We start from the raw sequence: 72,089 nt of genomic DNA, 5'->3' as shown, positions 1-72,089 counted from the left end.
TTTAGACAGGATCAAACATTTAAAGGACATTAATGATCAATATTTTATGTCTTGTAAATATTTGAAATGTTTATCGCAAATAGTTGTTTATCTTTCTTTTCTAAAGGACAAAAGAGAGACGTAAACGAGTAGATTAAAACTTCAAAATAAGTAATATAATGAATAAAAATCGGACATATTCTGATCTGTATTAAAGCTTTTCATTTCAATTCATTTTATTCATTAATTAAGACATTATAACTAATATATTTTTAAATCTGTACTTTGCTTTTTGATGTGTGTCATGAACTAATATACCGTTTTCTTTCTTTTCAATTTTCCTTGTTCCATTACGAAAAAAAAATAATATTGGATACTCTGAATCTTATTAATTCATATGCATGCCGAAAATAATAAAAACTGTGAGATTACATTTTACACAATTGTTTACTTAATGTTATTGATTAAAAAAGGATTTGAAAATGCAATTTTACATGGATGTCATTGTAAATAAAATCTAAGAAAGAACCATTATCAAATATAAGCTAAAAAGTCGGGAAAATTTGGTCAACTAACATACTTTCGCACAAAATATTTGCCTTGGAATTTAATATTTTTTTTTTAAAAGGAAAAAAGAGAGACGAAAACGAATATATTTTGGGAGAGGGTTGTTATGTATATAATTTCTCAGTAAATACGAAATAAGTTGTCAATAATTTGGGTAATTTTATCATTTCACTGTCAATGCATATCTTTTATAATAAATATCTAGAAAAAATACATAGCTTCAACTTAAAAATAGGCATGTTAGGGAATTTTTAAAATGTATCTGATCGGGGCCTATCCTTTTTAATCTTGCAGACCAAATTTGTTACAGTCTAAGCGAGATAGTATTATTGTTGAAGACCCTATGATGACTTATAGTTGGAAACATCTGCGTCACTAACCAAATGAATAAATGTGTATCCAAAGACAATGCATAGCACTACTTCTAACAGAGTTTTGTGTTTTGTTATCAATGTCCTTTGTGCACACTTTTGGATGAAAACTCCAAATTTGCCAAAATGTGACACAATTGCGGTTTTTTGGCTATCTTCAAGACTTTATGATTTGGTGATCTGCTATAAAAAAAAAGGCCATTTAATAATAATAATACTTTATTCAGAAGCAGTACAGCTTATAGAATATACATTTTTACATCAAATTTTCAAATGCATCGGTGTAATATTAATAACAATAATTATACAAAATACACATATCGCGGAGAATGACAATAAATTCATATGATAAATACATTGTAAGGAATACAACTACAAAATGTACGCATTACGGATTTTTTTCGATGATGAACAAAAATTTACCTATATTATTAAGTTCTTTCACATTGTGAATTGATAACAACTGTATGAATTTAAAAGTGGATGGTTTTTGCCAATAATATTTCTTAATATATTGTTTTCTTACATCACTATATCTATTACATTCTAAAATAAAATGGTATTCGTCTTCAACAATATTGATATTGCACATAGTACATAATCTATTTTCTCTATTTACATTGTAATATCTGCCTGTCTAGATATTGAGGCTATGGGCAGAGATACGATATTTACATATATAAGGTTTATATATTTGATTAACAGATCTATTAAAAAAAATTGCAATATATCTGTGTCGTATTTAAGTACACACGACGGGCTGTGATACTATGAATTTAATGAAACGTTTATAGACTTTTTGAAAATGGTCCTGGTGTGAAATAAATCAGGGGAAATTGGACTACTTCTTTGTTCTCTATAGATTTTCATACTTTTTTCACATTTCACGATCGATGAGAAAAATATTTATCCTCTGTAGAGAAAACTTTGTTCTCGGCAAATGATTGGTCAAAATTTGATTATGACGTCAAATTTTCTTGTTTTTTTTTCTGAATTTCTATTGTGACGTCATGAAAAAAGGCGACCATGCCTAATGACGTCACATACAAAGAACACAACTTTCTGCAAATCTTTAAAAAGGAAGGATAAACTTTGTTTAGATATCGTCTAAAATCATTAGAGAAACAGATTCCACCACTATAACTCGTGTGTTATGATATGTCATTTAAATTTTAATTATTTCTTAATCTAATGAAACCTTAAAAAGTATCGAAGAATGAAACGAATTCGTTATTACTCTGAGTCCACAATCCGATATAATTTGTGAAATATTCATAAAACATGACATTTTTTTTCAAGTAATTATCAAATCTGCGGTTGTATCGTTGTACATTATGTGATCGATCCTTTGAATGCTCTTAATTAATAAAATCTGTATTTCATTTCTATCATAGCCAGAAATTAGTAGTTCTTTTGCTAATTAATATTCATAATATGTAAATGAGTATTGTACCACGTGATAATAGTTTGAACTGGACTGGCTTGATATCATTAAAATCTTTTAATAAAACACGGATATTATAAGTTGCCCGTAACAGAGTCCTTGTTTATAATCACTCTGATATTTCCGTAAAGTTGTCAGGCGGTCAGAATCAAAACAATGAACGCGAATTTAGTGAATTTTTCGTGTTTTCGTGAGTTTATTCTTCTTGAAATAGGGGCATTTTAACCGGCTTTACGTGGGAACCTAGAGTTCAACGACTACACATACAAGGTTTGGACTTGCTTATTCTTTGGACATTCAAGTTTCAAGTTTCATCCCGGCAACCTGTTTTTGTAATGACCTTGTTAGCCAATTTTCAACACGAAGTTTGCAAATTTGACGTTTCAGCCATTTTAGCCTGTATTTTATACTGCAATGTTAAAAGCCTCTCGCTTCGATTTTTAAAATAGCTCAGGAACCTTGATTTTTGCAACGACAGTCATTATGTTTCGTTTAAATGGTGTATATTGTTGTGTATATTTATTTTCTGTCCCGGCAACCTGTCTATCACCAGAGACATATAATACAAGAATCTCTTGTATTATATGTCTCTGCTATCACTTAAATTAAAGTTAAAACAGACATTTTTTTCAAAATTCCCTATCATTTCAATATAATTTCCGTGACCCGTATCCGATTTCTTTAGTATAAATATTCAAATAAGCAAAGTGGCGTTGATTTCTGGATATGTTAAGTAATAACCAAAAGTCGATGAACTTTGCTGCACTTAAAACATCCGTCGATGAAATCCCCGGACAGCGAAATTTCATTGCTATATTCATGGCCAACACAGGTAGATTTTGATTTTTACGTATAATTTTAATATAACAACTTACGTCCATTACACATTTATATTTCAGATTTTTGCATACATGTATGTAAATACAGGCTGAAAATCATGGACTTTCACACTGTGGACTTTTATAACTGGTTATAAAAATGTTATGTCCTCACCACAAAATCAAACTTAGTTTATTTTATATTACTCGTTTAAGTGGCATGTCAATAATTTTTCATACTTGTGTATTCAATTTGAAAAATAAAGATTCCACCACTGCATCATGTTATCTCTAAATGAAAATAAGGAGATTTGGTATGATTGCCAATGAGACAACTATCCACCAAAGCTCAAATGAAGTGGATGTAATTGGTTAAAATTTGCTTCATGGTTTCATTAGATGTTAAAAATGTAAATTGTCAAACGACGGACGCAGAGCAATGACAATTAAAGCTAACCGTCTAAAAACGATTATAAACTGAAATGTACTCATATCCCAATGTTTATGTAATAATGTTATCAGTTTTAATCTTTACGAATTACTTACAGCCTTTCCTGGGTTTCTCATTTTTTCAACTGAACTTTAAATGGGGACATAATAAAGTTAAAGTGGTTAGTACGAAACTGATTCTATCTGTTTGAGAAAAGGGAAATAAGGTAACAAAATACCAAAGCTACACTGTAAACAATTGATGGAAGGATTTGTGCACATATAATTTGGTATTTGAAATTCACTTATAACAACTTCACAAAAGCCTGAAGGTTTACATGAGGACGTCATTAATGAATAACATAAATACTGACATTGACATTTGTTTTTTGATAATTTATAAACACATTATAACAACAAGGGAAATTAATTCGAAGGACACAATCAACATAAATGAAGTACAAAAACTTGTCAATGCACACTAGAGTTGAATTGAGTGATTAAAAGGGCAGACTGATTCAATAATTATAGAGCATATGGTCTGTCTGAAATGTAACAGAACTGAGAGACATTTTCTCCTGGATAAACATTCAATAACTCCCAATTATCTGGAAAACATATACTTCAAAATGAATGCTCTTTGTTTCTTTGTTTTTTTTTTAGCCCTTTACTTTAATAAGAGACCGAATCATTTTATATTTTTGGGGAATCGGTGAATGCACATGAGAATACATTCCGAAGCTTACATGGATATGATTGCATATATAAATAAAAAACAGCGTTTTTATATTGGCGTCTTTCATCTTTAAATTTTCAAAGGTTTCAATAAAGAGTTTATAAATAACTATAAGCTTACAACAAATTAGATATAAAAGTAGCTCTTAAGATCGACTTTGGTGTCAATCTTTGTTGTGAGCCCCAGAACCCCGACCCCGTAATAAAAGTGATGGTCCTCCACTTGTTATGATATCGATTCTCGACCTTATCACTCCTTGTATCTTTCCGTGTCGTACGAGTGTATATGTGAGCCAAAATTTGTTACTGTGAAAAAAGTTACAGTGGAATAAATATCACAGGAAATATATTCTGGAAGAACTGTTTTCACAGATAATTTCTATATAATTTGTTCCATATCTATAGAATAAGTTCCACAATTTATATTGTGAAATAAGTTCTGCGTTTGTAAATTTGTTCCTTACCTGATGAAATAAGTTCCGGTTTGTGAGATTTGATCCTTACCTAGTGAAATAAGTTCCGGTTTGTGAGATTTGATCCTTACCTTGTGAAATAAGTTCCGGTTTGTGAGATTTGATCCTTACCTTGTGAAATAAGTTCCGGTTTGTGAGATTTGATCCTTACCTTGTGAAATAAGTTCCGGTTTGTGAGATTTGATCCTTACCTAGTGAAATAAGTTCCTTGTTTGTGTAATATGTTCCACTGGTTATACATCTTTAATACTGAGCATTGTCATTAGTGAGTTTAAAGTTACCATTCAAGTACATTATAAAAACATGTATTATCTACGTACAATATATAATATGCTGACTTAATTATAATTTCTAAAAGATTTACCATATTTTGAATGTTTTCGTGATGTTTAAAGACTTCAATGATGAGTATTAAATTTGTCAGGTACAACTGTAGAATGTTTTGCTTGATATAAGGTTAATGCATCACGTTAAACTTTAAGTTAACAGGAAACAAGGAGGAATACCACATAAAAACATAAACAAATACAAATTAGAATAGATTAGTACCATCGCCTTTATTTCCATTTTTCATCCTAGAGTTGCAGTCATGCCTTCAATTCATTGCAAATGTACCCCATGCAAGCTCAGTACAGCATCCAGCTTGCATTATCTTTTAAGTGTAACAAGATAATGTTCCGCTGTGAAATATGTTTCAAAGGAACTTATTTTCTTTGAAATAGGTTCGAGCTGAACCTATACATTGATTTCTATGAAATATGCTCCTTTGGAACTTATATCACACGATCTTATTTCATTACTTTTTAACATTTAATATTGGAACAAAAATCATGGAGCTGTGATTTTTGTTCTTGAACTTATTTCACATTTGGTCAAAAAATTAGTTCCGGAACAAATTTTACAGTGCTGGTACATATTTCCTTATATTTCCTATGAAATAAGTTCGGGCGGAACAAATGTCACGCCGTTACAATTTTTTTGTTACATATAACGTGAGGGTACTCAAATTGCACCTATTTTAACAGTTTTTTCACCTACGTTTATTTATGCTCGGCACAAAAGTTTCCATTTTGTGTTTATTTTGTAGATGTGTCAATAATTACTATATGGTTTCACCGATTTAATTTTGAATCCATATTGAATCATAGAAAAATTGGTCTGAACCGACCTCCAAACGATCAATGGTTCTGTAATGAGGAGTACCAAAATTGCATCCATGTTTAAGTTCACATCCTTAAAAGTCGAATAACAGATCTTTTGTCTTATTTCTTCAAATATTTTAAACAATTTGACATAAGTCCATGCTTATTTTTCATTTTTTAAGAAATGAATGCTTGTAACATATTTTATTTGCTAATTTTTAAAAGATGACTTTTTGTGGACGTCGCATGGCGACGTTTCCGTACATTTTACTTTTCCGGTAAACACTTCATCTGTAGATATATACTGTGAACGTTTTGTGTATATCTAGATATATTTACCTATGTTGAAAGACGTGCATAGTATCAAATCATAAAAATACAAATTGTTTAGTCTCTAGAAAAACTTGTAAGATTTCCGCTGCTATTTTCGTTAAAAAGGTGCAATTTGGGTACCGTGACGTTACTCATACATGTAGGGTATTACTCTACATATTGAGTCGATCATCTATATATATCTGGTACTAACATTAATGATTTAAAATTCCATAAAATGTCTATTCTTGGTTTTTGAGTAGCTGTAAATAAACATAACACAGAAATGAAAATGAAAACGGCTAATGATTTCAATCAAAGGCATATAGAGTGAGCGACCAATATTCGCCGCATAATTCGTTCGATTCCACTTACATCCGACTTACATTCGAATATTTGGAACTTTTTATGTAGGTTTCAAAAATTTAACTATATGAAAAAAATGTTTGATAAAGGAATTATCTTCAAAACATTGGTTAATTGTTGTAAAAACGAACGCAAACTCAAGAGGAAATCAAGTTGTTCGTGTACCATGGGGGACACATTTTCGCCGCAATGTATGATATGACTATCCTCATTATCCTGGTATATTGTAAAAACGAATGTTTGCAATTACATGAATTAGATCATTCCTATACGATTTTTTTCACAAATATTTACTTTAAGACTGCGCATGATTACCATATAAATCTTACATAATTGCCAAAATTGTTTAAAAACACCTGCGTTTTTCTTTATATGTGCAAATAACCTTGGAAATGGGATAAAGAGGAATATCAACAGTTCGAACATCACAAACAGCCTTTATCATCTATTTAGGCAAGTATTGGGTAAAGGCACACAAATTTTACAGAAAAAATAGCAAAACGTCGAAAATGTGTCCAAGGCGAATATGCGCCACCCACTCTACTACAAGTCTACATATATTGATTTATTTGTTTTCACGCTATCTAGGTAAACACTACTAATACTAGTCTTTTATTGCTGACTAAAATGAATAAGACAATGTCAGCTGCTATACCAAAGCTATGTGGCAACTCTGTGTGTTATAAAACATGGTCTGTAATAAAAATCACTTTTTGCTGGTAAACATATAGAACGATATGTTTAATAAGAAAAGTTTACACATAGAGTTTATAAAGTAGGTCGAACCCCGTCAATATTAATGAATTCTGCATAAAAAGTAATGAGAATGTCTTCGTCATAAAAGGGTATTTATATCTTCAATGTTGGTTAAATTCATTTATGTTCTTATTCAATACTTCAAACGAACATAAAGCATTTACAAAGTAAAAACTCAACACAGTTTTTGGTTATCAGCTCGCCCCGACAGCACAGAAAGCTTATTTTTATTATAAACAATAAACAAATGTCCAATTTGCTGTCATCGACCGCTGCCATCACATATAAACACAATCTACAATAGAAAAATGTTCTATAAGTTGAAGAAAAAATCATTTCGATTTACATACATGTATTTTATCAACTATTTTCTACATAACATACTGATTCACATTCCTATGAAGTCTTAATAAAAGGGGTGGGTGGGTGGGAAAACGAACCTTTCTGTCGGATAGGCGAACCTCGAATGACAATTCTAGATATCTTATTATAATTTTAGCGCTAAAATTCTAGCATGAAGTTATCATGATTGATATAACTTAAACCGGTAATAACTTACTGATGGTCCAATCAAATTAAACATAAACATGTTTTGATTTAAACACACGTGTTAAAAGTAAACAAATACACGTGTTCCCGAGTAACCTTTATAAATACATGGTTTTCGAGATAGCAAAGCGTTTTGTCGTATCTGCCAATGATGACCTTTTTTATATTGATTTGTATAAAGAACACCATTTGTAACGAGTTATCCAAAGTGGTAGATTAGAACTTCTGCATCATGAAGAAAAGTTAGTGTAGATATTCGACCTATACTGTACATTTGTCATGGAACTGCCATGCTAACAAAACCATTTAAATGTTAGATTAAAGTCATGTTAAACGAGTTTCTGGTGATAATAATGTTAAGGAAATTATTGGCCAATGAATGCATATAAACTTAACTAAGTTCTCTGTGCATATTTTTATATCCCACCTACGATAGTAGAGGGGCATTATGGTTTTCGGTCTGCGCGTCCGTTCGTTCGTTCGTTCGTCCGTCTGTCCCGCTTCAGGTTAAAGTTCTTGGTCAAGGTAATTTTTGATGAAGTTGAAGACCAATCAACTTGAAACTTAGTACACATGTTCCCTATGATATGATCTTTCTAATTTTTATGCCAAATTAGAGTTTTGATCCCAATTTCACGGTCCACTGAACATAGAAAATGATAGTGCGAGTGGGGCATCCGTGTACTATGGACACATTCTTGTTTGCATTTATTACGAATCAATAATGTATAATCGACAAACGATCTTTCATTCGGCGATATTTTATCGAAAATTTTGCCTGCTAATTAACTTTCGGATGCCCAATATTACCGATACTTACAGAATCATGAAGCACATGAAAAAATAAGTAAGATTGATTGATTGATTGATTTGTGTTTAACGCCACTTTCAGCACTTTTGTGCTATTTCTTGGAGGTCATTTTTTATTTGTGGAGGAAGCTGGAGTACACGGATAGAACCTCCTACCTTTAGTAGGAAAACTGAAAATTATAGTCAATTAAGTACAGTAATTTTACTACTTAGGCCACTCGGCCACCGAGGCCCGGTCAAAATAAGAAAGAGGATAGCGCGATTTTTATTTGCTTTTAATTTATTTTCCATGCGTTCTCATTTATCATAACATGTTAAATGTATTTGTGTTTTAAGCTTTCTTCTTTCAGAAACGGTTAATACTATCTTACTTCCATGTTTTTTTATTTTCTCTTTCACACGGTTTTCCCTTCGCACTTGCGCTGTCATGTGTAATGGTTAAGGTCACTGCATACGGAAAAGCTGTCGGTGAATTATAGTGCGGAAAGATAATATTTCAAAAGTAACTTACTTTTCTGAAGATTTTGATACAGTAATATAAAGGAGTTTCTCTTAAAAGAAAGTCTGGTCATACGTGTTGCATAATAAAACTGAAAATTCAAATATATATAACATTCCCTTTTTTGTTAAATTTACAGGATCATATAACTTTAAAGGACATGTATGTCTGATTTTTAAGACGCAAAAAAGGTTTGGTCGTATCGGCCATGCATTTACGACCTTTTATTTCTCTGACAACCGTGTGCTGTATTGTACACTTTAATAACGAAAATATGAACTAACTTTCCACAAGGTTAAATGAAATTATTTGTTTGCATGTAAAAACGTTAAAAAACTTTCTATCCTACTACGCTCGGCGAATTTATTAAGGTCACTCCCCTTACCTCAATACCTGGATCATCCCCTGACGAAGGAACAAGGATTCGATGAATCTTTTAAATTTTATTTAATAATAATTACCTAGATAAAGACAGATTTGAAATCTAATATTTAGTTTAAAGCTTTAGATTTTAATTTGTTACAGAATTAGAATATAGCTGGATTGCCTGTAGACTTAACTGCTATGAATGATTTTACTGTAGTATTCTTCGTCAATTAACAATTTGGGACTTTAGCTGAGTAGAAACGATTTTTTAGAGGATGCTTTTCTCTATATATCTTCATAAAAATCAGTACATTTGTAGTTTTTGATAATTATATTTCATTCTCCTATTCAATATGCAAATTAAGGTCACTGACTGAATCGCAACTTCAATATATTCAGTGTCATTTGGTATAAACTGGTAAACACCACGCTTGTTTAATCAAGGAGTACATACCTAATTTGTTTTTAAACCTTGATGGATGTTATTAAATGTCGTTTTTAAATAAAAATTCCTTTTCCTTGACGGTACAGGTTATCGTCGTGGGAAGATATGAATGTTAACTCTATATTACTGTTCTCATATTCATGTTGAATAGTAAAATGTGCATCGTATTTAGTTCGTTTTGTGGAGGTGTTGGTTTGTCATTTCCAAGTTCATGAATTGTGTTATTATAAATTGTGAGGTTTTGTGTATTTTTTTCAAATATAATGCATATGTACAATTAATGTACAATTTTTTTCTCGGATTCAGTGTAAAATACAATACAAGTCCAAAGTTATACATGTACTTCTATGATTTGTCTGTACACCTTTCCATGCGACCAACAGATTAAAGTGCATATGGTATAATCACCTCTATCTGTGTTGTTGGTTTACTTTTGGACCTTGTATACCCGATATCTTGTGTGTTGTTGGGTTACGTTTCGACCTTGTATACCCGAAATCTTGTGTGTTGTTGGGTTACATTTCGACCTTGTATACCCGATATCTTCTGTGTTGTTGGGTTAATTTTCGACCTTGTATACCCGATATCTTCTGTGTTGTTGGGTAACTTTTCGACCTTGTATACCCGATATCTTGTGTGTTGTTGGGTTACTTTTCGACCTTGTATACCCGACATCTTCTGTGTTGTTGGGTTACTTTTCAACCTTGTATACCCGATATCTTCTGTGTTGTTGGGTTACTTTTCGACCTTGTATACCCGATATCTTCTGCGTTGTTGGGTTACTTTTCGACCTTGTATACCCAAAATCTTCTGTGTTGTTGGGTTACTTTTCGACCTTGTATACCCGATATCTTCTGCGTTGTTGGGTTACTTTTCGACCTTGTATACCCAAAATCTTCTGTGTTGTTGGGTTACTTTTCCACCTTGTATACCCGATATCTTGTGTGTTGTTGGGTTACTTTTCGACCTTGTATACCCGATATCTTGTGTGTTGTTGGGTTACTTTTTGACCTTGTATACCCGATATCTTATGTGTTGTTAGGTTGGTTTTCGACCTTGTATACCCGATATTTTTTAACTAATAATTTTCACGATTTTATCTCCTGAAACCTTTTTGACTCAACCTTTCGGTTGTTTTAAAGCTGGACTTTTTTTTTACAATTCTCGGTTAATATCAATAAAAACGTGCAATTTGTTTGTATACAATAAGCAAACTCGAAAAGTTCGATATTTTGTTAGTTTAATAAAATGTAATATATATAATATAATGTAATGTAAACTGTGAATACTATAAAAGCTAATATTGCATTGATTCAGAAGGTATTTTTGAGTATTTATCACAATGGAAAAATCTTAATATTTATTTGTAGTTGAAATCAACATTGCAAATCATTTTTGTTTTCTTCAAATTTAACAGGTAAATTCATCGTATAGTCAAAGTTAATATCATTACAGCAAGCTACCTAAAGTCAGACATACTATAAAAATTTAGGAAAAGTGTATCAAACAAGTCTAAATTAATCGTCCACTGTTATCTACCGAGGATAATCTTTCGATAATACTTAGTAAAAGAAACAATTATATTTCGAAAAGTAACAAAGACATCTGATATGGCAAGATGAAATAAAAATATGTGTAAAAAAGTCATATTGTTCAAACATGAAATAACTATATGTGTAAAAATGTCATATTGTTCAAACAAAAGTTACATAAGTTTAAGGAATTCTTCACATGAGACTTTGCCATTGCTATCTGCATCAACATCCTTGAACATTTGTTCAATTTTTCCATCGTCGTAATTTTTTTGTAACAATGGTTTAACCTCCTCTAGTGTGAGGTATCCACTGTTATCTTTATCTAGCTGTTGGAACTGCTTACTGAATCCAACTCTGAAATAACATGTCAAATCAATAGATTGTTACACGTAAAAAGACATATTCTGAGTTTAAAACAGTTTACAAGATTGCATCAAATCAGATACCTTCTTTTAGTCATTAAATCAGATACCTGTACTTTTGTATCTATTGAGGTCCTTCGTCAGGGCGGATCGGTAAAACCTCGAGAGTCTCTGCCGTAATGGCATCGACTACGAATGTTTACTCGAGAGTCTCTGCCGTAATGGCATCGACTACGAATGTTTACTCGAGAGTCTCTGCCGTAATGGCATCGACTACGAATGTTTAGTAGATAAATGTTGAAATATACAGTTTATGTATGTTTATTCCATATTTCTATTGTCTTTCTTACTTTTGACTTTGAACATTTTTCATCCAGATTACTTTTAAGAGGGCTCAAATAAATGGACATTCCGTTCACTTTAATGAAATCGACGAGTTTTTAAATTTTTAAAACGAATTTTCCCCGTATGATCATTCATCTATTATAGATATTTTATATCTAGTACTTCACAATAAAAATTACCTTTTTCTATCAATTCATCACCAATTAAGTAAAATGGTTCCATTGCAAATATTGTCGGTATCAGTTGAACACTTTACAACCAGTGTAGCTTTAACATTTCCTGTGTTATATTATAATGCGTGCCACGTTACTACAAAAGTTTTCGATATCCTGTTTGAACAGTCATTATTTTATATTTGATCTTTCTATACGTATTGAGAGAAGTGTTGACAATAACATAGCTAATAAATTCATCTCATACAAGTTACTAGCAACTATGAATAACTTTAGCACTACTTTCGACGTCTTTAGTCGATTGCCACATTGGCAGTGCTCCGAACGTAGCAATATCGGTCGGTTCATTCGGATCAGAAAACAAAATGTGAAGGAAAATAAAAATTAACCTTATGAAATCCGGTACTGATTTAATTTGATTTTGTTCTTTTTTTCCAGTTCATAAATTGTTCTTAAGCTGAGGTTGAAACTCCCTGGAGTAAATTTTACTTTAGACAGTTTTTGCTGTCCTGTCCTGTCCTGTTCTGTGTTTTTTTTTTTTATTATTTTTATTTTTTTTTTAATTCTTATGCTCCTCAAAGTTTACGATGTTGGTCTTTTCCAAACCTTTGCGTCGAGATTACCTGATGAAAGATAAATCGTTGTCATTCTTTTTTTCTACAAAGGAAAGATGCGTAGTTTGAATCACGAAAATTTGTCAAGATTAATGATAAAGATAATATCTTAATGTTGGACATGTCGGTCTTACCTCCGGGAAATTTTACTACACATCTGATCAAGAAATTCACTTTTTGTTATACAGTTATCACCATCCATGTCTAAACCTTGGAATACAGCCTACAAATACATTTGTAATAAAAAAAAAACAATATACTGAAACCTCTCTCAAAATCAAAATCATCATTATACAAAATATAAATCATCAACAATATGAATTTGAAATAGATGTAAATTGTTTTTTTTTTTTTTCATCTTTTTCATATTTAGAAATTAATCTACTCAAACCATATGACAACTGTTCAATTATTTTAAAGTTAAAATGTTCGTTGTACTTTTAACATTGCGAATTTAACACGAGAATTCAAATCACCAGGTAAAAATGGTTTAAACTCCTGTCCAAAATAAACAATGTAATTCCTATTGTCTATCTGAGTATTCAATGGTATATGTATGTAACCTTTTAAACACCCACATATTCTTAATGCTCTATTTACCAACATTTATGTGTACTAATAAAAGATTGCAAATTAGTTTAGTTTAAGAACTAAATGCTTCTTCGTTTTGATTGTAAATAGTTTTCGTTACCACCTTAATGGATTTAATCATTTCAAAGGCATTTGGAAATACAAAAAACAGCGTTTTTACTATCATTTGTCTTTTTAATAGACGGAAAGTTAAAACTCATCATTTAAATAGAATAGCTTTTTCTATACTGTTAAACAAATTCCATTTAACCGGGACCGAGCTGACTTGAATTTTGTGTTTTACAGATATCAGTTTACAGTCGCTAAAATTCTGATTCCGGATTTCAGGATGTTGTCATAGCGCACACAATGAGGTAAACGGCAACATTTTGTCGCAAGGCACCATGACTGAAATATTATCTTGATAAAAGTTATTGGCTTAAACAAATCTTAGATTAAAGACCACCAACTTTCACTCAGTTCTAATAAGAACTACTATCTTAAAGGGGAGAATTTTATAAAAGGCCATACATATTTGTTAATTATGCAACACTTTCAAATACCTCAAGTCAAAAATGTGATTCCGGTAAGGCATGAAACTAGTTTCTCTCAATTCATACTTAATACTAAGTTGAAGCAGATTTTTAATCTTGTTCTTTATAAACTTCGTTTTGGAAATAAACGAAACTAATAATTAGGAATTGTTTCATTCATCGCAATGGAAGCTGTTCAACTTTTTTGATGATGCGGGGTATACGTCAATTAGACGGTAACCCAACGAAACAAAAAAAAAATCCAAAGGTCACCTGCATCATTGTTCGAGGTTATGTTTTCCACAAAGACACGTTGTTCAATATCCAATGCCCCAATTTTATTCAATATAACAGTTTTAATTCATATATGATGTTGAGCATAATTATTCAAGAAAACAATGCATTCGAATTTTCAAAATTTACCAAGTCCGATATATAATATACATATTCGAATAAAATTCATTCTTACACGAATGCAAACACAAAACTATGTTTTTAAATTCCCATGTTTTTGAAAGATCATATATAATCCAAATACTTACCACTACTTTTTTGTCGTCAACATCTGCACAAAATTTGGCTTTTATTCCAGCTTTCAATTCATGAACAGAAACTTTTCCATCTCCATTTTTGTCGTATTCATCATAAAGTGCAGTCATATCTTCTACGCTATGAGACATTTTTAACAAAGTTTAACAGACGGCCACTTCCAACTTGTATGTAATAAATATATTGTCTGACTGAGTTTGCTGATGACAACCGGTTTCTTTAATGTATTCAAATATTTATCCCACGATAAATGATTTAACTTTCACTGTGTCCTGGGGCTATTGTTCACGTCACGTGATAAATATTTTAACAATGATTTTACTATAGGTGTACAACGTATTAAGACCATTCATTCATAAGATATCCAACCTTCAGCTATAAAGAGAAATTATTACCATACCCTACCTTATTTGACATACATTGTAAGTAATAAGGGCAAGTCATGCAGTTAATTGAATCATATGTAACACTATTAAAACAACTAAAACTTTCAATGAAGGTCTAAACTCTATACCGAATCCCCTATTGTATCCTCCTCATAACATTTGTAAAAGGTTACAATATAAAAATATAAGCAGACAAGTAATTGCCGGTGGGAATGACTACTATATACATGGTTCAATATATTGATTTGCATACATATTATACATTAATATTGTTAACTCAACAGATATGAGAATACTAACTCGTGTGATGGTGAGATATTCTTTTTTTATCGGAAAGTGACTATATAAAGGAGAGAGAACGTCGATTCCTTTAGATTACATTTTCTAATAAACACGAAATAAGGAACCTTTCTGGTATTATCTTATGAACGTAAGAAAAACAAAAGGAGGTGGTGGTAATCTCGACGATGCATCAACAACTCGCCTCATTTGATTAGTTATTAAACGATTCAAAAGATGCATATACCAGTATCTGATAACGCTTATGACTTGCAAAAAGTTGCTAGGGTTTTGTGAGCACTCAACATTCCCTCATTACCTTGGAAAGTGACAGAACAAATAAATAGAACAAAACGCTACAGGAAAAGCAATTGGAAGAAAATCTTAATTCAATAATATCGGCATATAAGAAACGGCCAAACATTACAGTAACAAACAAATCAAATGTCTAAAATTATTCCGCATTCAGGTTGCTTTTATCATGTTTATCTAAATATTGCTTTTACCTCTAATAATATACATGTAGTCTGAAGAATCAACCATAAGGAATGAGGAATCGTATAGAAATACATTGTATTATTTTGATACTTCCTTACTGTAAATAAAAGATGGCTTAAATTGGAGTTAATATACAATCGAAAATGACAAGTTCATTGATGAATTTGATCAAGTCATTTGTAGGTACTTGCTAGCACTTTTTTATTTCGTTTTGTCTTTTCTTTCTTTTAGTAGAAATTAATATAAAACATTCATCGTTTGTTTGGGGATTTTTTTCCATCGTGTTGTCAGTTTTTCCGTACTTGTGACTTATAATTGTCCTTTTGATATCTTATATCTCTATCATTTCCATACACCTAATATTGGTGAGTCTTGTAAAACACAAATAAATTGAACTCTGGTCAAGATGGTGCTAATTCGACCACTTGATGTATGAAATACTCGTCTAAACAATAAATTTAGTTAACATAGGAATAGCTGCGAGAATAAAGGCGGTCGTCCTTCCACAGCCTCTGTCACATATCAGGGTATCTGGTAAGATTATTGTCTCGATTTGCAATTAAAGTCCTAAATCTCAATCTCTCGCCGTAACATTAAGTTTTCCACTATCAATCACATCAATTTTATCCATACTGCAATTCTAACAATTTTACAAAACAAAACGAAAGTCATAGGCTATAGAAATATATTTTTTTATTTTAATGATTAACATGCTTTGCATTGTTTATATTATTCTATAATGCATATATAAGCTATAGTTAACTACCAAGAACGATCTGACTGCATACGGAACTTTCCTTTATGTTGTCAGTGACGTAATTTGCCATCATGGCTGCAGTGTGGATTTTCCATACACAATTCAGTCTTAACAAAACAAGCGGTGTTTACTTCATATGTCTAAGGAATTCTTCACATGATATTTTTCCATCATTGTTACTGTCACATTGTTCACACATTGTCTCGATACCAGCTTCGTCACCTTGATAGATTTCTTGTAAAGCTTCCTTTATTTCGTCCCTTGATAAACATCCATTTCCATCGGCATCCATCTGTTTAAATTTCTCTGTGAAGGCAAGTCTGAAAAAATGTACGTAAAGAATTTAATAAATGATTACATTTAGACGGGAACAGTTAGTCGGTAGTTGTGACATTGGAAACTATTCATACAAATACAATTATTTAAGAAATAAATAAAACCATTTATTTATACGTATAGAATAAGAACAACATAGTTCTTCCGATGTATAAACCTCGTACGTTGAATACTGAAGATGAAATAAACTAGAACAGAACACTGTCTCGATGCACGAATTATTTATTATATTGATAGTATCATGACCGCCCGACAGTAAGACAATTACTTTAGGGACGATTGCATAGGCTGTATATGTAACCATTCAAACCTGATTACCATTTGGGACATTACATCCAGAGAACATGTCGGCAAGTAGTCTATAGGAGACTGCGCTTAAAGCATGATTTCTATAGCCATTTTCTTGTTCTCGAAAAGCAATTACAATAAACTCTTAATTTCTACAGATCAACCAATATTTCATTTTAGTCTGTCTCAATGTAATATTTCATACTAATTATGTGTATCTTTTGTCTAGCATCAGCCAATCGTGTAAACTTCTTAAGTTAATTTTATCTACAAATCTGCCTCAGCGTGAACGCCATAGGCTTTTTTTACCTACAAACTATCTTCCGTCAATAACGATGTGAACATATTTACAAATGGCACTACATGTATATTTAAAGGGGTGTTGTTAGTATTCTTTACTGTAGCATGTGTACATATCTTACGTATATATGTTAAACATTTAGATACTTACTTTCTATCAATTTTGTCGCACATCTGTGTAAGAAATTCGTCTTCTGAAATCAGATTGTCGCCATCCATATCTAGACCCATGAACATATTCTGAAAAAGTAATATAATATTATAATTACGTATATTCAATTAACTTCGTTTCAATCATTCAAAAGACTATTATGCATACATGCATGTTCTCTTCATGCATTGGATGGATGTCCGGTCACACCAAAGCAATGCCTTGGAAAACATATCAGCTGGTTTAAAGGAGGCACAATTAATGATTTATTTGTTGTACCAGGATATTTCAAGGGTTTGACTACAGTGCATTAAAAAAGATTTGTTATTTTTCAATGTTCTATGATTACAGTGTAGTAAAAAAGTGATTATTAATTTAATGTGATAAATGCCTTATTTACTCCATAATTGTCATTCACGTTAATCAGTACTAGTTTTATTGCACTAGATGCGCATTTCAACAATTAAGGTCTCTTCAGCGATGCCCGAGGTCAAAGTATTTTTAAATTGAAACCTTGTAGAAAGGTTGAGGAGCTGATATAATCGAAAAGGACAAAAACATTTTGTTTTTACTATCTTACTAACGGAAGATGTTAATATAAGAACCACTTTAAATACAGCTATGAAAGCATTGCAGCAATGATTAAAGAATATCAGTCTGATTTTATAAATGAGCTATATGTTCCAAGGTGCCTGAATCGCTCACATTTGACCCTATTGAATATTAAGACCATGTTTCATTCAATTCTGTTTACAGTTTTACATATTTATTTTAGTTTTGATGATAATAGCCAAGAAAGCAAATGGGTATAACATGTAACTCCTATAATAAGTCGATTAATGATTATCCTTTGTAGCCCTTGTCCTGCTATTCATTTCTACTTTCTACATTTTTCTTACTTAGTCTTCTATACTTTTCAAGATAATTGCAAAATGGAAAAATAGGGAAAAGAGTTTTTATAACGGCAATAAGTTATATAAGTAATTAATTAATAATACAGTTGTTGACCCTTATATGTAGATTATGTCTAACGCGCTGATGATCAAAGCTCGTCAAAGTTTCTATCTATATCTTTTTTTGTTATTTTCAGAAAAAAAACAAAAATGGGCAATAACTCTAATAAACATTTCTATCGAGTTGCTTCTTCGTTAATCTTGTACTGCTGATCATTATTACTGTTAACAGTCTGTATCTATTTTTTATTGTATTCAAGATATCAAAATTGTTAAAATGAATTCTCGTCAATAACTTCTAGAAGAAATCAAAGGCAATGATGATCTCTCAAACCTATTTGTCAATCCTGTCCTATTGAACTATTTTGCTTTTTTCACATTCTCTACTTCTATTGAAGTTTTCAAGATGATCACCAACAAGATTGAAAGGGTTGTGGTGCTAAGCATACCCGATACAACTCATCACTGCCAAGCTGCTGACTAAATATGAAGTCATTCTGCCTACTCTGAGAAAAGGGTGACAAAAAAGTTTAAGTTCATTCAACATATTGAAAAATTCAAAGTATTGGCAAACAGGAAGTAGGAGACATGAAAAGGGTCACATGTTACAACTGATCACTGTCAAGCAGCTGCTGACCAAATACGAAGTTCATTTTGTTCAACTTTACCTATACGGACGGACGAAGGCGAATGCAATATAGTCTCCACTCTGGAGCTGGGGAAAGAGATATAAAAATGCAAAAAGGTTTAAATTGTCAATTATGGACAAAAACTCATTATTTTTAATATTTCTGTCGTATTGACTATATACAGATCTTGCTTTGATCATATTTGCTATTTATAGTTTCTGTCTACTTATCTAAGTCGGAAAATGAGAAAACAAACAATATGTAAAATCGTCATTCAATGACAACTTCCATAAAGAGTCAATTGATGAAATCGTTCATGTAACCTATTTGTATATCTTGTCTTAACTGATCATTTTTTTTTTTTTTTTGTTTTGCTCTTTATTCTATCTATTATAGTTTTTAAAATAATAGCCAAAAACGCAAAAGTTGGTAAAAATTGCCATTTAAGTTCAACACATTGTATAAGTCTTCGACTGACGATAATTTGACTTATTTTTAGAACGTGCATTGCTTATTATTATAGCTGTTTACAATTTGTTCCTGTCTGTCTTTTATAGTTTTTACGATGATTTAATGTACGTCAAGTTACCTTCCTTGTATTTGACATTTCTTGTTCATTTTCTTAAAAAAATAATCATGTTATTTGGCCTTCCATCCTACAGCTTATGCGGAGATATGCATAAAATTAAGAGGAAAAAAGGAGATAGCTGGCCGGTTGGTCTAAGTTCATCTAATGCAAATAAAAATAAAAAAAGTAGTTCATCTATTGAATCACTAGCTTGTCAACACTGTGGTTGTTACTTCTAACCCCACACGTGACAGGTGCTTTCAACTCAAATCTTAATTGACTGGCATTGCCAGTTATCTTACCAAAGGTAGGACACTCCGTTTTCCTCAACCACTAAAAACTTATCTCCGCGGTAAAGCTTATAGTTCCAAAAGTGGCGTTAAACACCAGCCAACCAACCAACCAACATAAACTTACACAATGATTGTAGATAAGAATTATACCAAATCAAATGTATATGTATATAACGAACTTACGATTACTGCTGCGTCGTTCAGGTCCTGGCAAAATTCTCTTTTTATTCCGGCCTTCAGTTCTGACACCTGTACCTTGCCTTCACCACTAGTATCAATTGATTGGAAAAGTTGTTTCATATCTTCCCTTCCGTGAGACATGTTTGCAATATTTTACGTTATCTTCACTTCAAAAAAATATTCGACTGATAAATTTCAAACGATACTCGGGCTTTTAATATTATAAACTTTCTTCCTACGCTTTTACCGGTGTGCACTATTTATAGGTAAATTATGAATGAATAAAAGCGTTTACCTTTTCCTACGCAACAAGTTCAAACATACACATATATTAGTTCATGCCCTGATAAAACTAAGTATATTAGTCACAAAAACACTTGGATGGATGGATTGATCGATGACTGTGTTTTACGTTTGACTTGGTCGGGAATCAAACGCACGAGACGATGATACCACTATGAGACAACGAAGGCGGTTAATAGACAAAAGTTATTCACTGTCATAGAGGATATTTAAAGATACTTAAAGGAGCACTAGCTGTCAAATTCATGTTCACAGATTTGACTCAAATTCTCATATTTGATTTATAACATACTAAAACTTATGTCAAAATTACAATAAGTCTGAAATAAACAGTTAAGAAAGCATGTACTCGATAATATATCTCAGAATTTCTTGTGTATTTTAGTCTAGATGCCATCTAATTAACTATCGAGATGACCTTCGAATACTACCGACGCTATAACCCGATATAAACATAAATATAAATAGATTGCGACCTCGTGCAACTGGATTTTATAGGTCTGTTTGATTTCATGTTATAGGTTAAAAAAATAAGTTAATTAACGTTTTTACCTGTATAAGAATGATTTTTTGTGGATCGAATCAGTCAACTAAATGGTTCACCTTTGTTTCACTTTCAATGTTGACATTCTTTTCCTTTTAATGGCTGAACACGACATATGCATGCGTAAACAATCTCTAGCTAATGGGTTAAATTGAAGGTCACATGAATACGGATTTAATGAGGTCGAATTATTCACTTGCAAGTGAATAATTCATCAGCGACATTTCTTTGCTTATTTTGACAAAATTATACCAAATTGGCTGCTAAAAACGAATTATTATTTCATTATTTCACTTTTATTAATGATTGAACCAAACGAAATCATATTCTAATTTTTTTTCATATCTCATAACTAGTGCCCCTTTAAGAAGGATCATTATGAGAAAATTGAGAAGATATAAAAGGAGATAAAAAAGGATGGAAAATCAGAAGTCAAAGTTAGGCAACAACTTGACAAAGGGAAGAAAGATGGAAGAAAATTATAATCCACAAAATATTACACAGAACAAAATTGACCGTGAATAACTTAAGCCTTGTGTTTCTTCGACAGCAGCAAACTTTATATCTATAAATTAATAGCATGGACTATAAAAAGTAAAATAACAAAAATACCGAACTCAAAGGAAAATTCAAAACGGAAAGTCCCTTATCAAATGGTAAAATCAAATCAATCAACTGGAAAACAACTGTCATATTCCTGACTTGGTACAGGCATTTCCTTATTTTGACGAAAAAGGTTGCTTAAGCTAGCTAAACCACTCACTTGTATGACAGTCGCGTAAAATTCCATTATATTTACAACAATGTGTGAACAAAACAAACAGACATAATAGGTAAAAATGTCAAAAATTGATATAACATCAAGTTGGGGATATTGGCAGGTCTTGGATAGTCTTTGGTAAATTTATTTACAAAGGGCCTTTTAAAGCTCGATATGATGTTTTGTCAAGAAACGTGTCTATTGTTGAATACCGTTAATTGTCATCTGGGTGTCTTTTGTTTGTTTGTATGTTTCTTTTCTTTTCGTCTTTTTCGTTATCGGTTTATTTTGGGGGGGAGGGGTGGAGGTATCGGGTATGGGTGTTTTGTCGTTTGGTTGATATCTCATGGACGTATGCCTTAAATCTTTATTAATTAAAACATAAGTTATTATAAGTAATTGTAGATTCGTGTATCCCCTTGAATACTATAATCATACACTGTAACAAATACAACATAACATAACATAACAAATTCATTAAACGAAAGGTAGGTCCAATTGACGAAAAAATGTCCTGGTCGTGCATGAATGTGTACGAATATTATAAATCTAAACGTATAGTAATTTTGTAAAGATAATATTATGTTAATAAGATTTTATACATTCACGTTGATGTTATCCCACCCGCATTCGTCCATGTTACAAGTCAGACTTTCTTTTAATTGATCTTTCAACCCACGAATGCTAGACTTATGGTAAACAGATACGTGTATGCCAAGTCTGGAAAACAATTAAAGACACCTTAGATGACCTTAGTATTAGAAAGACGGACAATACCATGAATGAAAGGATGTGTACTATAATGTCAGGACGAAATCATTCAAGACAAGTAGATATGTCACTGGTAAAACCAAAAACTAATTAAAAGTTTTCAGTCGCAAATATAATCTTGTTTCAATGTGTTTAAATATATATAGATTTATTACTTGTGTTATTTAATTCCATCGACTAAAGTTAATTTTCTTGATTACGATCAGTACTGCAAGTTTGTTTTGACAAATATTTTGGACTGACAGGACCAAGCAAGATATTACAAACTTGTCGTGTTGAATGCTTTGAACAAGATTTGATTAATTAATAAAGAATGTCAACTGGTACAGGATAGGAATTTCAACATCTTTTAGTTTAGACATTAATGATAACTGATTAAAGAGGGTCTGATCTGGAGAATAACGACGGAGTATCAGCGCACTTTTTTCGGTATTATGTCTGATTGTTTGCATAGGAAATTACAGCAGACTGAGCAGTCGTCGACACTTTTAACCATGACAAAATACGAGTTTTAGCTGTGCGAACGGCGACTATGTGATAAACTGACTAATGTTTGCATCTGGACGTATCATGCCACTCAAATTTTCACTTTCTGTCTTTTTCCCTTTTTTTCTTGTTTTTTTTTTTTTTTTTTTTTTTATACTTAGAGTTTTTTTTAAATGTTCTGTGCTCCTGAGTCGTCCGAAATGACACGGGTTATGTTCTTCTCATATATGTTATGATGGTATGATACTAAACCCCTAACGGGAAGGATTGTGCCTGATATTCATATGATGAAGACATAATCTTTCAATCAGTTTAATTGAAGTCTGGACCTGGCATGTCAGTTAACTGCTAGTAGTCTGTTGTTATTTATGTATTATTGTCATTTTGTTTATTTTCTTTGGTTACATCTTCTGACATCAGACTCGGACTTCTCTTGAACTGAATTTTAATGTGCGTATTGTTATGCGTTTACTTTTCTACATTGGCTAGAGGTATAGGGGGAGGGTTGAGATCTCATAAACATGTTTAACCCCGCCGCATTTTTGCGCCTGTCCCAAGTCAGGAGCCTCTAGCCTTTGTTAGTCTTGTATTATTTTTAATTTTAGTTTCTTGTGTACAATTTGGAGTTTAGTATGGCGTTCATTATCACTGAACTAGTATATATATTTGTTTAGGGGCCAGCTGAAGGACGCCTCCGGGTGCGGGAATTTCTCGCTGCATTGAAGACCTGTTGGTGGCCTTCTGCTGTTGTCTGTTCTGTGGTCGGGTTGTTGTCTCTTTGACACATTCCCCATTTCCATTCTCAATTTTATAGTTTAAAGTCTTGATGTTTGGACTTTTTCCAGATGTATCAACGAATCCAATGGATGATGTGACAAAATACATGAATTCTGTTTTTACAGTAAATTTTTTTGTAGACAGTTATCTTTCAAAAAAAAAAAGCGCCGAGTCAATTATGATCAAGTAAATACTTCTTTTACACATCATGTTATTTGAAATTTTGACTAAATTTCAAAATGAAATAATTACCATGTTTAACCCCGCCACATTCTTTATGTGCCTGTCCTGAGTCAAGAGTTTGTAATTCAGTGGTTGTCGTTAGTTTATGTCTGTCATAACTGTTTTTCGTAAAGTGTATTGTTATAAATTAGGTTTCTCGTTTGAATTGTTTCACAATTTCATGTCGGGCCTCTTATAGATGACTGTATACTATATGTATTTTTTCTCATGTTAAAGGCTGTATAGTGATCTATAAATACTTATATCCACTTTATTTGAATTATGATGGAAAGCTGTGTCATTGGTAATTATACGACATCTCCCTTGTTTATAAACCAGCATGTTTCTTTTTTCCTTATGAGCATTTACCAGAACTTTAAAAATGCAACCAATTTGTCTAGTTTATTGCAATACTAGTTTTAGAATTTTGATAAAATCTAATAATTGCAAAAGACGATGGTTATTCAATAACATTAACGGTATCAATTTTGCTGCAGCAGATGCGCATTTCGACAATTAATGACTCTTCAATGATGCTCGAGGCCGAAATATTTGAAAATTCAAAACTTATTCAAAAATTGAAGAGCTGATAAAACAAAATAGGACAAGAAGTATAGCCAAAGTCTGAAAAAAGAATCAGGGCTTTGCATGAGGGAGATATATTACTTAATTTAAAATAATTTCCAACATTTTGTAACAGCAAATTATAACTTATATAATAATATAAACCTTCACGTTCCAAACAAATTTAATCAAACGTTAAAAGCTTTCTTTGCCTCTCTTCTGTATTTTTATGCCCCACCTACGATAGTAGAGGGGCATTATGTTTTTCGGTCTGTGCGTCCTTTCGTTCGTTTGTTCGTTCGTCCGTCAGTCCGTCCGTTCGTCTGTCTGTCCCGCTTCAGATTAAAGTTTTTGGTCAAGGTAGTTTTTGATGAAGTTGAAGTCCTATCAACTTGAAACTTAGTACACATGTTCCCTATGATATGATATTTCTAATTTTAATGCCAAATTAGAGTTTTGACCCAAACTTCACGGTCCACTGAACATAGAAAATGATAGTGCGAGATGGGCATCCGTGTACTACGGACACATTCTTGTTTAACTTACCATGCCATGTTCACTGTAGACATTGCTGTTACAGTTGAAACTAAATACTATTTCTCTATTGTAATATTTATATATACAGTGTTCTTTAATTTCTCGAAAGTAGGCCTTAGCATAAGTGAAGATGAAATTGAGAATGGAAATGGGGAATATGTCAAAGAGACAACAAACCGACCATAGAGCAGAAAACAGCCGAAGGCCATTAATGGGGTTTCAATACAGCGAGAAAATCCCGCACCCGGAGGCGTGCTTCAGCTGGCCCCTAATCAAAAATATGTACTAGTTCAGTAATAATGGACGTCATACTAAACTCCGAAATATATAAAAGAAACAAAAATTAAAAATCATACAAGAATAACAAAGGCCAGAGGCTCCTGACAGGCGCAAAAATGCGGCGGGGTTAAACATGTTTTTTGAGATCTCAACCCTTCCCCTATATCTCTAGCCAATGTAGAAAAAACAAACACACAGTAATACGCACAGTAAAACTCAATTTAAAAGAAGCCCGAATCCGATGTCAGAATAGGTAACAAAAGAAACTAAACAAAATGACAATGATACATAAATTAACAAAGGACTACTAGTAGTTACTGACATGCCAGCTCCAGACCTCAATTAAACTGATTGAAAGATTATGTCTTCATCATATGAATATCAAGGACAATCCCTCCCGTTAGGGGTTTAGTATCATACCATCATAAAATTTATGAGAAGAACATAACCCGTATCATGCCAACAACTGGTTTTAGAATAAATGTGTTTATTTCCGATGCAAAGATCCTATAAGTGAATCAATATTAAAGCCAAAATATGCCATTTTCAATAACCTGAAAAAAGTATCGTAACTATATCCCTTCTTAATAAGTCTGTTTAAAGGTTTTGTTAGCTTTAGAGGTGAATGCCGACAATGTTGTGCTATGTAAAGAATATTACCATAAAAGATGTGGAATACCTGAACGTATAAGATGTCTGCATGTTGATTTATATTTATGAATGACGTCCTTGTACCGATGATAAAATTTAGTAAATGTTTTGACTAGTTTGTGATATCTAAAAACCTTGGTGTAATAATTTTTCAGTAATACATAGATTTCTTTTGCTAAAAATCTAATACGTTGTTACATACACGAGCGAATCTTACAAGTTGAGATATATAAACACCATAAGATGGTGTCAAGGAAGTCTAAAAATGGATAATAAACAATAGGAAATGAAAAATCATCATTTTTATCATAAATTTTGGTATTAAGCTTCCCGTTAATGATATAGATATCAAAATCCAGGAAAGGACAGGGTTCATTGTTCGTATTAGCTTTATTTAAAGTTAGTTCAACAGGATAAATCTCTTTAGTGTACATACTGAAGTCGTCATTATTAAGAGCCAATATATCATCCAAATATCTAAAAGTATTATTAAATTTTTGTATCAGATGTTGTTTCGATGGGTCTTTTGCTGATTTTAGTCATAAATTGTAACTCATAACAATACAGAAACAGGTCCGCAATAAGTGGTGCACAGTTAGTCCCCATTGGAATTCCGATAACTTGACGATATACGGAATCTCCAAAGCGAACAAAAATGTTATCTAGTAAAAATTCAAGGGCAGTTATAAAAATGTCCTGAAAGAGTTTGAACATATATATTCGCATTCTGACTTTTTAAATGGCCATTTAATTAGGTGTGTGAACTTTTTCTTAATAAGAACATGAGGCAAAGTGGTATATAGGGTAGAAAAATCAAAACTTTGAACAGATTCAAAATCACCAATATAAGCCTGCAGTTTATCAAGTACTTCCAACGAATTTTTTACACTCCAAAAGTAATTAATTCCACTATTTCCAAAGGCCTTATTTGAACAATTTATTATCAGGTTTTTGATTGTACCAAGTGAACAATGGCTTGAAGACGAAATACATCTATATTTGTAAGGTGTGTTGTGAAGCTTCGGAAGCCAGTACATAGTTGGAACTTTCATTGTAATTTGGTTCTGCTTGTAAAGAAGTAGCTAGAAGTTTTCCGAAAATGGAGTCAGTTGAAGTCAAAAACGCTTTTAAAATGGGAAGTTCAAATTAATTTGTTTATCTTAATACCCTGACGTAAATATTATACGGTGCCTAAAGCGCTAACAAATATAAGACTAGATTACTGGATACAGTTTTTAACCGTCGTATATTTTTTTCTTCATTTCCAGTCTACTTATTACCGTACACGCTACGATTTACGTTTATTATTAATGTACAGTATGCTATCCACATCTGTGTAATGGTGTACCCCTTAAAGTAAACAATGTTTTTAAAAAGTGTATGGTGAAAAAAGTCAAGCTACTCAAGCTGTTATGGTCGATATGAAAAAAAAACATGCATTGTTAATTTCTGATTATGGTATAAATTAATGTTAAAATCTTTGCTCAGAATTTATTTTGCTTACAGTATTTTCAGATAAAAATTTTGTCGATTGTATGTAATTATACCTGGCACCCTTCTTAAATTAATTATGGTCTTATTTGATATACTCTTACTTTAACTTGGTTTTCATTTACTGAAGTGAATCAAGGATTTTCAGCAAGTTTTCAAAATAGAAATGGTTTGATATAAAAATAAGGAGATGTGGTATGATTGCCAATGAGACAACTATCCACCAAAGTTCAAATAAAGTGGATGTAAGCAATTATAGGCAACAATGAGAAAAACCCATACCGTATAGTCGGCTATAAAAGGCCCCGATATGAAAAATATGAAAAATTCAATAAAGAAAACCAACGTCCTAATTTATAACAAAACAATTTACGAAAAACAAATGACAGACATGAACCAACGACAACCACTGAACTACAGGCTCCTGATTGGGACAGGCACATAAAGAATCTGGCGGGGTTAAACATGTTTCTGAGCGCTCAACCCTCCCCTAACCTGGGACATTGGTGTAAGAGCACAATAAGAACAAAGTGATAATTTTATTTAAATCATAATATATATATATATATATCTATTATTTTTGGACTGAATTTGAGACGAATTATATATATTATGGTGTTAGCCCTGTATGACCACGGGTTATCCGATGGAGAATGTCTGTCATAAAATTGTCACATGTTTAGACGTAATATATATATATATATATATATATAAAACGTCTAGATATTAGTCAACGATCTTTCTTACGAGGGCGTTGGATCGATACGAGTAACGATACATGTACACTATAAATAAATTATATAAAAGCCTAAAAAGTGTACAAAACAACACCAATATTATAAAAAGGAAACAATAAATGTAAGTATCTATAAATAATTAGGATAATAGATATCCTTCATCAGTATGATTATGGTGTAAAATGAATCATGTCAATCTATTCTGATTTAACTATAACAATCTTGCAATTAATACAATTAAAACCGAACACAAAAAACGCTTTTAAAATGACGTAGGTTATATAGCTATTTACAACAGAGACTGCATATATATGCTTCAAATAAAAATACATGTAGTAATGTGCGATATGAACTGGTGCAATTCTAAAATTTCAAAGGTGACGACAGTTAAGATGTTACAACAACGACTGCGTGGAAATACATTCCCAATGAACAGCACTGACCGATCTAAGCTGGTATAATATTTCAAATTTGACAACGGTAAAGTAATTACAACAGATGCTGCGTATTTAAACATCCCAAATAAATAGCAGTTTGGTTATGATTCAAAAAAGATAATAATAAATTTTGACAAAGGTTGAGTAATTGAACGTGACTGCGTACTTGTACATCCCAAATGAATAGAACCCTGCGATTTAAACTGGTATAATACAAGAATTTTAGAGTTGATAAAGGTAAAGAAATAGCAACAAAGACTGTGTAGTAATATGTAATATAACCCAAATGAAAAGCATTGCGCGAATTAGAACTACACCTTTTCATTTATCCCATTTGGTGCCAAAGCTTTTAATTTTCTTATCCAAAATCTTTCCAGAGTGAGTCTATCCTCCCTAGACCGAGCAGTGTTGTGGTCTATGATTGTAATGGTCAGTCGATTGAGATCTGCCTTAGTGTGGCCAGGGGATCTCAAATGTCGACTGAGAGGAAGGTCTGGCTTGCATTCATAGTCGCTACGATGGCCGTTCATTCGTTTGTGAAATGGCTGTTCTGACTCGCCAACATACTCTTTACCACATATACACTGTAGAAGATACACAGCATTTGTAGTCTTGCAATTAATATTGCAAAATATGGTGTATTCCGTACCAGTGGAGTGACTGTTAAAAGTCTGGGTATTCAGTATTTGTTTGCAGGTCAGACATCGTTTGTTTCCGCATCCCTTGCAAGAGCCCACAGACGAAGAAACTGTTTTAGAGGATAAATCAGCTCTCACCAGCAAGTCTTTTAGGCTTTTGGGACTACGGAAAGCCAGTACAGTTGGCTCGGGAAAGATTTTAGATTCTTGTATTATACCAGTTTAAATCGCAGGGTTCTATTCATTTGGGATGTACTGATGAAGGATATCTGTTATCCGAAATATGTATAGATAATTACATTTAATGTTTTCATTATTTAATATTGGTGTTATTTTGTACACTTTTTAGACGTTTATATATATTAATTAAGATCCATTTTGTTACATCTGGTGATCCGTTTATTTGGCAATCGCCATGGCAGTCAGCAGTGTTTAATAACATCCGTTGTTCGACCTGCTAGTCAAATGCGTATTGCTAAAATATACTTTTTCATTTTTTTTTGTCGTTTGGAAAATGTTGTTTGTGCTGTATTTAGATCCCTCTACCAAGAAATTTGTTTTGCATGCACACGTATAGAAATTGCGTTTTTTATCCAATGCAATTATAGGTTTGAACGTTGTTTTCAATTGAGACTTGTTTACATATATTATGATTTGAATAAAATTATAATTTGATGTGACGGCATGGTAATTACATTATCATCTTTTACGACGGACAAAACATAGCTGATCTGAAAGATATACCATCGTACTTGCCATTATACATCATGTACTGTAACAGCCCTAGATAAAGCCGACGAGGAAAGGCATTACTCGACTAACGAAAGCTATATTTTTATATAAAATTGAGAATGGAAATGGGTAATGTGTAAAAGAGACAACAACCCGACCATAGAGCAGACAACAGCCGAAGGCCACCAATGGGTCTTCAATGCAGCGAGAAACTCCCGCACCCGGAGACGTCCTTCAGCTGGCCCCTAAACAAATATGTATACTAGTTCAATGATAATGGACGTCATACTAAACTCCGAAATATATAAAAGAAACTAAAATAAAAAATGATACAAGACTAACAAAGGCCAGAGGCTCCTGACTAGGGACAGGCGAAAAAATGCGGCGGGGTTAAACATGTTTTTTGAGATCTCAACCCTCCCCCTATACCTCTAGCCAATGTAGAAAAACAAACGTACAACAGTACGCACAGTAAAACTCAGTTTAAGAGAAGTCCGAGTCCGATGTCAGAATAGGAAACAAAAGAAAATAAACAAAATGACAATAATACATAAATAACAACAGACTACTAGCAGTTACTGACATGCCAGCTCCAGACATCAATTAAACTGATTGAAAGATTATGTCTTCATCATATGAATATCAAGGACAATCCCTCCCGTTAGGGGTTTAGTATCATACCATCATAAAATATATGAGAATAACATAACCCGTATCATGCCAACAACTGGTTTTAGAATAAATGTGTTTATTTCCGATGCAAAGACCCTATAAGTGAATCAATATTAAAGCCAAAATATGCCATCTTTAAAGACCTGACAACAGTATCGTAACTATATCCCTTCTTAATAAGTCTGTTTAAAGGTTTTGTTAGCTTTTGAGGTGAATACTGACATTTTTGTGCTTTGTAAAGAATATTACCATAAAAGATTGGATGTGAAATACCCGAACGTATAAGATGTCTACATATTGAGTTATATTTACGAATGATGTCCTTATACCGAAGATAAAATTTAGTAAATGTTTTGACTAGTTTATGATATCGAAAACCCTGGTGTAATAATTTTTCAGTAATACATAAATTTCTCTCGCTAAAATCTAATACGTTGTTACATACACGAGCGAATCGTACAAGTTGAGATATATAAACACCATAAGATGGTGACAAGGAAACGTCACCATCTAAAAATGGATAATTAACGATAGGAAATGAAAAATCATCTCTTTTATCATAAATTTTTGTATTAAGCTTCCCGTTAATGATAAAGATATCAAGATCGAGGAAAGGACAGTGGTCATTGTTAGTATTAGCTTTATTTAAAATAAGTTCAACAGGATAATTTCTTTAGTATACACACTGAAGTCGTCATTATTGACAGCCAATATATCATCCAAATATTGAAAAGTATTGTTAAATTTTTGTATCAGATGTTGTTTCGATGGGTCTTTGCTGATTTTAGTCATAGTTGTAACTCATAACAATATAAAAACAGGTCCGCAATAAGTGGTGCACAGTTAGTCCCCATTGGAATTCCGATAACTTGACGATATACGGAATCTCCAAAGCGAACAAAAATGTTATCAAGTAAAAATTCAAGGGCAAATATAGTATCAAAGCATGTCCAATTGACATAGCTCTTTTGTTTGTTGCTACTAAAAAATGGCCTAAAAGAGTTTGAACATATGTATTCGCATTCCGACTTTTTAAATGCCCATTTAATTAGGTGTGTGAAATTTTTCTTAATAAGAATATGAGGCAAAGTGGTATATAGGGTAGAAAAATCAAAACTTTGAACAGATTCAAAATCACCAATATATGCATGCAATTTATCAAGTACTTCCAACGAGTTTTTGACACTCCAAAAGTAGTTAATTCCACTATTTTCAAAGGCCTTATTTGAACAATTTATTATCAGGTTTTTGATTGTACCAAGTGTACTAGTAAGTAGGATAGACAATTTAGCCTAGTTGGTCGAGTGGTCTTGGGCGCTGGACACAGTGCAGGCGGAGTTATCACGATGTCACAGAAGCAAGGGAAATAATCATGCTGAGGGAGGAACAAAAATCTGCGAACACAAAAACACAGGTGAATTTGGGATTTTTAACAGACTTTTTAAAAGGGGAGCATCAATAATTTTGTTGTTGACAAAGATCTAACATTGTTGGACTGAATTTGAGACGAATTATATATATATTATGGTGTTAGCCCTGTATAACCACGGGTTATCTGGAGAATGTCTGTCATAAAGTTGTCACATGTTTAGACGTATATATATTATATATAAGTAATAACACTTGTGGTTCTTCATCCTGTCGATACTTATATTTTGGCATTGCACATAATCATGCTTTTCTCAAATTGACTATTACTTTTATTTTACAAAAAACCGTCGGAGGTGTACTGATAAACATTTAAGTCTGTGAGAACGCGGTTTATCCATGATTTGAAATCGACCTTTGAACAAGTTTTCAGTAATTGCGAGTACTCTTAGATCGATTCTTAGTGTCTTTTTATCTTATTTGTATTTGTTTTTTGAGCCGAATACCGATCCGATGAGCATTTCCAATTGTTCTACAAAATTTGTGCTTACGTTCTAATATTCTTATGATGTGTTTTACACCACAATGACCACAGTCCAAGGTTAGGGAAAAGGATGATCACTCACCTCACAAACCCTGTCAACTTCTGTATGTGCTGTCCCCGGCCAGGAATCTGTAATGTGTCCTTTGGCTTGAGGATAGTTGTCTTATTGGCAATTTCCACATTTTTTTTATTATATACATATCTTATGTTTACTTCAAATTTGGCACAGGTGGATTTGGGATTTTTAACAGAATTTTTTAGAAGGGAAGCATCGATAATTTGTTTGTTGACAATTCTGTAAAGGGGGAATGTCAAATGTGTTTATGGAACTGATTTCCATACAAAAAAATATGCACAAGAATAGTTCTGCTCGGTTTCTTTCACCGTATACACGTGTAGAAACTATATGACAAGGGTTTGTTGAAATCCCAAATTGAAGTAATAAATAATTTTTAAAAGTTTTTACCAAAAGTATAGAAAAGTATAGACATGATAAAATGATGTTTGAATAAATAAACTCGTCATAGATATCAGGATTAAAATTGTGTACGCCAGACGCGTGCTTCGACTACAAATTATTCATCAGTGGCGCTCGAAGATCAAATAAAGTAATTGAGGACCCAAAAGCCGAAAGGTTTTTCTTTCACATTTTATGGCATCTCGTTTGCACATCTTTAAAATAAAACTGAAAACAAACTGGTTCCATTTATAGATGACTTTTTTTGTATCTATTTAAGCGTATCAATGGGATAACAGTACCAGCAGGTCGTGCTTTTGTTTTTGAAAAAGCCTCAAACTTTCATGGGAAAACATCACGTTTTGGAAAACAATCTACTAGCGAGCAAATACTGCGCATATTTTCTGAATTATTGGAAAGATTTTAGAGAAAATACTGTTAAATAAGATAAAGGTAAACTCTTGACTTGTTTTTAAATCAATAGTTTTTTTGGTACAGAAAAAAATATCTGGAATTAAAAGTTTTTAAAGATAGACAAGCATTATGCAAGATCAGAATAAGTGCACACTCCTTAAAAATAGAGACGGATAGATATGCAAAAAGCTAGATAAATCACATAGATTATGAAATAAATGCACGTTTGATAAAGTTGAAGATGAAAAACATTGTATATGTCAATGTCCCCTTTATAATCTCTTGATAAAACAGTTATATCATAAAATTTTGATAAATTGTAAAAATTTCGAAATGTTAAACACAAGTACCAAGGTTAATTGGCTTTTTATTCAAGAAAACTTAGATGTATTGAAAATTATTGCAATTTATATTAATATTTGGAACTCAGAAAACTAGCAATATAGTATAGATATGTTTATATGTAGTAACCCATTAAGATTAATTGCCTGTTAATATTATATATAACCTTAAGTTAAGTTACTGCTTTTTTACTTGCATTCTTATGGCTCTGGTCTGGCTTAAGATCTTAGAATTAAGTTAATTATATTCATATTTATGTATGATTATCAAAATTATTGTGCCAATTATTGAAATCATTGTAATAAATTACTTTTTTTTTTGCTCTTCATGGGCCCTTTAATTGGAAAACATATACCTTATCTTATCTTATACTAAGTAACTTGATTAAAGGTCAGGCTAAAATGAACATGTTGTTTGGGAAGTGTAGAAAATAGTAATTTAGTAGTATTAACTATTTGCAGGACATTTCTTGACAAGAAACGAAAACAGTATCGTAATAGATACTTCAATTTCTCCTTGTGCTTGAGTAAATAAACGATTGTTAAAATTGTTTCTAATTACCGAGTCCCTGTTTTGTCTCGTTTGGGGCACCATTTAACGTATTTTCATATTAAAAACAATTAAGATAATAAACAATATTAACTATAACAAAATAACTTTATTGATCCTAATGACAGAGTTAATTACATACAATTAATCATGAAAAAAATAATAACACTGCAGATTCAAACATGTGTACATGTCTTTTTAAACAGTTCATATACTGAGTGCGATGATTTGTTGTATAAAGAGAGATAACTGTGATTTTTTCTGAATATGAATATGCTGATACACAGCAGAGGTGTAAATATCAACTCTGCACAATAAAGCTCAACAAAAATCACTCCATTTCACTTTCTCATATGTTTAAAACACTTTTCCTCTTGAAATAAAGGATTTAAAATCTTGAGGATAGAGCCTTAGTGCTCATAACCCTTTCCCATGATATCAACAAAAAAGATGTTCTGATATCCTTTATATACATGTATAGTGTATTACTATAGGTAATGGACTAACAACAGAACAGTTCTAGATTTTTAAAACTATCTTTCCACTTGTAATGATCGTTAGTTTTTCTTCTATATCGATCGATCTCTATGATGAGATTGTGATTGCTTAACCCGAATCTAACATTCATTAAGTTTTTATCTCGTTTTTTTAAATTAAGATATTTCGAAATGCAATATGTAAATATACGAAATTGCAGATCACTTCATTCAGCAACTCGGAGTCAATTTCATTTCATCTAATTATGTTTTATGCAATACAAATATGGTATTTTCCGTTTTCCCAATATTTACAATAAAAGTATTTTCTCAGAAATGATTAGATTGATCCTCATACATGTAGCTACAATTAACTCATTGTTTTTCATCCTTGTTCTTACAAGTGTAATGTGGTTCGAAACCTTAAGGATATCACTTGTAAATCAGACAGATCAGATTGACGTTTCGGTACGTTAGAGTAGTAAGTTGAACTTAATTCGTCGCTGTCTGACATTATGAGACACAACCCTTTACATTCGCCTTGGTACTATTCTTCATTTTGACATTTGTTTTAAGGCGTAAAAAAAGAATAAAGATCTTTAATGTAATCCTATATACATGAAAAAGAAACAAGTCAAAATATGCGACGACAATAATCGCCAATTATAATTTTACACATCATAAAGACGAAAGCAAAATACAAGATGAAATAAAACATGACATAGTAATATATAAAATCAGAAAGCTAACATAGAACTAGAATGCATACAGTTGTGGCGATTATCCCCTTGTATACTAGCACAAATAAGTTTTCAGATTATGTAATGTACACTTATAACGTACTCGGTTTAATGCATGTCTTTATTTACACTGATAAAGTACTCACTCCCTCATGTACACTTAATGAAATGCATAGTTATTTACCCACATGCAACCAGTCACTGTGGTCTCGTTTTCGTTATATTTGCAAAAATTCGTTGATACTGAACGTTGCCTTCGAAATATTCTTTTCGTTGGAACTTTTTTCCCTGTGTTATAGTTATAGTATTTATATATATGTTAGAGCACTTGTAAAATGGGTTCATGGTATTTTGGATTTGGATATATGCCTGTATCAATCAAATATTCTTTAAAAAAATGTTCTTCGCACACTGTGGTGGTTTTTGTCACGCAAGATGACTTGACATTTGGTTTGAATTGTAGTTATGTATAGGAATCGTGCAATGTATTTGGTTGCGCACGGAGACATGGAATGTTGTTAGTATGTATATAGAAATATCAATGTTTGTTGTTTTTCATTTCATTTCAATTCCTTTTATTTTTCTTTGTTAGTCTCAACCGAAATAGTTTGAAAGTTTTGCTAATAATCCAATATTTGTCAGTGTGAATGATGGTTTGCCGTGTAATATCAAGTCATCAAATGTTCGTACTATACTATTATGAAATACTGCAGTTATTTGAGAAACGATTGTGATGTGTTTCATATGGGCTAAAGCATTCAAAAGTCACGCCAACTATTATTTCGTTTTATGTTGGTGGCCTTATTCAACAAGGAAATACTGTGCCCTTTTTGGAATCTAATATTTATTCAATAAAATGGAATCATGTTATAAATTTAGTTTAATTCATGTTTAGATGAATTTCCTTCTTTGATTTTTGAAGGTGATAAAATGATTTTAAGTAAGCCATCTTGGCATTTGATTCAAATTGTATCTACTCCTTTGTTACGTTGAAGTTACTGCGAGCAACTAAATCTATATTATACTGTTGTCTTATTTATTCTAAGTAATTTAATAAGAAAATTGCTTTATAAATTCGGACGAGCATGGCGAGAGAGAATTTAACTATCTCGATCTTCATTTGATTTCTGGTGAAATGCTTTGTTTATGCACTTACAAACTGATCGTGTATTGTGGATTCTAATATTGTTTCAACATATTAAGTTTCCTCTTTAACGATGAATTCAAAAAATATCATATTTGAAAATTCAATTGTTTGAACATGTAAAATATTGTTTGTGCTAAATTACATGAAAATATACAGTAACGTTAATACATGTACAAAACCAGTGACACGCATTCTGCCTGCACCTGAAAAAAATAAATAGACATATATTTGTACCTGTAACAAAGCAAGATATTCTTTGAAAGCGACATTTTTATTATCGGTTTCTGAATGTCGAGCAGCAAGAAGCAAGTAAATAACTAGAACAGCTATTTGTTTTTGGTTCGGAACATTTCGACTTCTTAATAAATACAATACGATGATAAGACGACGGACATGTATGCTATGCTTTTGATATAATTTTGCACGGGATTCGTATATTTTTTATGAAAATGCTACTGATTTGCTAAATCCTATAAAGATTAACGTTTTATCTCATCTTTCTGCGGTTATATATTAACAAGCATTACTTAATTCTCATCCTGATTCCGACATTCAGCACTGCTACGTTTTATATCTTCTTATCTCTTAATCTTTATCATCCATGCAAGGCGATGTTATATATAAATCCGTTTTCCATTACAAATACATGTATTAGATCAAATTTAATTACTATTATCTGTGTATGGTAGAGTTGTGGTTGTGTGTGTGGGTTTTTTTTTTTTCTTTTTTTTTTTCATTCGCTTGTCTATCAAACATTTTATAATGTCTTTGCTGTTCTTAAAGAAAGTGTGAAATTCATTTTGCCGGTAAGAAGCATGATTGAAATTTGTATTTTCTCATGATTTAATTTACATCACTTTTAACTTTGATGAAATAAAGGAGCCCTTTGCAGAAAACATTAAAAATAAATATCTATCCTAGTTCTAGGATAATTTTGAATAACAGATCATCAAATAAAAATAGCCTCAACTGTTTAGATGTTAGAAATGTGTCGTCCAATTCACGAGGAGGAGGGAGGGTTAACAGTTCTGAATAACTTTCTGTATACTTTGATAACCACCTTAACAATTACTGATTTTTAGATTCAATATTTATCTCAGATCAATACTATGTAAATCAAAGTAAATCAAAGTAGATACATACTAGAGCTACAGTCCAGCAAGCCATAATTGTGACCAGTACAACCAATGTTTTTCGCTTTGGGTCTGCCACATGATGCCTCTACTCGTTGAATGTACGAATGGTAATTGTTTATCACCTGATGACACTTCTCGAACACATCTTCTGTGAAGTTAAAGATATTTTGCGGAAGTAACTCATTTAAGATAAGCATATCTTTCCCGATGCTGATATTGGTATTCAAGCAAGAGTATACCTTAAAGACAGACCTGTAATTAAAAAATTTTGAATGAATTCGAGCTTGTTGCCTTATAACTTTATCATATTCCTAAAGTTGTATTCAAAAATATACACAATGATTTAATCTAATAATCGGTCTTACTTAGAATTGGCATAAGACTTTTGAACAAATGTGTTCGATTCAGGGGGGATGTACTAAACATGAAATTTCACTATTTTTTAACAAATAAACATCTTTTTTCTTTGCACACTGACGGATGTTGGATAAGGACAAAATATTTTCCTACAACAGATCGCCACGGAAATATAAGGCAGTTGTTGCAAAGATTCCTTAACGTACATAAAGCGTGCGTGGAATGCATCACTCAGGCGAAATCGGAATTAATTAAAGTCCCAATTATTACCTTACGTGGAGCAACGTCTTTATACATCCCATTCAACCAAGATGGTTTTACTGCCAGGCGTGAGAAGTCGAGGGAATACCATAATTATATACCGTAATCAACCCTTTGAGTCTTTTAATTTTGTAAAGTATTTTTGTTTGTCAATACAATGAGAACGTTTGCCACATTCAAAGATCATCAATTCAATCAAACATACAGTTCAATTTGTAATTGTTGTGTAATAAGTGATAAGAACATTAATCAGGTGTATACTAGTTCTTTTTCTGGAACAAATCAATGTCAGAAAAATACCAAGTTTTTATATGAGACTTAGAAACTGGGGTAGGACGTGAGCGAGGTTTGCCGAGCCTTTCAACAATTTCGTGTCGAATACAAAAAACGTTAATATTTTCTGACATTGACCTTATCTTGTTTTATACTGCTACAACTAAAATGGCTACAATTATAGTTACTAAAATGTTGATAAAAACGTATTTCCCTTCCCTGAATTAAGACAACCGTAGTTTACCGTGTTCAAATGTCATTATTCGATTACGAGGAAAAATCAAGGTAACAAACAAAAACTGAGGGAATCGCAAGAACTACAAAAGTATTGAGACCATGTAAATCAACAGGTTAAGCGTCTCCTGATATGGATTCATCACCTGCCATGCGAATCCACACTCAGCCAAAATGTCACAATCAGGTAACATTACAGATTAGACGACAGTTCCGCTTTTTAAAGATCTAAGACTGCGAAAACATGTCGGTAGTGAGGTGAGAAACTGGCCCCAAATTGGTCGAATCGTGGCGTTACATTAAATTGACATTGCACGAAACATCACTTTGTTACTACATTTGGTAAATAAAACCAGCAGGAAGTGTTATAGCTGAAAGTGTATTCAGTATTAAAAATGTTAATTAAATAAGTTTCTACAGCCAAGAGTAAATGGATGTCACTTCATTTAATAGTTCCATCAGTAAAACACTCCAATTATACCGTTTTTGCTATTGTACAAATAGAACAAGCTATGTCATGTAAACTTTTGTTTTAATCAAGAAATTAAAAGTAGAATTGCCAGTACCAATATCGACCATATGTGAATATTTCTTGTTGGTTGATAAATTACAATACTTACATGCAAGTTTCAAAATTGATATGCGAGGCTTTAAGGGATGACTGGTCCTTCACATGGACCAAACAATTTAGGATGACATGGCGTATTTCTTCATCTATGAGCAAAAGATTAAATGTGAGTCAGTTAAGGTGAAAGAGCTTTTAGGTAAATAGAGTCTGACCAAAACTTCCATATATTGGTCCAATTGAGATTAAGTGGATGGGAAAGGTAGAGTTCTTCAAAAAAGTATGGTTTTAAAAAAAGGGTTAGATTTGTGATCTAGCTGGATTTCATTTCTATTAATTATCTAAAGTGAGGTTTGCAAATTTTAATTTGAATGTCCATTAGAATAATTCTAGATACGAACATTATATCTTCTTACTTAATCACCTGTCAGCATAAGTTCTCAAATGCCCTAAAAATTTCTTAAGTCAAATCTTCTTATTTTATGATTTGGGCTATATAAATTAGACAAAGACTCAACTTGAAACAAGAGGCTTAACCATTATGAATGGTTACCATTATATTTAACACGTAAATGCATCTTAGAAAAAAAGATATCGTAAAATATACGCCAAAACCTGAAAACTAATAAGTCCTGATAATTTTCAATAGCACATGATATGATTGAAATATTCTTTGTGCCATGATTTAAATTTAGTGATACATTCCTGTAATGCTTGAACCTCTGACACAAAAGTTTACTTCACAAGAATGCTTTGATTACTGTGTATTTTTAAATATGATGGTTATACCACATTTGTATCACATGAAACGCCAAAAGTCAGTGTTCGTACAAAGTAATATAATTGGCCTTAAAATTCCGAGCAAAACCATTACCGACATAAGAAAACACTTATGTTATTGGCAATCCAAACCGTCTTCATATTTGAACTGCCCATTTAGGGCGCGGGAATTTAGAAAATGTTTAAAGAACTGTTATACTCGATACACGTGTACAGTTCCTCTCCTTATGCTACAATATTAAAATATTTTTCTTTTCCATTTTTATCATTAGTATTCCTCCTTTTCCCTTAAAAAGGTTAATAATTTCGTGCAACTTTGTTTCATAACAGAATGGCCAACGTAGATGCAAATATTTTGTTTAATAAAGAGACTGATCACCTATGAAAAAGATCACATACATTCTAAGACTTTCTCATGGTACCTGAGTATTGACAACATTTGTGTTGTGAGAAATGGACGTGTCTGTAGATTTTATTATGGAAATAAAATTAGCTCCTTTATCGTCGACCTTCTTCTATATTCGTATGTGTCTAACTTCTTGCAGGGGTTTATAAAATGAAATGAAAAGGAAATTGTGTTCTCCTTTGCCTTGATGTTCCGCTTTAAAATGTCTTTCATTGTATAATTCAAGGTACTGTCACCAATTTGATAGCATCTATCCTATTGTCTGCTTCATACCTTGTCTCACACATGTACATAGTAGTAAGGGTAGGTTGAGAACTAGACGTTACGATATAAGAGACTACTTGAATTGTACGTTTATGAAATTTTGCGTAGAAACGTTCCAAATGCCTGTACCAAGTCAGGAATATGACAGTTGTTATTCATTCGTTTGATGTGTTTGAGCTTTTGATTTTACCATTTGATTAGGGACTTTCCTTTTTGAATTTTCCTCGGAGTTCAGGATTTTTTGTGATTTTACTTTTTCCAATAGCACTTACATATGGAGTATATATTTTTCAGTTGTAAGATGTATTCAAAAGAAGGGCTAGTCTGATTTAGGGCTCCTATTCATAAGGCAGTTTCTGTCCTAAGGATTCTTTTATGATAATTTTAATTCGTCTCTTCAAATGAATTCGAGCACCATCATGGCTTGTTTTTTTTTTACCTTTTGGTGTGTTATCTTACTTTTTTATACTACTTGTTACATTGTTACATTGCAAACTGTATTCCTGATAATTAGCTAGTTTTAGTTTTCAAATATAAAATATTGTATATATATTCAGATGCAAAACATGGGCTTTCATATCAACAGCTACAGTTTAAACCTAATAATATTTTACCACGAAAAATATAGCACAAACTAATTTTTGACATTGGAACACAATAGTAGCATGATACTGCTTTTTAGTGACTCTGTGGTGTAAGTTATTAACATAAGCCTAATCTAATAGTACAGTAGAATGCTGAAATTGGGTGAATAATTCCATTTTCTTGGTCTCTGACAATAAAATATTGTTTTCCTGTTCAAACATGATCATCGATACTTTGAAATCTTTTATTATACCCATGTAAATATAGACTATTGTGTTAAAAAATCTTACAATTATTATCCCATGGAATTCCTGTTGTTGCATTGTGTGTATTGATTTGTTTAGAAGTCGTTTCAAACAATTTCGTTCTCTCTTTTACTTTATTTCCCGATTTATTGGAGTGTGTTGTAGGAGTTGTCTTTTGCAATGATGTAAACGATTTCACTTCACTGGTAAAAACTGGAATATTGGTGTTTTGCGTAACACTTTTTGTAGTAAACTCTTTACTGCTTTTCATGTTAGAAGTGAAAGTCAGAGATTCGGTTGTCAACTTTAAATTTTTTTTATTAGTTGTCATTGCAATTGTTGTGTCTGGTATTTCAGATGTCGTAATCATAGTCGTAAATGGAATCTGTGTTGTCGTTATTGGAATCTGTGATGTCGTTATTGGAATCTGTGTTGTCGTTTGTGGAATCTGTGTTGTCGTTGTGGATGTAGTAGTTGTACATTTTACTTCACGCTCAGCATATTGTATTGATCTTGGGAGTAATTTGTTAATTTCTTCACAAATCTTTGCCTTTTCGTACAGGCAGTTCTTGAAATTAATATGCCGTCTGAAATTTAAAATATTCTTTAAAGAACGTGCTTGAAGTAATATATCTGTATCGACTTAGTTAATTAATGTTTTTGCTTAATAACCTGTTTGAAACATACATGATATTTTTGAATTAAACATGTCGTTGATGTTATCCTATTGTACACAGAAGGTATCGCCTTAATGATTTGGTGTATTCATTTGTATTGCGATCGTTTTTGCCTGTGGTCATTTTCCCTGATACTAGTAGTAATGTTATCGTTTACTTAAGTCTTGTGATACTTTTTAAATATGTTTTGAATATTACTTGACATTATCCCATAAAATACTCAATCAAACGTAAGAAGTGGTACGTCTTGACAAATTGATTTACTACTTTATTTCGACGTGTAAGCACTTCAAATTTGTTTGTATACTTCATCATAGATACTACACATCTAAATCATGAGCAATCCATTTTAGTTTATTAAAAAAGTCAATCCTTCTATACTTATATGTATACTTATATGTCTTTTGAGGGACCATCGAGCTCCAAAGTAACTATAAATAGTACTATCTTTGCATAAGCATTATGTACATGTCTTCAAAATAAAATGAGGAATTTCAAAGTTAATAATTTTTATGACAATTACTTACTGACAATCAGGAGCATTGGTTCTTTGATGCTTCCAACACGTGTTAATAGCTTTAATGGTGTCGTCTAAGGTTTTACATCCTTCACGAAAACAAATTTGTCATATACATGCACATTTTATTCATAATTATAAATTACAGTTAGACAAAGAATGAAGCACTTTTCTTTATGACATGGCATATGGGTATGTTCATTTTTATTTTTTAGTACATAAGTTTTCACGCTGTTCACAATGTCGTTAATTTCGGCATTCTAATATCGTTATGTAAACAAAAAACTCTCAAATATGTTTTATCATATAATTGTCATGTGTACCACTTATTGTTTCGTACTCGTGCATTTTATATTTTGATCATCAAAGTAATCTTTGTTATAATCTCTTGTCCAGCAAAGGAATGTATCTCCCTCTCGTGCATAGCTATAATCTCTTGTCCAGCAAAGGAATGTATCTCCCTCTCGTGCATAGCTATAATCTCTTGTCCAGCAAAGGAATGTATCCCCCCTCGTGCATAGCTATAATCTCTTGTCCAGCAAAAGAATGTATCTCCCCTTGTGCATAGCTATAATCTCTTGTCCAGCAAAGGAATGTATCCCCCCTCGTGCATAGCTATAATCTCTTGTCCAGCAAAGGAATGTATCTCCCCCCATCGTGCAAAACTATAATCTCTTGTCCAGCAAAGGAATGTATTTTCTCCCTCGTGCATAGCTATAATCTCTTGTCCAGCAAAGGAATGTATCTCCCCCCTTGTGCATAGCTATAATCTTGTCCAGCAAAGGAATGTATCTCCACCTCGTTGATAGCTATAATCTCTTGTCCAGCAAAAGAATGTATCTCCCCCTTGTGGATAGCTATAATCTCTTGTCCAGCAAAGGAATGTATCTCCCCCCTCGTGCAAAGCTATAATCTCTTGTCCAGCAAAGGAATGTATCTCCCCCCTTGTGCATAGCTATAAACTCTTGTCCAGCAAAGGAATGTATCTCCCCCTCCTCGTGGATAGCTAGAATCTCTTGTCCAGCAAAAGAATGTATCTCCCACCTCGTGGATAGCTATAATCTCTTGTCCAGCAAAGGAATGTATCTCCCCCCTCGTGCATAGCTATAAACTCTTGTCCAGCAAAGGAATGTATCTCCCCCCTCGTAGATAGCTATAATCTCTTGTCCAGCAAAGGAATGTATCTCCCCCTCGTGCATAGCTATAATCTCTTGTCCAGCAAAGGAATGTATCTCCCCCCTCGTGCATAGCTATAAACTCTTGTTCAGCAAAAGAATGTATCTCCCCCTCGTGGATAGCTATAATCTCTTGTTCAGCAAAGGAATGTATCTCCCCCTCGTGCATAGCTATAATCTCTTGTCCAGCAAAGGAATGTACCTCCCCCCTCGAGGGTAGCTATAATCTCTTCTATAGCAAAGGAATGTTTCTCCCCCTCGTGGATAGCTATAATCTCTTGTCCAGCAAAGGAATGTATCTCCCCCTCGTCCCTAGCCATAATCTCTTGTCCAGCAAAGGAATGTTTCTCCCCCCTCGTGCATAGCTATTAACTATTGTTCAGCAAAGGAATGTATCTCCCCCTCGTCCCTAGCTACAATCTCTTGTCCAGCAAAGGAATGTATCTCCCCACTCGTGGATAGCTATAATCTCTTGTTCAGCAGAGGAATGTATCTCCCCCTCGTGCATAGCTATAATCTCTTGTCCAGCAAAGGAATGTACCTCCCCCCCCCCCACCCTCATGGGTAGCTATAATCTCTTCTATAGCAAAGGAATGTATCTCCCCCTCGTGGATAGCTCTAATCTCTTGTCCAGCAAAGGAATGTATCTCCCCCTCGTCCCTAGCTATAATCTCTTGTCCAGCAAAGGAATGTTTCTACCCCCTCGTGCATAGCTATAAACTCTTGTCCAGCAAAGGAATGTATCTCCCCCTCCTCGTGGATAGCTATAATCTCTTGTCCAGCAAAGGAATGTATCTCCCCCTTCGTTGATAGCTATAATCTCTTGTCCAGCAAAGGAATGTATCTCCCCCTCGTGCATAGCTATAATCTTTTTTCCAGCAAAGGAATGTACCTCCCCCCTCGTGCATAGTTATAATCTCTTGTCCAGCAATGGAATATATCTCCCCCTCCTCGTACATAGCTATAATCTCTTGTCCAGCAAAGGAATGTATCTCCCCCTCGTGCTTAGCTATATTTTCTTGTCCAGCAAAGGAATGTATCTCCCCCCCCCCCTCGTGCATAGCTATAAACTCTTGTTCAGCAAAGGAATGTATCTCCCCCCTCGTGGATAGCTATAATATCTTGTCCAGCAAAGGAACGTATCTCCCCCCTCGTGCATAGCTGTAATATCTTGTCCAGCAAAGGAATGTACCTCCCCCCTCGTGGGTAGCTATAATCTCTTCTATAGCAAAGGAATGTATCTCCCCCTCGTGGGTAGCTATTATATCTTGTCCAGCAAAGGAATGTATCTCCCCCTCGTCCCTAGCTATAATCTCTTGTCCAGCAAAGGAATATTTCTCCCTCAAAGCTATAATCTCTTGTCCAGCAAAGGAATGTTTCTCCCTCATAGCTATAATCTATTGTCAAGCAAAGGAATGTATCTCCCTCATAGCTATAATCTCTTGACCAGCAAAGTAGTGTGACTCCCTCATAGCTATAATCTCTTGTCCAGTAAAGGAATGTATCTTCCCCCTCATGCATAGCTATAATCTCTTGTCCAGCTTCGCTAAACGTTTGGTCCTCTTTAGTTATATTAATTCTTCAATGATTTAAATAGGTTTTACATTTTCAAATAGTTTTGCTTCGAGCATCACTGAAGAGATATTAAGTACACCAAAACACTTTGGTGCAGTCAAATTGGTACTGATGATGGTGCGTATACTTAAAAATGATAAAATTTCCATTATGATTTGGTTGACCGTTATGGAACATCTGTGTCACGCATGATATGTTCAATTCGTAACATTATCCCAATCCGCTATCTTTTCTTCGAGTGTGACATCACAAAAAGCAACCTATTTCAGTATTCCTAATTGCCCTCAACTAGTGGTCCAGGGTCTGCTTTCCCTCCCACAGCACCTTAGACAAAACTATTACAGACGGATGGTGAAAATCAATTTCGATAATCATGATGACATAATCATTAAAAGGTATTTGATAAACACTAACGAAAGTAGTTTGGATAATAAGAATATTTTATGTACTGGCATCTTCATTTAAACTGAAATTAAGAAAACCATTAAGGATGTCTATTGTATTCAAAAATATATATTTTAAGTATCCCCAACCCGCGGGTTACATCTTTTAGCATATACAATAAGCGATATATTGTAGAATGCACGCTTTTATGCATTCATAATTTACTTCCGATATCTACAAAGAGGTCTTTAAAATGCAAGAAGAGTGACAATCTGACTAACACAACTGTCCCAGGTTTGCAGTCAGACATACTGATCATCTATCCAAGTTATATTGATATAACAGACTCTGCAGATAAAGCTCTGTTTGGTTGATACCGTTACTTGCATCGTATTCACAAAACTGCCACAGAATACTTGATACCGATTTGTGTGTGTACAACGCGTGTTTATGCATCAATCTTCATGACCAAAGATTTTTAAAAATGAAAAAATATTAAAATGTTTGAGGGCGTGTTTATAAACCAATATGTCCTAAACAGAACAACAAAACCCTTCTAATGTAAACCTTAGTATATACAAAATCATATCTTGATAATGTGTATCTTCTTTTAGAGGAGATAAGCGACAAACCGTGATGTACTCTACATGAGGACTGGTATATTGAGAGAAATAATGATTTTTTTCTGTTATTTTTCGTCACAAAGGCACAAGTACAAATTTTATCCATTTTGTGCAGATCCTATGGTTGGAAATGTTAATATACATGTATAAGACGAATGTTGATATGATCCACAAAATTCATATTAATATAATGCACATATACCATCTGTTTATAAAAGTAATTGCTCGGTTGATTTCCACCTTAAAATAATTAATTTACCTGATAAACAAGCCCTGTTATAGTAGGATTTAGATGCTCTGGCCAACAAAGAATAGTAAAATGTGATATTGAATAAGCAAGAATCATTGAATATCTGATTTACACAATCCACACTTTCATTAAATGTTCTGAAAATAAAAACAATACCCGTATTACCATGAAATATTACAATGAATTCATGACTCATATGTACTCGTATTTTTACTCAAGCGAAGGGGAGCTTGGGTTATCTATAACGGTAAAAATAGCTGTAAATCCTCCAAAGTAGTTCTTTACTACAATCTTCTGACAGTGTTCGTCAAAAATGAATCAGAGCAGATACAAAATGACCGGCACTTGTTTCATGGGATGGTAAAGGTCCCTTCTCTCTTTCTTTCCACAAGGTAACCAACTCATATTTTCACATCTCCGATTCAAAACTATATTTTGCTGTCAATTCTTGGGCAAATTTCAACTTCAATATAAAATAAGGAGAAACACGCCATTTTATTCGTGAAAATTTTCCTTTCCGATTGTATGCACCGTATATACCTTTAAGGTACCCCTTACCGGCAATTCACAAGATTTATCAATAGATTTTCCCTTGCTGTGTTTCAAGACCGCATATAAAATCTCTAAAAGGGATCAAAAGTGAAAACTATAAACTGCAAAAATGATCAGCTATGCACGATCTACAAAAATGTCAATTTGACCGAAACAATTGGATGTATCCGAGTAAGGAGTTATTGTCCTTAAGTGACTCTTTTTGACCTCTATGTGTTTTGTCAATTATTCCAAAAACTATAATTGATAATTAGAAAATGTAAATATACAAAGTGATGAGCAATACAAGATCATTGAAAACATTGTATCAAAATTTCGTGAGTATTGCCTTAAATGACAATTTTTATCCATTTGTTTTGTGTTTCGGGCTAACGCTTTAAAAATGATCAAGATTGACAAATAAGTTGTTTATGCCGAAATTGTCAGTCCACTCCTTATAGTAGTTTAGTTATTGTCATTTGCTAATGCGTATTATAAATTACTTTACTTACCTACAAAATTTCTCTACTTGTCCGTCTTGTATTCCATTTTCATATATTTTTGATTTGCATTTTTGTAAGTCTTGGAAATGTGTACAAACTAGAAAGCAATTTTAAAAATACAAATTAAAAACAAAGAACGTATTAATTTGTACAAGGTTGATTTTTATTTCAAATTTAAAGAGGAAATGTGCCAAAACATTGAAAATTGATCAGAAATCTACTAATTGTTTCCATTTGAAATTGTGTTAAATGTTTCTAATGCCAACACAACTTAAGAAGTCAATAGAAGTTTATAAGCCATAAAATTACTCAAAAAGGTGATGACAGTTGTTTTTTTAATTTAAAATTGCAGAATTTCGCTTTTTGTTTGACATCCACATCAATAAGATATGTTCACAGCGAAACACACACGTACACTCATTAGTATCCTATATTTATGTACCTATTTGAAAAATTTAAAAAAAAATATAATGTTCATTTAATTTTGTTTTTCTCCTATAAAATAAAATGTCCGGATTTAACATTACTTCCAGAATTCACCAAATGCCTAATGTTACAAAGCAAGACATAGCATTACTGTTGTGGATAAACACTTGCATTTTTCTTTGTCAGCCATTAAAACTATTTAAATTAACGTAGTGTTCAGTTGTTTGCAGTTTTTCAACAACAACCTTGATTCCCATTATCTCAAGAAAGAGAACTTGCTGCTTTATCCTCAATAAAATGAATAACGAAGGCTCATTAATTCTGAGTATTTCTCTACATTCAATATAGTTGTTTTTATGTTTTTAAAACAACAACAATGGGCATTTATGGTTGTTGTCCGTTGATCTTTCACATTGAAGATTTTTTTAAGGCTATGCACTTTTACTGTCGTATGTTTATGAGATGAAAGATGTAATCATCGACTGATATACAACTTGCACTTATAAAACAAGAAACGTCTACAATATTTATTTATTTGTTTCGTCATTTGCATTTATTTCTTACCCGAGTCATTGCAGAATGCTTGAATATCCTCAATAGTTTCAGTCCACTGTGTCTTGACATATTTAGCTGCTGTTTCATCACACATTTTGATATTGTCATCATAACATACAGTTATATTACTACCAACAATGATGGACCTTGTGTTTTAGTGAAAAATAAGATAAGAAATTCTTCAAGCAACAGAAATATTAATCATTCTTGAAGCCAGTGATGTAACTACACGTCAATGTGATATTTTTTTTTACATTTACAGTTAGAGGTTTGCCCCAAAGTTGTCTCTTAAATTATTTTTTTTTTTTAATTTTGAGTAAAATTAAAATACCACTTGACCAAGTCTGTTGAAATTTTAACACAATGTCATGGATTTCAAACTAATGAAAGGTTAATAGATATAAGAAGATGTGGTATGAGTGCCAATGAGACAACTCTCCATCCAAGTCAAAATTTATAAAAGTAAACCATTATAGGTCAAAGTACGGTCTTCAACACGGAGCCTTGGCTCACACCGAACAGCAAGCTATAAAGGGCCCAAAAAATACTAGTGTAAAACCATTCAAACGGGAAGTACGATTTGTAATTTACAGACCAGTAATTCCCCTTATTTACCTACCTTAAACTTTGATTGTTTTCCAGGTGATAATGAAAGTACCATTTGATGAAATCTTTCAATCAATCAAACAAACTACAAGCGGGGGAATCTGTGATCACTAAATCAACTTATCTAGTTATTCACACCATTATGCCATTAAATGTATTTGGACATACTGATCAATTATTTCCAATCAGTATGGCTGTCTAGTTAATAGGATGAAGGAATAGTTATATTGTATAGTTGTATTTGTTATGATTTATATGCATGTCTTTGGGACCTGTGATTAGGTTAATGAAAGAATTTTATTTGAATTTATGTTGCATTCATCATGCTTAAACATACTGAAAGCCCCTCATCCTAAATCGTTATTGAAAGCTATCATTTTGAATTAACCATAATATCATGGTGGAAAAAAGTAAAACAAAATACCGAAATTCAAGGCAAATTCAAAAAGGGAAGTCCATAAAAATTGACCAAATCAAACGCTATCAATCAACGGAACAGGTAAAAACAACTGCCGTATTCCTCACTTGGTACAGCATTAGATAGGGAAACTAGATAGGGATGTATCTAAGACATACGAATACGCAATAGTAGTATTGTATAGGCATATTCTACCATGAAAATTGTAAACAATAATCATAATCATTGATTTGTAATTTGATTGGGTAACAGCATGAATTATAATGTTTAAACTTACCTGCATAGATCTGTAAATTTCCTGGTGATTATATGTACATCTTGCCTCTCGTATTCCATGTATGCTTCATCGAACTGAGACTGTAAGCTAACAGCACACTGCTCTGCTTGTCTGAGATCACATTGATTCTGTCCGAAAACTTGTCCCACTGAAAATAATCAGGAATATTATTTCTAGTATCTTTACACATTCCTGAAGCATTTTGTTTTCACGTATCAATGAAAGAATATGTTGGTATTTATCAATGATAGCAACCTAATGTAACGATATTAAGAAAAGTGGTATGATTGCAAATGAGACAGGTACCAAATGAAGCTGATTAAGTAACTATAAACATTATTCTTCAGCTGCTTGGCACATTGAAATCGTCCAGTACGCCCATTGGACAACAGCTTCATATCAATAAGCAGAATACCCGATAATTAGTACGATTCTGCACTTGGATTAACCAAAATTACCATTTTATCATGTGATCAATCAGGGCCATTATAATTTACACAAAAAAAACAAACTGAATAGGGAAATGATATAAATATAGAAGGGATGATGTATCGTCCGGGCTTTAATTATATGTAAATGAATACAATACAATGATGGTACATGTATATGTTTTGATTATTGATTTAGCAACCACCAGTTTACTGACTCAGTACTCAATATTGTGTTGATTAAATCTTTTTGAAATGTGGCATTTATTTAAAATTAATAATCAAACTGATTAGTAAAATGAGATTAAAAATAAAAATCAAGGATTTTACATTTTTAGCTCACCTGACCTGAAAGGTCAAGTGAGCTTTTCTCATCACTTTGCGTCCGTCGTCCGTCGTCCGTAAACTTTTACAAAAATCTTCTCCTCTGAAACTACTGGGCCAAGTGCACCCAAACTTTAACACAATCATCATTCAAGTATCTAGTTTAAAAAATGTGTCCGATGACCCAGCCAACCAACCAAGATGGCCGCCGTGGCTAAAAATAGAACATAGGGGTAAAATGTAGATTTTGGCTTATATCTCTGAAACCAAAGCATTTAGAGTAAATCTGACACAGGGTAAAACTGATTATCAGGTCAAGATCTATCTGCCCTGAAATTTTCAGACAAATCTGACAACCTGTTGTTGGGTTGCTGCCCCTGAGTTGGTAATTTTAAGGAAATTTTGCCGTTTTTGGTTATTATCTTGAATATTATTATAGATAGAGATAAACTGTAAACAGCAATAATGTTCAGCAAAGTAAGATCTACAAATAAGTTGTCATGACCAAAAATGATTATGATTATTGTTTACAGTAGCTTTTACAAAAATCTTCTTCTCTGAAACTACTGAGACAAATTCAACCATACTTGGCTATAATCATTATTAGGGTATCTAGTTTAAAAAATTTGTCCGATGACCCCGCATTCCAACCATCATGGCTGACTTGGTTAAAAATAGAACATAGGGGTAAAATGCAGTTTTTGGTTTATATCTCTGAAACTAAAGCATTTAGAGCAAATCTGACAGGTAGTAAAAATGTTCATCAGATTTAGATTTATCTGCCCTGAAATTTTCAGACGAATCCGACAACCCGTTGTTGGGTTGCTGCCCCTGAGTTAGTAATTTTACAAAAATTTTGCAGTTTTTTGTTATTATCTTAGATATCATTATAATATCTAATATCCAATACTATTAATTATGATTTTAACCTTATTTTACATGATTTCCAAAGCATCAGTAAATACAGGTGAGCGACACAGGCTCTTGAGAGCCTCTAGTTTATAATGCCTGTTCAGAAGAAATTTTACTAGCCACATAAAACAATCATTTATTTCGTTCTGTTCTCCTGCTTGTTTTTTTAATCCTTTAAGGGGCATTAGCTGTCTAATTCAGGTTCAGCGATTTGACTCAAATTTTTATATCCATAATATTTATAACATACTTTAACGTATATCCAAATCGCAAAAAGTCCAAAAGAAACAATATTCAATGCACGTACTCGTTATAATAGATCAGCAGTTTTTGTGTATTTCAGACTAGACGCCATATGATTAACTATTGAGATGACCATACGACTCAATATAAAGATTGATATGAATATAAATACCAAGACAATCACGTCCAATCGTATAACGACGATTTTTCTAGGTCTGTTTAATTATATATCATTGATTAAAAAATTATGTAAATCATCGTTTTACTAGTATGAAAATGATTTTTTTGTGTGCAGAATCAGTCGACGAAATGGATCTTTACGCTGGTTTCCTAGTTTCGCCTTCGAATGTTGACCTTCTTTTCTTTTTAATAACTTAACATGCGCAACCCTTCTTTAGATAAGAGTTAAACTGAAGGTCACATGAATACGGATTTTTATGATTAAATGAGTTGAATTTTTAACTTGCAAGCCAATAATACAGTAGCGATGATTTTAGCTTATTTTGACAAAATTGACTGCTAATAGCGAAATATTATTTCACTATTCCGCTTTTATAAATTTTTGAAACCAAATTTTTTTTTTTGTATAATCGTAGCTAATGCCCTTAAAGGAAAAACACCTTTGTCCTTGATGAATTAACAGTTGAGTAAATAAATGATTTCTTTCTTTTCCACTTATAAATAAGTGTACAAAAATATACTAGTATATATATAGTAGATAGATACTTACATTTAATGTTTCCTTTTTTTTAATATTGGTGTTGTTTTGTTCACTTTTTAGGCGTTTATGTAATTTATTTATAGTGTACAGGTATCGTTACTCGTAACGATCCAGAGCCCTAGTAAGAAAGATAGTTGACTAATATCTAGACGTTTTATAGAGGAAAGGTAACACTAGGCCACCGAAAGCTGAATTATTAGATCAGTCTAGGTGGCCGAGTGGTCTAGAGCGCTGGACACAGTGCAGGCGGTGTTGTCTCGATATCCCAATAGCATGAGTTCGAATCCCGGCGAGGGAAGAACAAAAATTTGCTTCCGCAAATTTGCAGATTTAACGTTGTTGTGCTGATATTTAGAGTAATTATGAATATAATATGTGTTTTCAGCCGTGTATCACCGTCCCTGGTGGTCCAATGGATTGAGTTGTCACTTGTTTAGACGTACTTATCAAAATAATTATTTCTGTGACTGTATCTTACGATCCTTTACGATAGATATTAGCTAATCTGCAATCACTTCGATCTTCATGCCTAATATATCATGTACTGCGTTACAACTCTAGATTTTACTGACGAGGAAAGGTAACACTAGGCCACCGAAAGCTGAATTATTAGTTCAGTCTAGGTGACCGAGTGGTCTAAAGCGCTGGACACAGTGCAGGCGGTGTTGTCTCGATATCCCAATAGCATGAGTTCGAATCCCGGCGAGGGAAGAACAAAAATTTGCGGAAGATTTAACATTGTTGTGCTGATATTTATAGTAATTATGTATATATATATATACATATTAAATTTGCTGGTTGGTCCTTTTTATAGACTTCTATATCTATATTGCCAAATAAATGGAACACAAGATGTAACAAAATGGATCTTTATTATTAATTTAATACCAAACAGAAAACAATAAACTTGCGGAAAAGATGGTATACCACAAACATGAGGTGCAAAAATTTGTACACCATATCCGGATTTCGACAATTAATGTCTCTTCAGTGATGTTAGGAATCGAAACGGTATTTGGAAGGCCATATAATTTACCTCAATTTAGGATAGACTCTTGAATTTTGAAGAGTCGAAATAGGATGAACGGATCATATAAACCCGAAGGCAAATATAATACAAGCCCAAACGAAAAAATATAAATAAGTCTAAATTGAAAACAACGTTCAAACCTATGATTGCGTTGGATAAAAATCGCAATGTTTATACGTGTGCATGCAAAACAAATTTCTTGGTAGAGGGGTCTAAATACAGCACAAACAACATTTTCCAAAAGACCAAAAAAGTGAAAAAGTATATTCAAACAAAACGCATTTGACTAACAGGTCGAACAACGGATGTTCTTAAACCCTGCTGACTGTCATTGGCGATTGCCAAATAAACGGATCACAAGATGTAACAAAATGGATCTTTATTATTAATTTAATACCAAACAGAAAACAATAAACTTGCGGAAAAGATGGTATATCGCAAACATGAGGTGCAAAAATTTGTACACCATATCCGGATTTCGACAACTAATGTCTCTTCAGTGATTTTAGGAATCGAAACGGTATTTGAAAGGCCATATAATTTACCTCAATTTAGGATAGACTCTTGAATTTTGAAGAGTCGAAATAGGATGAACGGATCATATAAACCCGAAGGCAAATATAATACAAGCCCAAACGACAAAATATAAATAAGTCTTAATTGTAAACAACGTTCAAACCTATGATTGCGTTGGATAAAAATCGCAATGTTTATACGTGTGCATGCAAAACAAATTTCTTGGTAGAGGGGTCTAAATACAGCACAAACAACATATATATAATAAGCAAGTCTAAAAGGGTACAACATCACCAAAAATTAGTAAAATCATGAACAAATATTAAATATTTCGGATAACTAATATCAGTAAGATGTCAAATGATTCTTATCTTGACATGTAGTAGTCGAACTGAAATAATAATAATCTTGAACATTATACAAATTATCACGAATCAATACGCTTGTAAATTTTTTCAATATCGATGTTTGGGAGGAGGAAAAAATTCCTTAAAACTGTGAGAGTCCTGTACTGAAGCCTGAGTTACAGGAAACAAGTGATGGTAGGGACTCATTTTATGTTTTTTCATTAATGCCTTCTTGGGAAACTGTCCTTAACATTCTTATCCAAAAGCTTTCCCGAGCAAGTCTGTCGGCCCTTGACCAAACCCTCGTTGTGGTCTATGATAGTGATGGTTTTTGAGATCAGCTTGGGCGTGCTCGGGTGATCTCAAATGACGACTTTCAGGTGTAGACACTTCGATGACATTCATGCGTTTGTTGAATGGTTGTTCTGTCTCGCCAAAATATTCTGCATGTTACATCGACACTGAAGAAGGTACACAACGTTCTGGGTTTTTGCAAGTTACATTGCAATATATAGTGTTTACGGACCCAGTGGAGTGGCAAGTAAATGTTTGCGTATTCAGTATTTGTTGGCAAGTCAGACATCGTCTGTTACCACAATGGACAAAAACTAACTACATCGCGGAAGCAGAGCGTCAGCTCTCTGATGAGAGATTTTATAAGAAGCTTGATCATGACCTACTTCCGAGTTTAGTTACAAAATATTTACTGCGTTACAAACCATGCACAATGACGGTCACATGGATGAGGATACAATCGGAAGAGTTGTCACCTAAAACACTGTTCCCGTAGCATTCCGTACAGCCAAGCTATCAGGTTAAAGCGGATTTGCTCATCGGAATCAAAATTAAACCACCGTTTGGGACAACTCAGATAGCAACTTAAATCAAGAGATTATATTAAAAACAAAAACGTTTCAGAAGCTTTCGATAAAGCAAAAGAAAAAGACCGAACATACCTACTTGAATACAAAGACAAGACGGCCCAGACAAATAAAATTCCGTTTGTTGTCAGCTTTCATCCTGACCTAACAAATCTTTCATCTATTGTCCACAAACACTGGCGTCTTATTGAAAATGATCCTTCCTTAAAAGAGATTTTTCCATCACCTCCCGTTATGGCTTACCGTAGACCCAAAAACTTCAAAAAGATTCTAGTAACATCTAAAGTATCTAAACAAGAGACCTCGACAGAAGAGGCAACTGTAAGTGCTGCAAAGTCGCCAACATTGAAACCCAATTCGTCAGCACAGTCACAAAAAATAAATACAACATATTTATAACCTCCAATTGCAAAACGCAAACTTGTATTTATGTTCTAACGTGTGGAACTTGCAAGTTACAATATGTTGGTGAAACAGAAACACCTTTCAACATCCGACTGAATGACCATCAGTCATTTTATACAAAAGAAAGAAACTGTCCAATAACAAGACATCTTTTAAGAGAAGGGCATGATTTTGAAAACGTTACATTTCAAATCATTGAGAAAAACCAAAATTGGGACACGCAAGGAAGACAAAAGAGAGAGAGATTTTGGATGAACCAGTTACGAACTCTTGAACCTGATGGACCCAATGAGAGAGACGAGAAAAGATTTAAAGACAAATAAAAGCAATAATCTTGAAATTTGTACAATTTATACAACATCAATAAATATGTTAAACTTTTATTCCAACTGTGTGTAGTTTAAGCTACAAACATATTTTTTGTCATGCATCCGATTTCACCTGGATAGATGCACACGCCTGATGAAGCTAGTTTGTCTAGCGAAATATTGCGTATATCTATTTAAAATCTAAAAGAACTTTTTTAATGTACAAATTAGCGTGTTTAAGTTATATTCTTAGACATTTATAGATATATGTATATGTTTATATTTTCATTGCAGTTTAATTACGTGACATTGAATTTCATACAAATCCGTAATTTTGAATGGACAAGACATTCCAAAAACTATATTTTATTTCCGTATACAATGGAACAAAAATGACTGCACGTGCTCTCTGTGATACGTTAAAACAATGTATAGAAAGACAAAGGAAAGGCTTGATGTTGGTTACATAAAATTTAATTATAAGAAATGAATGCTTTTTTTTGGAATTTTATATGTGTAAAATCGTCGGATTTTAGTAGAACGGCAAACGCTTTTATGCCTCCATAAATTAACAAAAAGAAGCATTTAATTTAATAAAAAAAAAAAACATAAGCTTAATCAATTAGTTTTTATATTTTATATTTATATAATGTAGATACAATGGATAAGCGATGGTTTGTTGAAATATCATTAATTTTATTATTATCTGTAATTTACAAAATAAGACATATTCGAACTAATTTCTACGTATATATAATACGTATATTACCGAATTACAAAAAATCTAATTCTAGGCACATAAAAATTTACTCTAATAGTTTATGTAAAACAAAGTTATTATTTTCTTTTGAGATACTTAAAATAGCCAATAATAAACTACAAATAAACGGGAAAATCTGTTCTTATTGCAAAAATATCAACAATAACAAACAAAATAAGAAAATGAACAACAGAGAGAAAACAGGGATTCGAACAAGAACCGACAAAGCTTTACTATTAAATTAGATTCTTCAACTCATTCATCTAAACCTTGCGGCTACCAACTTATACTATACTATTGTCTATAATATATATGTGTGTCCATATTTTATATTAACTGATGTTCATTGATATAATCACGTGGTTTTTGTAAAATGGACGAAATTATTTTCTTGCTTTCATGATATTTCTGTCAAATTGACGCCATTTTATTGTGATCGAGTAGTTGCCTTTCTGTTTGGTTCAAGACCAATCGGTGGTTTGACTCTCAACGAGAAAAATGACTACTACAATATTATCTGGTAGTGTTCGGAAGTTTCCATTCTCAATTCATTATCAGATAACTAGCATTGTACTTTAACTGTTTCGGTTCTTATATATCATTGGCTTTCAAATATTCGGCTTTGAGCGTTCCTGATGAAGGACGCATGAAATTTAGAATGTGTTGCTTTCATTTTTGTACTATGTATTAGACAGTTTGTTAAACTTTGTCGGTATGCATGACATGTTGATGAACATGGGACAACTAATACCTGACATGTTGATTACTTGGGTAGTTCGGTATGTCAAGGAGGGGGTTCGATTCCAGTGAAGGCAAATAGAAATTACAAAAGTTAAAGGTAAGTTTTTAAATTAATTCCACACAAAGGAACAATTTAATATAATTTGGTGAGTCCATTTCAGCGACAGATTTCGGACGCGTTGATTCTAGAAAAAGAAACCACGGTAAATGAATAAGCTGACGTCACGGCAATTGTTTAAGTTTACATTTCCAATGTCGTTTTAGTTAAATACTGACACCCTGGAAATTTACATACAAGCTAGATATTTTTTTTATTAACAGCTAAAGCGAAATGTGAATTAGTCAATTGATAACAATGCCCAGAATTTTTCCAATAATAAAAGCCTATCGTTTGCCCTATATATTGTGCATTCTGTTACTCTTATTATTTTATGATCAACATCGCATAAAGCAATGTAAACAACGCTGCTTTCACACTTAAAGTAAATACTTTACAAACCCAACCTTCACACAAGAGGCATCCGAAATATCTATACAAAACAAATTTATATTCACTGCAAAAATGCACTTCTAGTAGAAGTTGAACATCATTGTGCATATTTTATCTTAAGGAGACACTATAAGTACTTTGATTTTATCAATCAATGAACTTCCGAATTAAATTGAAAACAGGAAAGGAATAACTCAGGATTAAACAATGATAAAATCGAGAACGGAACAAGGAAGAAAATACGTTTGTTCAAGACATATAAATATAAATAGCTGTGGGATATATGTCAATAATGAAGGAACCAAACATAACAAAAAACTCTTGAGACATCAACCAAGAAAATCTTATTTTCAAACCCACTGAATACACACTGGTGCAACGAAAGAAATTATTGATTTATTTTCACGGTCATTACAAAACAGTAAGACAAATAATAGCCTGGAAAACCTGCTAGTGAATTCATTAACCTATAAATTTGCAGATATTTCTTAACTTATCTCTACGTGTTGTTTGTAATAATTTACAAAATTTAATTTCATTCACTCTGTTCAAGTAAAAATTATCCATAAATTGTTTTCATGAATCGTCAAGAGATTTACAACAAAAAAGAAAATCAAATTCGTCCAATAATTCTTGACACTGTCCTAAATTACAATATCTATTTTGTCGGTCTTAACCACCGAATTAATCTACCAGTTTGATTCGGTAATCTGTGGTTACCAGTTCTTAATCTACAAAATATACCCCTATGTCTATATGGTAGAATATCTAAATACTTTTCGAGCTCAAATCTTTTTATATTGGTATGATAAGAGTTTTGACAATACAAATATCTCAGCGCCAGTTTTATTGTTCATTTAAACTAACACTACTAAAGTTAGTTTGCAACAACCAAAAATTACTATAACCACAATTATCAACAATATTTTTTAAGACTCATTCAGCCATATAATTATTCTGTGAAAATTTTTAAAAAATTAACATAACTTATTTTCTTTGTTGGGGACAATGGCAGACCAATAATTTACCATACGCAATTTGATATAAACTGACATAGGATACACACCAAGTTCACCATATAACATAAAGTTGGGAGTATACTTTTTCCAGATAAGCAATGTCTTGCAAAATTTCAAATGGTTCTATAATATTTGTATTACTGAATCCCAAACTTTCACACCCATGAAGTAATTAATATCTTTTTATTACTTGTTGTTTGCATTTTTTTTTCCCGCACTGTGATCCTTGAAAAGGTATGGCATATCTTTTACAACTTCCAATTCATTATCATCATAATAAAATGCACATTTTTAGATAAAAACCCTTGAGAAAAAAATCACAATATACGTTTTACTTGAATTTACACTAAGTTTCCAAAGTAGGTATATAATATGCATCAAATGTTTTCAATTGTGATTGAAGAGCTTCAGCTGAGTCAGTAAATAAAACCGTATCGTCTGCATATAATAATGCAAACAGTTTACGATAAATATTCATATCATTTTCTATTTCTTCAGATATACAGCTTAATCCTATAAAACCATGTGTTTGTAAAAAAAGATTCCAAGTAATTTAAATATAAGGAAAGGGGAGATATATTAATTTCTCAACCCTAACTGGTTTTCACAAGTTATCTGGTAATCATCAACACATTTGTTCAATACATAGAATTCAAATTGAGATAAACAACTTACCGAAGCAACTAATGTAATAATAGTGATAGGGCAATAGTTTTTAAAGGGCCAAATCTGTTACCTTTGTTTTCTTATATTCTTATAATATGTCCCAATAGCAAAATCTCCGGAATTATTTTGTTGTCAAATATAATATTAACATTTTTACGAGTATAACAGATAAAATATAAAGTGAGTGCTTAAAAAAATCATTAATATTGATATCATCACCTGTTGCTTTGTTATTTTTCAAAAGTTTAACTGCTTTTTTTAATTTCCTCAACTGATACGGAAACATTCACATCAATATTCAACCTACCTATTTCGTTTTGATTATTTAAGTTTCGTCGTCTTCATTTGCGTTACCATCATTTAATGTTTTTAAAATAATTTTAACAGTTTGTTCAGGACTTTTTTGATTTTTTCAACTATTTGAAATTTTCCAGTATTCCCTAGGATTAATACTAGTAGTTTTCAGTTTACGATTTCTTATTTTTCTTATGTTTCTCAAATTTGTATCCATAGTTATCCTATATTTAGTCTAGTTTATTTAATTGCGGCTTCCTGAATATGCCATTGATCTCTTCTCTATTTTCATTTGGAAGATTTATATTTTTCTTGCTTTCTTACACTCATCGTCAAGCCATAGTTTGTATGCCCTCTTAATGTTTTCCTTAGAGATTTCGCTGAGTATATATGCCAAAAGTACTCTTCGATGTATCCGTGAGTAAATTCAAATACTATCAATTACGGTATTTACGGTTGTTTTATTTACTGTTGTGTTGTTAACTCCAAGTTGAGTCAATAGTTCGTTACTCATTTTCTAGTTTTATAATTGTCCCAATTTCTTGTTTTTTCATGTGAAGGTTCATCTAAAACAACGCCATTTTGATTTATTTCGGCTTTATGGATACAATAATAACGGATTATATTTATCCTATAACAGTGTATTTGTTTCAATTATAAAAAAAAATCGACGAGTTTGAAAAAGCATACATTCAAATCAATACTGACATTTCTACAGGACATCCAGTGGGCAATATACGGTTTTGATAATAAGCAGGTGGCTATTCAATATATCAATATGATAGCCTTTCAATGACATCAATTCAATCTGGCCTTTTGTAGCTTTATTGTTTCATACCACGATACAATTAAAATTAAAGAAAAATATTTTAGAATATTCGTTTTCTCTAGGTTAGACAGAATTAACGCGCAAAAACGAAAACAAAAACGGAAGGAACTCATCGAAGCACAAATTATGGACCTGAATAATTTAAGGAATGTTATATATACACATTTATCTAATTCTTAGCCAATTAAAACGTTCCCCGACCAGTTAGGTGTTTTTATATATATATAGTTCGTCTCAAATTTAGCCCAACAATGTTAGATCTGCAAATTTGCGTTTGCTTAGCGAGATTCGAACCCCTGCACCTGAGACATAGTGGCAACACTGACTGCACTGTATCCAGCGCCCTAGACCACTCGACAAACAAGGCTATAAAAATATAGCCTTCGTTCGTTGACGTATACCTTTCCTTGTCGGCTTTATCTAGGGTTGTAACACAGTACATGATGACTACCATGCCGTTACATCATATTTTTTATATTATTATATACGTCTAAATATGTGATAACTGTACGACAGAACATTCTCCGTCGAATAACCAGTGGTTGTCCAGGGCTAAATCCATAATTTGTATATGCCTCGTCTCAAATTTAGCCCAACAATGTAAGATCTGCAAATCTGCGTTATAAAGTTTTTGTACTTCCCCTTGCGGGATTCGAGGCCCTGCATTTGAGACACTGAGGCAACACCGCCTGCACTGTGTCCAGCGTCCCAGACCACTCGACCAACTTGGCTCTCCATTAGATAACCAGTAGTTATACAGGGCTAACACCATAATGTATATATATTTCGTCGCTATAACCAGATACTTTGTTATGACGAATCCTAAAATTTCAAATTAAAGCATGCCTGAAATTTAATTTGTTTAAATGTTAAATTTAAAAAAATATATATTTAATTTCATTTTGATATTTTTGTGTATAGTCACTTAAAAAACTAGAACTTCTTAAAAGAAATTTTGAACAAACCAAAAACTTAAATGTCCTTCAAAATGCTAACATTCTTTATAAAAAGGGAAAAATCCAATGTTGGCGAATATGATTTAAAAAAAGAAATAAAAACAGGACAAAGAAAAAGTTCACGAAGGGTCAAAATAGGCCAAAAGATTTTATTCTTTAAATCTCAACAAATACAAAAATTTTCTTTTGAAATATTTTTTTTAACTTTTTTTTCTTGGCACATCATTGTATAAATTACAAAGTTATGTCTCTGAAGTATGCATTACCTTTATTGTAATGTCAATTTTTGTCCAATTTATTATGAATTGTAACTGGTTATAGCATAGAAAACTATGGTCCCAACCCTGATTAAGAAAATTGTTGTGTCTATGGATTCAATTTTAACCTTGGCACCGTAGTACAGACACTTTGGATCGTGATTTGCGGTCATTGTTTTCCTGAAGCTTTATATAAGATCAGATGAAATGCACATAATTATCGTGTTTTGACAACATCTCCGAAATGTGCTGACTTTAAAGCCTTTGATGCACTCTGGAGCAGATATTTGATTTACATGATATTCTTACAATTTAGGCTTTTAAAAAAAGATCCATTTAAGAGCCATATTTGGCATTTTTGATATTTTATCAGCCTCGGATATTTTATGATAAGGTTAAAATTCAAAAACACATTTTGACAAAAGAAAGCTTGGTCCTTTACTAAGAATATGTTTACTTTCCAATAACTATTTCATTGGTGATTTTCAAACTTTTAGACATTTTAAATGACCTTAGGGGTGTTTTAGTTATGAAAGTACAAATAAACATAAAAAATATTGAATCATTTTGTTCTACAGTAAAACTGACTGATGCACTGAGTAAGTTCATTCAAAAAAAATTCATGTACTACAGTTTTGATAATACATTTTCAAAGTTTAACCACAAGTTTCTTTTGACTCCACCTTAATCACGAATTTCTAATAGATACGATTTCTTTAATCTAAAGCAGCAACTTAATATAATTGATATGTTCTAATTTGTGTGGCCTCAGTTGCACGAGTTAAAGTAAATATGCTCTTAACCTTTTGATCTTTCTATGGTTTACCCTTGACTAATGATGTAATTAAAATTCAAGTATTTGTTCAGCTACTTCAACTTGAGGAATGCACTCGTTATAAAAAAAAATAATTGTCAAACAGTAAACATGACTCGTTCAGTTTAGATATGACAAGTTAGTAATAGTTCTTCCTATTAAACTCTTTTGAACTGTTATATGTAAAGAAAAATTATCTGCATGCTATAATACCGTACTGCATGATTTAAAGCATATATTTTGCCTGTAAATTCCAGTAAATTGCTGTACTAAATGAATTATTTAGTAAAAGGCATTTTAAACAGTTTGTCAAACAGTAAACATAGCTCGTTCAGTTTAGATATAACAAGTCAGTAATAGTTCTTCCTATCAAACTCTTTTGAACTGTTATAAGTAAAGACAAATCATCTGCATGCTATAATACCATACTGCATGATTCAAAGCATACATTTTATCTGTAAATTCCAGTAAATTACTATACCAAATGAATTATTTAGTAACATGGTCTTTTAAACAGTATGATCTTTTCTCATTATTGATCTTACATAGTTGTTAACATTCCTTTCATTTGGTTTTTGGGGGTAGTTATTTTATTGGCAATTATACCATATCTCCTTTGTACAGTTCAAAAACCTACTGTTTACCTCATTCATTTGCCATTTTCTAGGCGAAACCTTAAGACTATATACATATAAAAGGACCATTAACGTTACCTATTGTAAATTTTCATTGTTTGATGGTGATAATCCTTTAACACCATATTACGGTGTTTATATATCCCAACTCGTTCGCTATCCCTGTGTTCGTTGTGACGTTTTGGATTTAAATGAGCGAAATCTATCATGTATTACTGGAAAAATTATCAAGTCAAGGATTTCGTTACCACAAATTACTTAAAACCTTAGCTTAATTATTTCATAGATACAAATATTTGGTTAAGAAGTTCCTGTAGAAAACTTATAACAAACGTGATAGCACATAGCAACTTTTACGGTGATGTTGTTTACAGAGCCTGTAAACTTAGATACGATTCAGGTAAACTTATCGATCCTTTAAAAAAAACTATTCTAAAAGGTTACCATTTCAATACTGTAATTAGATCTTAGAATAATGTTTCCATCGGTATACATCTTGATTTTGTTACCAATGAATTAAAACCCAACTAAATGTAATTTATTGTTATACATATATGAACATTCACGGACCTACCATCTGTCGATATATTTTGGCATTGCACAAGGTCATATTTTTTTCGTACTATTAAAGATGTCTTTACACTAAATCCATTGGATGTTGGATGTGTACTGATTGATGTTTAAGTCTAAGATTTTTTTTATTAGTAGTTATTGGCTTTGAACTAGCTTCCAGTAACTGCTAGTAATCTCATATCTGTACTTTGTGTTTTTGTAAGTTTTTTATGTGTTTGATGTGTAAAGAACTTTTCAACTGAGTTTTATAGTTTGTTCCTATGTTGTACTGTCACACCACTGTCCCAGTTTAGGGAGTGTCAGCAGACATGTTTAACCCCGCTTGTGCCGTCCGAAGTCAGGAGCCGTTAATTCAGTTGTTGTCGTTTGATGTTATATATCATATTTGTTTTTCGGTTATTGATTTGTACATAAATCAAGCCGTTAGTGTTTTCGTTCGAATTGTTTAACATTTGTAATTTCGAGTCTCTGGAGATTTGTTTCATTGACAATCATACCACATCTTCTCATTTTTTTTTATACAAAAGCTTTATGTAACTCGCTTAATCCGTCACCGCCATCGCAACCCGAATTTAGCAGGCATATTTCTTGCTTTAAGTGATTTTAAAATTGAGAATGGAAATGGGGAATGTGTCCAAGAGACAACAACCCGACCAAAGGACAGAAAACAGCGAGAAAATCCCGCACCCAGAGACGGGCTTCAGCTGGCCCCTTAACAAAATGTGTACTAGTTCAGTGAAAATGGACGTCACACTAAACTCCAAAACATATAAATGAACTAAAATTAAAAAAAACATACAAGACTAACCAAGGCCAGAGGCTCCAGACTTGGGACAGGCACAAAAATGCAGCAGGGTTAAACATGTTTTGTGAGATCTCAACCCTCCCCTATACCTCTAGCCAATGTAGAATAAACAAACACACAGCAATAAAAGAATTCCGAGTCCGATGTCAGAATAGGTAACAGAAGAAACTAAGCAAAATGTCAAGGATACAATGATACATAAATTAACAAGGGACTACTAGCAGTTACTGACATGCCAGCTCCAGACCTCAATTGAACTTATTGAAAGATTATGTCTTCATCATATGAAAATCAAGCACAATCCCTCCCGCTAGGGGTTTAGTATCATGCCATCATAAAATATATGAGAAGAAACATAACCCGTATCATGCCAACAACTGGTTTAAGAATAAATGTGTTTATTTCCGATGCAAAGACCCTATCAGTGAATCAATATTAATACCAAAATATGCCATCTTTAATGATCTGACAACAGTATCGTAACTATATACCTTATGAATAAGTCTATTTAAAGGTTTGGTTAGCTTTTGGGGTGAATGTCGACATGTTTGTGCTTTGTATAGAATATTACCATAAAAGATTGGATGTGAAATACCTGAACGTATAAGATGTCAGCATGTTGATTTATATTTACGAATGATGTCCTTGTACTGATGATAAAAATTAGTAAATGTTTTGACTAGTTTGTGATATCGAAAACCCTGGTGTAATAATTTTTCAGTAATACAGAGATTTCTTTCGTTAAAATCAAATACGTTGTTACATACACGAGCGAATCGAAAAAGTTGAGATATATAAACATCATAAGATGGTGACAAGGGAACGTCACCATCTAAAAATGGATAATTAACAATAGGAAATGAAAAATCATCTCTTTTATCATAAATTTTGGTATTAAGCTTCCCGTTAAGGATATAGATATCAAGCTCCAGGAAAGGGCAGTGTTCTTTGTTAGCTTTATTTAAAGTCAGTTCAGCAGGATAAATCTCATTAGTGTACATACTGAAGTCGTCATTATTGAGAGCCAATATATCATCCAAATATCAAAAAGTGTTATTAAATTTTTGTATCAGATGTTGTTTCGATGGGTCTTTGCTGATTTTAGGCATACATTGTAATTCATAACAATATAGAAACAGGTCAGCAATAAGTGGTTCCCAGTTAGTCCCCATTGGAATTCTGATAACTTGACGATATACAGAATCTCCATAGCGAACCATAATGTTATCTAGTAAAAATTCAAGGGCAGTTATCGTATCAAAGCTAGTCCAACTGACATAGTTCTTTTGTTTGTTGTTGCTAAATAATGACCTAAAAGAGTTTGAACATATGTATTCGCATTCTGACATTTTAAATGCTTATTTAATTAGGTGTGTGAATTTTTTCTTAATAAGATTATGAGGCAAAGTGGTATATAGGGTAGAAAAATCAAAACTTTGAACAGATTCGAAATCACCAATATAAGCATGCAATTTATCAAGTACTTCCTACGAATTTTTGACACTCGAAAAGTAATCAATTCCACTATTTTCAAAGGCCTTATTTGAACAATTTATTACCAGGTTTTTGATTGTATCAAGTGTACTAGTAAGTAAAATAGACAGTTTAGTAGTGGAACAATGGCTTGAAGACGAAATAAATCTATATGTGTAAGGTGTTTTAAGCAGCTTCGGAAGCCAGTACATAGTTGGAACTTTCATTGTATTTGGTTCTGCTTGTAAAGAGGTAGCTAAAAGTTTATGTTTGTTACAGATGTCATTTTCCGAAAGTTGAGTCAGTTGGAATGTTGGTGAACTCGTGATTTCTTTTTGCAGAACCTCAATGTAAAATTTACGTCAAACAATAAGGATATTATTAGCAGCCTTATCAGCCGGGATAAAAACAAATTCCTTGGCGTGTTCTTTTAGCTTAAGTTTGATACGAAAATATGGCTATTATGGTAGTTGTTAGGAGTAAAATGTTCTTTGAAATGTTTAATACGAATATCAACTATGTTCATTACTGAATTAAAAAAAGAATCTAAGGATTTTTTGTCAGCTTTTTCTCGTTTTATCCATTTCGAGCAGTAAGTACGGAGTAAGTCGTGGATTATGTTACGACACTCATTCCTATAAATAATTGACGGGGGACGATATTTAGGTCCTTAACTGAGGAATGATTTCAACTCTCGGTCATGAACGATGTTAAGGTCTCCTGTTATAACATGGGAACTGGGGCCATAAATGTATTTGGAATTATTGCAATTTCATGACATAGGTGTATTGTCACTGATATTTACATCTTTACACACTTTGCTATAATTAAACACATATTTCCGGGTAGATTTTTTGTAAACATAACAAATAAGAGGGAGTTCAGTATTATCAAAATAGCCAGGAATTTGTTCTTTAACATAATGATCATTAAAAATACCGGCAATATTTACAAAATCAAAACCTTTATTGACATAATTGATTTTAATAAAATGTTTTTTATGATCTTCAGGGCGATCAATTTTGGGAAACAGTTCAGAATAACAATATGCAATTATAATTTGGACGATTTCATACTTAGGACTGCAATATGGAATTGTGTTGCAATCCTCTAAAATTTCTGCCGTTGTTTTTTGAAATAGTAATTAGGTCCGAAATATTTGTATTGTTGGTACGAAATTTTCTCTGATTGCGATTTATTCTACGCCCATGAGAACGGTTTTTACGAACGGTTTTAGAAATTATATCCAAAATGTTAACAGAATCGGTTCTTGATATATTACTAATTAGTCACATGCGTGTCAAATACTACCAGGCGCCTTCAGAATTATATAATTCTTCAATTACTTTATAATCTAATGTTTCAGTCATTTTATCTGTTGAACTAATGTTTATATGTTCAATTCCCACAAATGCATTCTTAACAGTTTTAATTGCTTTAATATATTATCATGTGAATCTTATATGTTTGTATGTGGTGATACTATGATAAAATAATGAATCTGAATGTGAATCTTTAATCATAGCATATAGTTTTATTTGGATCTTTGCCACTCTTAACTGTTTTTTATTAATCAATTACCATCTATATTTTGTATTTTATTACACCAACCGTGCTTTAAATTTCATCCAGTATTTAGAATCTAACTATTCATAGTTTTGAATTGATCGTTCATTTTGACGAAATTAAATAAATTATACCCTTGTTTGGAAGTAGAGAAAATATCATCATTCATCGATTCGACATAGGAATGAATTTTCAAATTTAAAAAAATTTAAGATCCAATCATATGCCGGTGGTCTTCATTTCCAGAGTTCATATTTAACGCATTTCTTTTCAATTTCCCAGTCATTCATGACAAAAAATAAAACATATTAATAAGAAAAAGTAAAGAAGTAAATCAAATCTAATCTAATTAGTTACTACCTTTTCATTATTACGATAATCATTGATATTATTACTATTACATTTATAATGGCATTAAAGAAAGTTAATGAATAAATATGTAAGTGTTTTTTTTTCTTTAAAAAGTTATGAAATGCATTAAAACATTGTATAAAAACTTACCAAGGAAATAAAATGTTAAAATGATAAATGCCATACTGTTCTTTTCTCTTTCCTGTTGTTTCGTTATCGAATACACCACCGGATATTAAATGGTTTACAAACATATCCTGTGATTCATATGCATTCGATGTACTTTAATATATAAAGTTTTGCTAATTTAGATAGATGCACTCTCATTACGTCATTTATTACGCTTAACTTTCAACGATTTCTTCATAAAACGGTAGAACAATTACGATAAGTTATCTTGGATTAATGCACTATCGGTCAGGAGAATACACCACCTGCTAAAAATAATTACAATTTTCTAATTCTGATTATCAATGTACATAACTATCGCTAAAAGACAAGCAATGTGAAAAAAAAATTATCTGGGATCTGTCTGATATTCAAACATTTTGTATTTTTATTTTCATGTATATAAGAGGCAACGTAAGTTAACCGACGTTCAAATCCCATAAATCCATTCATAACATATAAATTAAGGTTAAATAAAAAGAACTAAAAACTACATAAGGGAACCGCACGAACACAAAACGGAACGAGACTTGTCGCGTCGACATGGTACTATAGCATGCATTACCGGTCGTAATAAAACGGTAGCATTCTTTCTAGTAAAGGCGAAAACATTTACGTTTTTCTCAATATGCTACAACATATGCATTTATAATAAAAAAAAGAAAAGAAAAGAAACTTCTTTTCCCTAGAAAACCTTATTATGCAGTTTTAGAAAATTGTAAAACAAAACACGACCATCTTTTTGTGTCTGTAATATTTATAGTTACCGGCATTTTACGTCATTTTATGAAAAATCAAAAACCTTTTCGAAAACAATACGTTTATGTGTTTCATCTATGGATATACATACTGCAGATATTCATTTTAGATTTATAATATGATGATTATACTTATACATCCAATCATGGCACTCCAAAATTGACGTTTTGGCAGTTTATGCCATGAAAAAGAAATATATTTCGCCATAGAGACAGCCGTTCGTTTTGATAAAATATCTTCAGTGTCACTATTTGCACTGTGAATATTATGAAAAAGTTTACTTTGAAAGCAACCTAAGTAATAAATGACGTACGACTATAAATCTGTATCGCCTGTATGATGAACGATGATGAGCGATGCAGATTATTTTAAACAAAATACTATGAAATTAATAATGTGAAGAATACTCACAAAAACAAGCTAGATGAAGCCTGTAATTCGTTGAGGCTATTGTATAATCTACATGTGCTGATGTTTTATATTAATGTCTTAAGAGTTCCAGAAGAGACGTTAACTAATCCGCTATTTTTAATCTTTTTTAACCGAGTTTGGTTCATCAATATATTTAAACAAGTCAAAACGACTGGTGTCATTACTGAGGCAGGACTTGTCAACCCTTGCGAAACACATGAGTTTAGTCCCGGTTTTTGATGGAGTTTGTGTTGCCCAATATTTTGTGTGGAGTCTTGTACATATGTTGATTGTTGATGGTTGTTTTATATCGGTAATGGTGTCGTTCTTCGAAAGAATTTGTTATTGCCGCCTTGGTTTTTAATCACTGTATACATCTAGTTTCTACCTTGCAAACACAAATAGAATTTAAGGAACTGTGCGTCTGCATGCCAATATAGGAAAACAGTTTTTATATATTTCAGCCTTTTATCACATTGTATTTGGTTTGTTAAGATATGTTTATAAATATCATTGATGTCTGTTACTTCTCGTCTCCTGGACACCTTTCTGGTGTGTTTAATCAATTGGGTTTTTTTAAGCATTTTGGATTTGGTTTTTTTTTTTTTTCGTATTGTCACTTACAACCAAAGTTAACTCCGCAACGTGGTATGGAAGCCATGTGGACATTTAAATTGCGTGTTAGGTCACTGTCTTAATTATTACGGTATGTTGTATTGTTTGTTGCGTAATGTGAGAAACTAACTTGATTAACTTCGACACTTTGGATAGAAGCCATGTTTGAAATGACTCCTATATATATTAGGTGTGTTAAGTCAATATTTTTTTGATTTTTATAGTATGTTGCATTATTTTTTTTTCCGTAATGTAAGTAACAAACAACTCCGTATCGTTGAAAGGAAAGTCAATTTCTACTAATTTTTATAGTTTGTTGCAATGGTTTCATTGCCGTAAATGTCTCTTTGTAATTTAATCACACAACTCTTATCTTTTTAACATCAATAAGACAGGACGTTAAAATCTTTGATGTTATGCTTTTTTCAAAATTTCTCATATTTTAACATAACAAAGTCCTTATTAATTTTCTTCAGATCGAATGAGATGCTTTTCCAAATGAATAAAGCTTATAATTATGATACACAAATACATTTAATTTCACGGTACTACAATCTGTCGATACTTATATTTTGACATTGTACAAGGTCATGTTTTTCTCTGACTGTTAATGACGTCTTTACACTAAATCCAATTGATGTTGGATGTGTACTGGTTGATATTTTAGTTTTAGATACATGAATTTTTTCATTAGTTGTTATTGGCTTTGAACTAGGTGTCAGTAACTGCGAGTACTCTCAGATCTGTACTTAGTGTCTTTTTTGTTTTTGGGATGTATAAGTACCCCTCCACGTCCACTCTGTGTTTCTGTTAGATTTATTTCTATCTGTATCCATCTGATGAGTTAAACCTTTTTCAAATGATTTTTACAGTTCTTGTGTTGTTGCCTTTTATAGTCGACCATACGGTATGTGTTTTTTCTCATTGTAGAAGGCCGTACAGTTGCCTATAATTGCTTACAGCCACTTCTTTTAAACTTTGGTGGATAGTTGTCTTTTATTAGTAATCTTACCACATCTCTTTATTTTTATATAATAGTGTATCTATAATAGTTTCTTTTTAGGTGTCCAAGAATTTTTTTTCTTTCTTACAAATGCTGGTTTGTGTGATAAATACTACTACTTAAATTCATATCGTATCACAATTGCAATAGTTGAAATTGCAAGTAAAA

General features: G+C 32.4%; 2 protein-coding genes across 8 annotated transcripts; both read right to left on the bottom strand.

Annotated features, from left to right (window-relative positions):
- Positions 1-11,284: 11,284 nt before the first annotated feature.
- On the bottom strand, positions 11,285-20,828 carry LOC127699256 (calcium-binding protein LPS1-beta-like). The gene is made up of 6 exons (XM_052203008.1): positions 20,364-20,828; positions 17,738-17,826; positions 16,793-16,982; positions 14,736-14,885; positions 13,225-13,313; positions 11,285-11,950 (listed from the first exon to the last, which is right to left on the bottom strand). Exons 1-6 carry the CDS (start codon positions 20,499-20,501, stop codon positions 11,767-11,769), a joined length of 840 nt encoding a protein of 279 aa, XP_052058968.1. The 5' UTR covers positions 20,502-20,828; the 3' UTR covers positions 11,285-11,766.
- Positions 20,829-34,724: 13,896 nt separating this feature from the next.
- Positions 34,725-69,236, bottom strand: LOC127737705 (uncharacterized). Of its 7 annotated transcripts, XM_052248554.1 has the most exons (10): positions 69,116-69,236; positions 50,622-50,769; positions 49,330-49,466; positions 48,349-48,436; positions 47,315-47,442; positions 43,309-43,387; positions 42,150-42,691; positions 39,880-39,973; positions 38,142-38,386; positions 34,725-37,201 (listed from the first exon to the last, which is right to left on the bottom strand). In XM_052248554.1, exons 1-10 carry the CDS (start codon positions 69,147-69,149, stop codon positions 37,137-37,139), a joined length of 1,560 nt encoding a protein of 519 aa, XP_052104514.1. In that variant the 5' UTR covers positions 69,150-69,236; the 3' UTR covers positions 34,725-37,136. The 7 variants fall into 7 exon arrangements, 1 of the variants encoding a protein (XP_052104514.1); XR_007999776.1 differs by lacking the exons at positions 47,315-47,442; positions 48,349-48,436; positions 49,330-49,466; positions 50,622-50,769; positions 69,116-69,236 and adding exons at positions 44,097-44,293; positions 44,343-44,882; positions 45,431-47,308 and having other exon boundaries at positions 43,309-44,050; XR_007999777.1 differs by lacking the exons at positions 47,315-47,442; positions 48,349-48,436; positions 49,330-49,466; positions 50,622-50,769; positions 69,116-69,236 and adding exons at positions 44,097-44,242; positions 44,343-44,882; positions 45,431-47,308 and having other exon boundaries at positions 43,309-44,050.
- Between the last annotated feature and the right edge of the window lie 2,853 nt (positions 69,237-72,089).

This window comes from Mytilus californianus, unplaced genomic scaffold (assembly GCF_021869535.1).
Source record: "Mytilus californianus isolate M0D057914Y unplaced genomic scaffold, xbMytCali1.0.p SCAF_4, whole genome shotgun sequence".
Lineage (NCBI taxonomy): Eukaryota > Metazoa > Mollusca > Bivalvia > Mytilida > Mytilidae > Mytilus > Mytilus californianus.
This window is presented reverse-complemented; position numbering and strand designations above follow the sequence as displayed.

What these genes read in the sequence shown, in the direction of transcription:
- LOC127699256 (XM_052203008.1), bottom strand. Translation starts at nt 20,501, where the DNA reads ATGTCTCACGGAAGGGAAGATATGAAACAACTTTTCCAATCAATTGAT. An exon ending in AATTCCTTAGACATATGAAG is followed by an intron (nt 14,886 to 16,792) that starts TAAACACCGCTT and finishes GCCGTCTGTTAA; the next exon opens with ACTTTGTTAAAAATGTCTCA. An exon ending in TTGACGACAAAAAAGTAGTG is followed by an intron (nt 13,314 to 14,735) that starts GTAAGTATTTGG and finishes ATGTATTTGTAG; the next exon opens with GCTGTATTCCAAGGTTTAGA.
- LOC127737705 (XM_052248554.1), bottom strand. Translation starts at nt 69,149, where the DNA reads ATGGCATTTATCATTTTAACATTTTATTTCCTTG. An exon ending in AGCATTCTGCAATGACTCGG is followed by an intron (nt 48,437 to 49,329) that starts GTAAGAAATAAA and finishes ATTGCTTTCTAG; the next exon opens with TTTGTACACATTTCCAAGAC. An exon ending in CAAGTAGAGAAATTTTGTAG is followed by an intron (nt 47,443 to 48,348) that starts GTAAGTAAAGTA and finishes TTTTATTTTCAG; the next exon opens with AACATTTAATGAAAGTGTGG.